Raw genomic sequence first — 72,089 nt, 5'->3', positions numbered from 1 at the left:
AGGTGGTCATTTGTGAGTGTTTTGCTACTGCAATTGCAAACATTGGTACATAGCTTTGCAGTATTTTGCGAGTCTCAAAATTCTGTTTGTCCATCGGCCCATACTTTTTCAGCATGCGCAAACGGGTTTAAGACCCATTTGCGTATGCTAAAAAGCGTTGTACTTCTGGCCATCTGTGTTTTAACCCGTTCCATGCTCGTGACGGAACCGCTCCGTCACGAGCCTCGGGTGGACAGTGCTGGTGATAGAGCGGTTCCATCACGACCTGCTCGCCGTGCATGCGCAGCGCTGATTCGCGCCTGCGCGGCGCGTTCTATTGAGGGGCGGGGCCGTGACGGAACCGCTCCGTCACAAGCACAGCCCACCCGAGGCTCGTGAAGGAGCGGTTCCGGCACGAGTACGGGAGCGCCGTGTGGCCCCCCTCCCCCCTAGCGCTGCGGCGGAATAGCTGCCGCAACTAAGGGGTTAAGTACCCCCTCAAAATCCGTACTCCTTTCCCTTTCCACTAGCCCTTACACCCCCCATCATACGCTGCTTCCCATATAATGATTAACATGATCTGCTAGCGTGATTGTCAAAATTGGAAGGTCAACACCCACCCCCCTCCTCCTCCCCCCCAGGCTTCACTGGCCAAGGTACACCACTGACTCTACTGTTTCTGATAGGGGTTTTGAGCATAGATTATATTATTGCTGACATCGTGATGTTTTCTTTTAAGACCATAGATGTCGACTGTCTCGAGCTTTGCTTCACCCGAGTGCCTCAGTTGATGCATCTCATTTCACACTCCTGAATTCCTGGACCCGGCTGTGTGTTTCCTTTCACTCTGCACTCGATGGCCTGTTTTTGCCAGCTGTCCTGGAGCTCAGCTTCTAAAGGAATACGTCTCATCAGAGCTCAGAAGGGAATGACGCATGACGACGTCTCGAGCCTCGCGTCCTTCGAGGTCTCGCCCTTTTGTTCGAGCAGGTACCCCTCGATGCCACACACCTGCTCCTCAGCACTTATCCTGATGGCCTGTTTGCATGCCTCTGGCTTGTGTCGTGACTGGAACGGGATGGCTGCACGCCATTTTAATTAGGCGCAGCATCTTGGTCCCCACTTTGCCAAAGAGCTTTCTTTGTAAGAGGCGCCATGTTGGAGGCCGAGCACCTAACAATGCACCAGGTGCCTTGGGTTGGACAAGGTCTCAGATGTGGCTGGGGTCAGGTTGTGTAAAATGCTACAGATGCCACTCAAAACGTTCCTCGTTGTTGCTTTGTTTAACCTACCCTCTCATGTCACTAACTCGCCCCCTCCCTCCCTCCCTCCCTCCCTTCCTCCTCCTCCTCCTCCTCCTCCTCCTCCTCCTCCTCCTCCTCCTCCTCCTCCTCCTCCTCCTCCTCCTTCCTTTCCCTTTCCCTTTCCCCTTCCCTTTCCCTTCCTTTCCCTTCCCTTCCCCTTCCCTTCCCTTCCCCTTCCCTTTCCTTCCCTTCACCTTACCTTACCTTTCTTACCTTTCCTTACCTTTCCTTTCCTTTCCTTTCCTTTCCTTTCCTTCCTTTCCTTTCCTTTCCTTTCCTTACCTTACCTTACCTTACCTTACCTTACCTTACCTTACCTTTCCCCTCCTCCTCCTCCTCCTCCTCCTCCTCCCCCTTTCCCTTCCCTTTCCCTTTCCCTTCCCCTTCCCCTTCCCCTTCCCTTCCCTTCCCCTTCCCTTCCCTTCCTTTCCTTTCCTTTCCTTTCCTTTCCTTTCCTTTCCTTTCCTTTCCTTTCCTTTCCTTTCCTTTCCTTTCCTTTCCTTTCCTTACCTTTCCTTACCTTTCCTTACCTTACCTACCTTACCTTACCTTACCTTACCTACCTTACCTTTCCTTTCCTTTCCTTTCCTTTCCTTTCCTTTCCTTTCCTTTCCTTTCCTTTCCTTTCCTTTCCTTTCCTTACCTTACCTTACCTTACCTTACCTTACCTTACCTTACCTTACCTTACCTTACCTTACCTTACCTTACCTTACCTTACCTTACCTTACCTTTCCTTTCCTTTCCTTTCCTTTCCTTTCCTTTCCTTTCCTTTCCTTTCTTTCCTTTCCTTTCCTTTCCTTTCCTTTCCTTTCCTTTCCTTTCCTTTCCTTTCCTTTCCTTTCCTTTCCTTTCCTTTCCTTTCCTTTCCTTTCCTTTCCTTTCCTTTCCTTTCCTTTCCTTTCCTTCCCTTCCCTTCCCTTCCCTTCCCTTACCTTACCTTCCCTTACCTTACCTTACCTTACCTTACCTTACCTTACCTTACCTTACCTTACCTTACCTTACCTTACCTTACCTTACCTTTCCTTACCTTTCCTTTCCTTTCCTTTCCTTACCTTACCTTACCTTACCTTACCTTACCTTACCTTACCTTACCTTACCTTACCTTACCTTACCTTACCTTACCTTACCTTACCTTACCTTACCTTACCTTACCTTCCCCTTGCTCCCTCCCTCCACTCCTCCCTGCCTTTCCTACCTTACCCCCCTTGCCCTCCGCTTCCCTTCCCGGTTACGTAAGTTCTCCCTGAATCTGAATCCCTCGCTCCTCTCCTTTCTCTCCTGCCCCCTATCCCCTCTCTTTTACCAGTGCCGCCACATTGAGTTATTCATCATGTTTAAGCAGTAAGACACATCCAGATGAGATATGAAATGAAAAGCTGCGTGCCTATTATTAAAACCACCTTTTTAGTTATACTGGGGAATGCACAATGCAGAGCACACACACACAGGTGCTGTGAATTGCCTTATATTTAACCTTCCTTGTGCTGCTGGGTAAGATGTGTTTTATAATGGTGGAAGAACATTCCATCTTGTGTATGAAAGTGTCAGCAGTGGGAGGGAAACTGAACTTGTCACACAGGTGTGATTGCATTTACCAAATGATCTGTGCAATTACTTTAGCAAATAAAACTACAGGCATTGAAAATGACTAGAGCACATTCTACCAAAGATGAAAGAGGGAAATGTATTGAAAGCTGAGAAGAATTAGACGCTTTGGGAGAATAACATGTAGGCGTTTTGTCGGTGCCTGTTTTTAAATAGCAGAAACCAAGCTGGGAGTAGAAAAACAGAAGGATTTAAATTTCCTGAGGATTATTGCTTTAGTTAGCGAAAAGTTTAATATTTTGTGATATTTCAGTAAGTGCAACATAGAGGCATTTCAATGAGCAATACATATTTAAATATTCCTATGTGACATATGTGAGTGCATGTCGATACTAGGATTATGCTGTGGGATGAGCTGGGAAAGCTGTTGGATGAGACGTAAGTGGCATAGGATGAGGTGTGAGTGACGTAAAATAGGTTTACAGCGATGTGGGTTAGGCGTGAGTGCTGTGGGATGAAGTGTGAGCTAGGTTGTAAAGGCTGTGATGTTGGGTGAGGTGTGAGCAATGTGAGAAAGGTTCTAGGGCTTTGGGGTGGATGCCAGTGCTGGGGTTGTAGTGTGAGATAGGTTGTGAGGGGTGTGGGATTGTGTGAGTACAGTGGGATAAAGATTGAGGACAGTAGGGTGAGTTGTGAGGGCGTTGGAATGCTGAAAGAGTTTCTCAGGTTGCATTGTCAGTGATGTAGCATCAGTTTGAGCCTTGTCGGGTAGAGTGTGAGCTGTGTGGTGCATGGTGAGTTGTGCAGAATCATGCGGACTATTGTCAGGTACATTATGAGCGCTATGCGGTGCAGAGTGAGCGTGGGGATTGCGGAATTTTGCCGTTACCAGGCCACTACCTTTGTAATGGACCACTGCCTACCCGTAAAAACATTTTTAGTCAACATTCACAAAGGGGAAGGGACCTATTAGTGACTCCTTCTTGTTGGCGAATGGATTAATACTTCTTTTGAGTTGATTTTATTTGACCACATTTTATTGAAGATTATTACATCCACCACTAATGAATCCAGTCTATCCGCATCAATTACAAATTATCGAAAACGGCCCTGTAACAAAAACGGCCCCCAGGGGCCCCAAACCGCCCCCACCCGTGCGGCGCACCGGGGAATTTCCCGGTGCCCGCTATGGCCACTCCAGCCCTGCTGTCCTCAATACTTCAGTCTTCAAACATCTCAAATTCCATACCTTCCCTCCCCTCCATGAGCCACGCCCTCTAATGATACAGATACGTTTAAAAAATATAAGCAATATAGTCTAATTAATATGGCTATTCATAGCATAGTTGTTGGCAGTAAAATGTATATAATCCTAAACGCAGCTAGTGCACACAGCAACCATGTTCAAGGGGGAGCAGCACTAGTGTAGAAAATCAGAAATATTGATGTACATAGGCAACGTTCATTTCCCTTTTCCCTCTCCTCTCCCTGCGCGTACCATGAATACCGTAGAACATTAGCTACATCCTACTGCCAGCAAAGGCCTGTACCCATGTAAACATGACAGCCATTTTAGGCACCCTGGCCCTTTTGCCCGCCTAAGATTAGAATCACCAGCTCCCCTTCTGCGTGTACACAACCCTGCCCTGAAAGGCAGCCCCTTTTGCTCGACCCACGCAAACCCCCCATTCCCTCTTGAAGAGGCATCCTTCACCTTAGCGGACATAGCCCTCCCCAGCTGCACCCGACTGCCCCCGCTCTCTCATGTACGGGTCATAAGATCTATCTCTCTCTCTCTCTCTGTGTGACTCTGTCCCTGTGTCCACCCTGGCTCCCCCCTCCCTCCTCCTCACACAGGCAAGTCATAAACCTTCTTTTGCAAGAGCCTGTCCTTGAGAGTCGCGGCCGCGCCTGACCAACACCTCCTTCCCTTCCATGAATGCCCCTCTGTTGACAAGCCTTCCCTCCGCGCTCGATTGTCCACGCGGCATGAATACCACTCCTTTGATGACCCTTTCCCCCGAGTCCGGCTGACCACACATGTCCGAGGCCATCGCCTGGGCCAGGAGATACCATTTACTGCCCTTATTGTACGAAGTCACTCCTCTTCAAAGGATCCTCTATTGATCTTAGCCACCCCATCCCCTGGGCTATGATCAGGCGTACACATCCTACGAGACACTCAGCTGCGTGATTGCCCTCCCCTCTTATCAGCAGGTCAAGGGTCCCCATTGTGAATGCATGTGAGTAGGATCACCACGAGGGTTATAGGGTTGTTTTCCTTTTGCGTCATACAGTCCTGATTGTGTTATCAAGTGTTCTGTAGGGTATAAAAACAAGAGTCTCAGCTCACTTGTTAGAGCACCTCCCGAAAGACACTGTGTTTCGTGTCCGAAATGACATGCTCTCCTCATGAGAAATAAACTCTGCTCTTGACTCCTGCTTCCAGCGCCCGTCTCTTTATTTTGGTAACTGATCAACATGGGAACTAAGAGGCGGTTTGCGCCAGCGGCCTGGGCATCGATAGGATTATGGGCTTGTGTTCCACAATTGGCGCCCAACGTGGGGCCCATCAGTGACATGGGGTGCGGTAAGAGAGATCCAGACGAAGAAGTGAACATCTAAATGATCGGAGCATGCCTGCCTTGAGAGGGCTCTCGCCCGGCTGCCGATCGACAGAGCTTCACCAATTCTGAACGGACCTCTCTTGAAGTGACCTATTGTCCTGACTGGAAACCCACAGGAATGCTACATGGAGTAAGAGAACGAATGGGCGCTGGAGGAGGAAATCGAAGAACTGTCCGTATGGTCCGGTCCGGGTAAGATTAAGTAGGGCGTTTTTACGCCTGATTGGTAGGGTGGTTCTATCCACCTGATTGATTGATTGTTTGTATTGAAAATCGGTATTTGTATACCGAAATTGTTGGTATTGGTTCATTTAGCTTTGAGGGCTACTTGACATATTGGTTCTCTTCTGAGAACGAGACATTCTCTGTTTTCAAACAGCGGCGAATAGGAACGTCGTCCCTCTTTGCAGATAGAGAAGGGTAGGTAATGTAGACTTTTGTCCCCGGTATTAATCCGTCATGCCTACTTTTCTCCCCACTGAATTGTTTGAAGTCGATTGATAATCGATTGTTGTTCTTTAAGAATTGTTGAAGTCGATTAATAATCGATTGTTGTTCTTTGAGAATTGTTTGAAGTCGGTTGATAGTCGATTGTTGTTCTTTGAGATCTTCCCTGTCTACAAACTGAGACGAGTAGAAATATTCTGTCTTCCTTTTTGGATAGCGAAGGGCAGGTAATGCAGACATTTGTCCCCGTTGTAATCCGTCATGCCTGTTTTTCTCCCCACTGATTGGTTGGTTGCCTGGACATTGTTGTTCCAGGAATTGTTTCGTTTGAGGTATTTTCTGCCTGCAAACAACGTGGAATAGAAATATTCTATCTAGTCTTTGCAAGTAGTAAAGGGTAGGTTATGCCCCTTTGTGAATTCGTCAGTCCTACCCACTCCCCACTGTTTGGGGGGTAGCTCGCATGGTCCGCCCAGGAGACTACCCTTATGGAGGACATATGCTCCCCGCTCATGGGCCATTTAGTGGAGGTAGACCATCTGGTCCGTCCAGGAGGCTACCCTAGTAGATGGAAATACATCGCTCGGTCTGTCCAGGATGATACCCCAATGAAGGAATATATGTTCCCCTTTTGATCGATAATCTCGTTCCACCCCGGACCATTTATTGGAGGGAACTCGTCTGGTCCGCCCAGAAGTACCCCCTAGTGAAAAGGACACATAAAAATATGAAGTGATCACCGTTCCCTACTAACAGAAAGCCTTAGCTCGAAACACGCTAAGGAAGAGAAAGAAAACTAAAAAGAAATCAGGCTAAGTCAGTAACCCCCTGATGAGCTTTTGACTTCACTAAAAATAAGAAACATTAGAAATAGTTCATAATAAGAAATATAAAATGGCGAAAAGTTTGGCAGCAAAGATAGCCACGAGGTAGCTAGGCTTCAACGCCTGTTCCTGCTCCCAACATGCCTGCCTCATTGCCCGCCACGCCCAAATAACGTTCACATGAAATAGAAACAATCCGATAGGTACCTACCCTCATTCCGGAAGCTCCCAAAGTGCAACAGGTCCGCGGTTACGCCCATCCGGAAGGCGAGGCCTCGAGGCACGAGGGGCCCGCCTGACCACGGTCGGGAGGAGATGATGTTGGGCAGGCGGTCCAAAGAATGGCAGAGTCCTCTCCTTCTCTCCTCTTCCGCTGCCCTGCAGGCCACGGGGGGGGGGGCTGTCTTGCCTCAGCCACCGACCACCCCCCCCTTCTGTCTCTCGCCTGGTCCGACCCACGAAGAAGGCAGAAGCCGAAGGCGAGAATGGCGGCGAATCAAGTAGTCCCGCCACATGTCAAATTCCCTGGATAGTTACAGGTAGTGCTGCCACATGTCGACGCCTGGACAGTTCCAGATAGTCCCGCCACATGTCAAGGGAAAGGGGGGGCTGTCTTGCCTCAGCCGCCGACCACCCCCCCATCTTCAATAGCCAGCACGGCCAATATCGAGACGACGGAGCCGAGTAACGGCGCGGGGTCGCTGGAAGGGGGAGGTGACGCGAACGAGCCTCCCCCACCTCCCTCCAGGTGGAGGCTTCCAGCGACACCCCAATGCTCTTACTTAAAGAGGGTCAACATCATAAAGCGGTCCTCTGCCCAGGACGGGCACACGCTCCATGCCTTCTCCCCTCAACCTTGAAGATTCTATAAGAGCCGGGGGGCACCCCGATCCCTCCGCATGGGAGCCCCCGCCCCCTTCACTGGGAACCACGACACCGGTGCAACTCCTGTCGGCACCAGCCTCGGATTGGAAATGGCTAAAATGAAGTCACGGCACGGGCTTGTTCAGTTCCGGAGGAACGCCAGGATGACCCGGTAGGAAAATTATTGCCGCCCTTCCCACTCTTTTGACTCATGGTCCACATTTGCTAAACTATTAACAACATAGCGCAAAACTTTTTGAACTACCAACGGAAAGTTCTGGGCCAACAACGCGAGACTAGAGACTCTCTGACTGTACTGGAACTTGCCTGACCCCACCTAAAATGGCGCCGCCGCAAAATAAAACGTACTTTGAATAAACTTTGTTGCACCCAGGTTGCGCAGCTTGTTGTCCCGAGATCTATGTGCAGTTTTTGGATAATGAAAGTAGATATGAAGGGCGTTGAGTATGTGCTTGGATAATGAATTGACTTAGGGTGGGTACTGATTATGATTTGGAAAATGAATTGGTGTAACTTAGATAACGAATGAGTATTGGGTAAATGAATTTTTGAATTAATTAAAATGAATTCTTGACATGCATCATGTTTGCTCTGTAAGGAAATTTTAATACGATTTTATTTGCACTGCTGCACTTTATGCAATGAACTGCCACCAATTTCGTTTATTAAAAGTATTTTGAAGAAGAAAGCATGGTCGTAGCAGTTGCATTAATGAGTTTTGGATGCCTTACTACTGTGAGCGAAGAGTAAGTATGATGAAGGATGTAGATCAAAGGGGATCAGACATTTAGCAGCCACCTTATGTGCCACGAGCAGCCGGAAAAGTGTTTCAGATACCCTTAAAATGATGCCACAGAAAATGCCACCTGACCATCACCCTTGCACCCGATAAAGAGGGTTACGACCAAGTAGCTCATGTAGATACTCAGGTCGTCAATGATTATCTATCTGACACCACTGGTCCCTCTGGGCTGAAATGCCGAGATGGCAAGGGAATGCAGTACGAGGAGATCGGGCGAGTATATGGTAGGTAAAAAGATTTTCAAACTACTGCATGATGATGTGCTTTGAATGCTGCCCCCCACCCCTTCTTTCCCTCCCTTCTGCAGGTCACGTCAGAACGTCGGCTGAGGTGTGGAAGAGCGACGGTTGGACCTCCGACGAAGAAGGGAAAGGGGGAACATGTGTTTAGTCGTTGTAACGAAGAGTTTTTAAAAGACGTAGGTTTAACATGACTGTTCCTCCTTAGGACATAACGACTGAGAGGATGGACTGACATAGAAATTGGACAGGTACTGAATGACGAAAAATTGACTAGAAATGACGTGTTAAAATAATGTAACTGGGCGTTTGACTACGTAGGGAAAGGACAAAGAAAAATTATACGGGCAAGGGTTGCCACAGCACCACCCGTCTAGGAAGTTCGAAATGTTGCTGATGTTCAAAATGCGCTACCCCCTTTTCTCACACTCTTATAGATATAGCCAAGCTGTCCGACTGTTTCCCCGATCAATACTAGCCGTTGCCTCAGCCTGAAGAACTTCCCACCAAAGGAGGAAACAGAAATATGGCTTAAGATCCTACCATGGGTAACTAGCACGACCAGGTTAATTACTGATCGACCAACCGAGGTGTGAGTATTGGTAATAGGGAACGCTCGCAGGCGTGACAAGCGAGAAGGAAAAAGGGGGGGAAGGGTAGAAAGAGCTAGGCACGTAAATAAATAGGATAGTAAAGATACGTGGGATATATATATATATATATATATATATATATATATATATATAAAAAGATCTTGTAGGCTAACAATTGTTTCCTGTCTTATCGTGAATGTCTTATATATGTGTAATACATGTGCCGTCTTCCCTGTCTGAGTTTGTGTATAATGTACGGATTTATGTCTTCCCTCTGTTTGTATCTGCACGTTACCTAACCTTTGCTGTCCTGTGTTGTGAGCGCACTAAATGACCTATTTTTGTACACGTCTCACTCTCTCTCTCTCTCTCTCTCTCTCTCTCTCTCTCTCCCTACATGTCATACGTGTACCGAATGGCTCGTTTAGATTGCGGACGACTCTCACTCTCTATGAGAGTCTCCCTATTCTCTCTCCCTCATTGGTAAAATTGTGCCCCACCGGCACCAGTCTGATTTGATACATATTGAACGCGAAGGTGTTCAGCGAAATTGGCCGAAACTAAAATGATTGTATCTCGCCATATTACTGCCTCTCCTTTCTGCAAAAATGAATGAACTTGAATTGGCTGAGAAGGAAAGGACAGGTAAGACGACTAAAGTCCCCCAAATCTGGCCATTTATAGGGGAACTGTATGTCAATGGCACCTTATGTCTGTTTTTCAGAGACGAACGCCAACGTCCAGATTGAACACCCAACGCCCGGATTGCCCCACCCCCTTTCGCACCCAAGCGCAAGCGCCCGAAGTATCCCCGCCCCATTTTTGATAAACGCCAAATGCTGTCCCGAATATAAACTTGATGCACATGAGTAGCTGTTGACCCTCAAAACCCTGTTTTGCCTGACTCTCGATAATGGCACCCCCGCCCTGTTCAAAAAGGTTAGCCAGTCCTGATGGGAAATGCTCTGTAAAATGCTGAATATGATGTAATGCACAGTTGATGGGAACCTCACTTGATTTATAAATAAGACTATGAATAGACCTGCCATGAACACAGTAGGAATACTGACACATGCACTGCTTGGTAATGGACCTCTGACTGTGACCAATGAGCGTATCTCCCAAATGCGTAGAATTGAGGGAGGAATTCACATGCATAGATAAATATTGTATATTGAACTGAATTCCGCTCTCAACTACCTGGTCAAAACTGTTCATTGGTTACATTTTTTAGTCAGAAACATTTATGCTATGTAGTGCTTTGAAATGGTAGGAACTCGACAAATGCAATCTCCTATGTGCCGTATTCTACCAAACACATCAACTGTCCATGATTATATACCATATGCTAATATTGACAATGCTAATTCTGCGACCGTGCCTGTTTATATGTACCATCATCGATCACGAAAATGAACTTTTGCTATGTAAAAAGGGGCGACTGTAGAAAATCAGAAATATTGATGTACATAGGCAACGTTCATTTCCCTTTTCCCTCTCCTCTCCCTGCGCGTACCATGAATACCGTAGAACATTAGCTACATCCTACTGCCAGCAAAGGCCTGTACCCATGTAAACATGACAGCCATTTTAGGCACCCTGGCCCTTTTGCCCGCCTAAGATTAGAATCACCGGCTCCCCTTCTGCGTGTACACAACCCTGCCCTGAAAGGCAGCCCCTTTTGCTCGACCCACGCAAACCCCCCATTCCCTCTTGAAGAGGCATCCTTCACCTTAGCGGACATAGCCCTCCCCAGCTGCACCCGACTGCCCCCGCTCTCTCATGTACGGGTCATAAGATCTATCTCTCTCTCTCTCTCTGTGTGACTCTGTCCCTGTGTCCACCCTGGCTCCCCCCTCCCTCCTCCTCACACAGGCAAGTCATAAACCTTCTTTTGCAAGACCCTGTCCTTGACAGTCGCGGCCGCGCCTGACCAACACCTCCTTCCCTTCCATGAATGCCCCTCTGTTGACAAGCCTTCCCTCCGCGCTCGATTGTCCACGCGGCATGAATACCACTCCTTTGATGACCCTTTCCCCCGAGTCCGGCTGACCACACATGTCCGAGGCCATCGCCTGGGCCAGGAGATACCATTTACTGCCCTTATTGTACGAAGTCACTCCTCTTCAAAGGATCCTCTATTGATCTTAGCCACCCCATCCCCTGGGCTATGATCAGGCGTACACATCCTACGAGACACTCAGCTGCGTGATTGCCCTCCCCTCTTATCAGCAGGTCAAGGGTCCCCATTGTGAATGCATGTGAGTAGGATCACCACGAGGGTTATAGGGTTGTTTTCCTTTTGCGTCATACAGTCCTGATTGTGTTATCAAGTGTTCTGTAGGGTATAAAAACAAGAGTCTCAGCTCACTTGTTAGAGCACCTCCCGAAAGACACTGTGTTTCGTGTCCGAAATGACATGCTCTCCTCATGAGAAATAAACTCTGCTCTTGACTCCTGCTTCCAGCGCCCGTCTCTTTATTTTGGTAACTGATCAACATGGGAACTAAGAGGCGGTTTGCGCCAGCGGCCTGGGCATCGATAGGATTATGGGCTCGTGTTCCACACTAGGTGAGCCCCCTGTTGTGTTAGTTGGTGACTGATGTTCTGGGTCTACCAGACAATATACCAGAGTTTCCCATGCCCTTGTAGTATCTATTGAAGCTAGTCCCCGCCTAGCCTTTCGCTGCAGTACCTCCCCCTTATAGTCATCCCAACTTTCAAGCTCCCTGCTCCCTGCTTCGGGGACCCCCACAGCTACCCCAGTGTCTAGAGATTTCCCTATTCACCATCATGGGTGTAGGAGACACTAAATTTCTTGGGGGGACAGGGTCAACCTTGGGGACTTTCCAGTGACCCTATACAAATCGCCCATTGTCGGAGACCGTACGCGCGTTAAACGTATACAATCGCATAGTTATGAAGAGAAATATTGAGAAAGGCAGGCAAGTAGTCAGTCTGCAAGTATGCTTTATTTTTATTTACATTAACAATAAAGACCAAATGGGAAAATAATATGTATATGAATCTTGCATCTTCATGCACCAAGAAAACAAAGGCGGGACAAAAAAAGGAATAATAAACTAAAAGCTCTTAGCGACATTCCTACATCTCAAAATGCAAAATGACAAATTAGAAATTGTTTTTCTTGCTGCAGGAATCTGTTTTAAAATTATGAACTTTATTTTGAAAAGCCAAATAATTTCTTGCGCCGTTCATTGCAGAGGACAAATTCTTTCGCTATTCTATGCAGGTCAACTGAGTCCATCATCTCTTTATGTATGTTGCATATGACAACATGATTCAGTCTTTTTTGAGACATAGTTGATCTTAACCAATTTTTCAATCGGCGGAGACCACTGAAACTTCTCTCAGCCTCACAAGATGATACTGGTATAACTAAAGTGAGTGATGTCTGTGTGAGTATAGGGTGAGCAGTGTGCTTGTGTGATTCCTGGGTGAGTGATGTCTGTGTGAGCGCAGGGTCAGCAGTGTGCCTGTGTGAGTGATGTCTGTGAAAGTGCAGGGTCCGTGATGTCTGTGTGAGCGCATGGTGAGCAGTGTGCCTGTGTGAGTCCAGGGTGAGTGATGTCTGTGTGAGTGCAGGTTGAGCAGTATGCCTGTGTGAGTCCAGAGTGAGTGATGTGGATGGGTGAATGCTGGCTTAGTGATGTGTCAGGGAAGGGTGAGTAATGGGTCTATGAGTGCAGTGTGACTGTGCCTATGCGAATGCAGGGAGAGAGATGCATCTGTGCAAGTGCAAAGAGACTTGTCTGGCTACTCCCAGAGATGTATTGGCCAAGATACCTCTTTCTCAAATGTGCTTAAGAATGCACCATTTGCCCAATCTTTTCAAAATGTTCTCGTGGGAGAACCCCCGAATCCCCCATAGGTGGTTGGGCCTTGCTCGCTGCGCGCGCTCGTCACAGTGCAGTATTTACGCCCTCACCACTTTCAAATGTCACCAGCCGCCCCAGCCTTTTAAATGAAAATACACTATGAAAATTACAGTGTAGGCATAAGGTGATCACATATCATTTCACACACTGACAAATCTGAATACACAATGTAATACAGCAATGTCTAGCACCATCCCCTAAATGAATATAAAAAAAAACCTTTTGACCTAATGTCAGATGTGTCAGTACGAATCTAGTTATACTGAAAACATTGACAGTCTTAACTATCACAGTAGTTTAAGGAAGAAAGTCTTGAAAATTTCCAAAAGACTTCCTCAGAGTTCTTTAAGAACACTGAAGCACGTCAACACAGAGCATTATATAAGTGTCCAATCTGCGGCTGGGCTGGGCCGCGCCGGGCCCGAGAAGAGACCTGCACCTGGTGTGCCCAGAGAACCAAAGGTGTGTGCGGAGCTGCGGCTGTGTGAGGTGACCTGGGGCCGTGATGTATACACTCACTGCACTGACTGCATGCCAAGAACAACGGTGCGGGACGCTGCTCACAAATGGACAGTGCCAAGAATGACAGAACAGAAGATAGCGCTAGCAACCCCAGCCTATGCGTTAAAAACACACGAATGTCCATTTTCGCACAACAATTTCCAAAATCTTTTCCCATCTTCCTACCTCGCAGATATTTCATTCACCCCTTGAAAGCCTTGTAAGCGGCCCTCTGATTAATTCCCAGTCCTTATGAGGTTAGATTTCTCACGTCCCCGCTCATAAAACTAAATCTACTTTGTAAGCCTCATTCAGATAATTAGAAAAGTATCACATTTAAGCAAGAATATTTAGCCACAATGCCCGTGAATAGCCGAATTTAGAGACAGGCCTGCAAACACTAGTTCACGGTGACATTTACACAATTCCAATCTAACACGGCGTGAAAGGGCCCTTTGTTATCGGGAGTTATTCAAAGTGCGGAATTAAGACAGAACATACTGGGCACAATTTAAACAAAAAAGCGACGAGGAGAGGGCTTTCACGCACTATAAATAAAAAAAATAAAAAAGCAGCACTGGCAGCAGAGGTGAGGGCGAGGCTGCTGAGCAGAGGCTCAGGCTGCACTCCAGACTCCACTCAGTCACAACTTGTAAACCCCACACCCCCACCACTTTCAAATGTCACCAGGCGCCCCTGGCAATGCAGTGTAACAGCCCTTGCCCCTACTTACAAGTTACAGAGCGTCAGAGCGTGCTGCCTGCAGCCCTTCCTTCAAGCCAGCAACAGACACAGGGAGAGGAGTCCAACGACGAGGTCCGGTCAGCCAGCAAATCAACCAGAGCACTGGCTACAGGCAGCTGAGGTGAGAATTAAATCATTCCTGGAGCCTCAGGGGTGCTGCGCCACACATAGACTTCAAAAGGGCATAGGGAAGGGGGGCGAGTGGCCTCTGACATCACCTTATGCTGTGACTATCGGATCATTGGCGGCTCACAGACAGGTAACTGGAGAGGCGCCAGGTCAAGTGCAGGGCCATTGATCCGATAGTCACAGCATAAGGTGACGTCAGAGGCCACTCACCCCCTGCCACTGCCCTTTTGAACTCTTTGTGTGGCTCAGCGCTGATGGCCTGGCTGATGGCCTGCCAATCTCCCTCTCAGGAGGTAGAGGGGAAATTTGTTTGACCCCTCGGACCCCCCACCCTTGTCCCCTGTGTCCCCCCCACTCCAAAATCTGGGGGGGATATGTCCCCCGCGTCCCCCACAGTTCCTACGCCCATGTTCACCATTATGAATCTACTGATGATCTTAGTCCTAGTAGTGTGCGGGAACCAGTGCAGGAGACAATGGCTAGGTGAGCATGCATTCTCCTTCAATATAACCTCCACCACCACTCTTGTTACCTCTTCCCAGTAATTAGTCAGAGAAACAGGTCCACAATATGTGTATGAGTTCAACACCCACCTCTCCACATCTCGGACAGGACACCCCAGGAAGATTAAAATATTTATTGATGCGCCCAAGAGTTAAATATGTCCTATGCAGGATACAAAAAATGGATTAGCTTAAACTGGGCATTTCTAGAAACCTTTGAAATTCTCTGTAGAATTGTCTCCCAGTCTGTATGTGGTATGGGAATCCCCAAGTCCTCCCCCAACAGATTCTAAGGCCTCTAGGAGTTGGCATGTCTTTCCCCAAAGCTGTATTTAAGCACATGACTGCTTTGACAGTGCCCTGTGACAATGAAATATACTGACAAGCTTTATGAGAATGTGGTTCCTACTGGCTGGATTTCCAATGTTTACCAATTGCTGCTGTTACTGCCCTATGAAGTAGAAAGTGACCCTGCTGTAACTGAAACTCTGCAGGGTCACAGAATTCTTCAAATGGGAGAAGCTCTCCCTCTCAATATAAATGCGCCATTGTTGTCGTCCCCAGCTACCGACCAATCCCTTGGTCTTTCACAGAAACCTCATGTGGTAATGTCTGCAGCATGGTTACAGCCATGTCATCGGACTATGGTATCATCATACACATCTTTTACAAACACCTATACCGTCATTTACGCATTACTCAGAGTTCATGAGTGTCACTATTTGAGGGGATCCTGTTTTCAGCAGCGCACCCAATAGCTAAGGAAGCCCTTGGGCAGAGAGGCCCATCTCTAAACCTGGAGTTTGTCTACCCACCACCCACAGTGTGAACCACTGGAACTGTGCAGCTAAAAAGTGTTTCAAAGTCAGGCACAGCTAGTACCCCTCCTTGTTAGGTATTGTAATTTAGATAGTGCCTTCATCCAGCCCCCTGGATGAATGCAATAATCAGAGAATCTAATTATCCCATATTCCTCTAGGTATCCACACTGGTAGCACTGTAAAATAATATAATAAAGGGGGGAGTGTTTCTATTTTAAGCAGTACTATTCTTCCCGCCACTGACAGAGGTAAAGCTTTCCACAAGTCAGTATTTGGCCTCACTGTTCTAATGACCTGTCCTATATTCCCATCTAGACGGTCAGCCCCACCACAATATATCTTAATGCCTAAGTATGAAAAGCAACGTGGTTCCCAGAGGAGAATGTTCCACCCTTCAGGGGGGGTCACGTCCCCCTTCCATCAGAAATAGCTTTGATTTTTGCCAGTTGACTTTCAAACCCGATAAAGAACAGAACTACTCAAGTATGTCTCTAGCGCCTCTTAGTTCCCTCTTCGTATTCCAGAGAAATATCAAGAGATCAACTGCATATAATGCAATGAAGCATGAAACCTATCCATAGGCCTTGATATCTATTCCCATTTCTCTCATGACATGCCAATGGCTGCTTGGCTAATGTGAGATGTAAAGGCGAGAGGGGGCACACCTGCCTCGTTCCTCGCCCCACCCAAGATCTCTGATATAGTGTGGCCCGTACATACCCTGGCTGTGGGGTCCGCGTATAGCAGCTTTGTTCATGCCAGAAAGCCTCGACCCAACTGCAAATGCTCCAGCACCCCGTATAAGAATCCCCATTCCAAACTGTCAAAAGACTTTTCAATGTCAAAAGCAAGCAGGGGTGCCTCCTTGTAATCGTAGTATTAGCCTCCATTAGAGAAAGGAGTCGCCTGATATTTTGCACCGTATTATTGCCAGGTATAAACCTTGCTTTAGCCTGGGTGTACCAGGTGGGGCATAAGAGGAGGGATTTTCGCTGATAAAATCCTACTGAGGTTGATGACAAAATATTAATATTTTACAACAGCATTTCAGTTGCAACGCATTAATACATACAATAATGAATAAGTATTTGAAGGGTAGACCCTAATCACGTTTCATATACCCACTTAACGTTTAATTGGGTGTAGTCCATTTTCTTTTCAGTTTAAAGATGTTTTATTGAAAAAGAAAAGCATATTGATCCTGAGAGCACAATTTTATGACTGTAATACAAAAACACAAAATGTATATTAGTTTAAACTGGATATTCAATAAACCATAAGCAAGATAAGAAAGAGTAATGAGAGAGAAAAAGAAGAAGGGGAGGGAGAAAAAGGCTTGAAGTAGGAATTAAAAAAGATGAGAAAAACACAAAGTAAAACATATCTGTTGGACTTGGCCCTTTTTGCAGGGTTATCCCCAAACATTTTGCTTCTTAGTCCTATTTTTCCTAACCTGTTGCTGTTGGTTTCAGGACTCTGGGCACTATAACACTGCTAATAACTGCTAAAGTGCATATGCTCTCTGTGTAAATTGTGAATATGATTTGTTATCCATAATTGGCATATTTGACTTACTGGTCAGTCCCTAGTAAAGTGCACTAAGTGTGCCATGGCTGGTAAATCAAATGTTACTAGTGAGCCTGCAGCACTGATTGTGCCACCCACATGAGTAGCTCTGAAACGGTAACTCAGCACTGCCACCGCAGTGTCTGTGCGCATTTGTTAACTGCCATATCGACTTGGGAAGTGCACCCAGTTGCCAGGCCCTAACCTTCCCTTTTCTTACATGTTAGTCACCCCCAAGGTAGGCCCAAGGTAACTCTGTGGGCAGGGTGCAGTGTATGTGAAAGGTAGGACATGCCCTGATGTGTGTGGCATGCCCTGATAGTAAAATACTGCCAATTTAGTTTTTCACTATTCTAAGGTTATCTGTCCCCATAAGAAAGCATTGACGTTTGTTTATAACATCTTATAAATATAATTTACCATTGGGACCTGATAGGAAAATAAAGTTTAGTATGCCTGAACTCAAAATCTAAAGATGCATCTTTTAAGAAAGGTGATTTATACGTTCTGTCTTTGAAAATACCATGTTTAGAAAGGAGGTATTGTCTTGCTTAGGCATCCTGTGTGCCTCTGCTAGGATGTGTATTGACTGTCTGGCTTTGGAGTGACAAGGGCTGGGAATGTGCAGTGGCTCCAGAGAGTCTGGATGAGTCAGCACCAGGCTGAATAGGCCTGATCTTCATTTGGAGTTGTGGGAGGAATAGCACCTGCACATGAATAGGGCTATGTCTGCCTTCTACAATGAAGGCTCCGCCCCCCTGTGGTGTGTTTGGAGCCAGGGCTCAAACTGACAATGGAGGTTGTTGTGCTTTGCAAAGTGCCCCCAGAACTGGTTTTGACTGGCCACACGGCTTCTCTGTACAAAGAGAGCAAATACATTTTGGGGTATAAGTATTTGGCCTAAACCCCCTGAACTTTAGACTACTTCTGGAATCAAAAGGAACATTTGCCAAGGAGAAGAGCTGGAGGAACTGAGGATAAGTACTGCCCTTGCTGTGTGACTGGGGTTGGCCTGCAGTTGCTATTTCTGCCAAGGAAAGGAGAAGGACTTTGCTCTTCGCTGTGTCCCCTGCTTGAGGAAAGTCTCCAAGGGCTTGAGTAGAGCTTGCGCCTGTTTTGAAGTCTAAGTAACACAAAGACTTCACCCCCAGCTCCCCTGAATTTCCTTTCTGGGAGGTCTAACATGCCAGGAGTGCCTGTGGCTGTGTGTGGCCTCTGGAGATTGTTTCTGCTACTGGGAGCAGGAATGCAACGCAACAACAAGAAAATCGATGCATCGCTCTTCTTGCAACAGTTTTTCAGAAGAATCTTCCCACACAGCCATGCCACTGCTAAAATTGATGCAGCACCTGTCGCTGCTGCAAGAATCGATGCATCGAGTGATCGCAGCTGAAGATATTGACTCAGCGCCGCTAGATACCGCGGTATCATTTGCCGCAGCATCCCAGATTTCCACGCATCGTCCCTGTGCGGCAAGTTTTCCCCGACACCTCATCGATCGGAGTCATCTCAGAATCGATGCATTGCTTCCCTGTTGGACTTGGCCCTTTTTGCAGGCTCATCCCTGAACTTTTTGCCTTCATCCAAGTCTTTTTTCTGACATGGTGTTGGTGGTTTTAGGCACTTTAGCACTGCTGTCCAGTGCCAAGTGTGTGCATGCTCTGGGATAAACATGGTAAGATTAGTCTACACCTGTTTGGCACATTTAATTTACCTGTCAGTCCCTTGTAAAGTGGTATCTCAGACACCCAGGGCTGGTAAATTAAATGCTACTGGTGGGCTTGCAGCTCTGATTGCGCCACCCACCAAAGTTGTCCTTCAAACCTGTCTTAGCCCTCTGCCATTGCAGGGCATGTGCGCGAAGTGTTACTGCTGCTGTGACATGGCACCTAAAGTGGGTGTCACGTCTGTGACACCCCTTTTACAGCATGCTAGTCACCCATAAGGTAGGCCCTAGCTAGCTAGCAGGGTGCATTGTAGGTAAAAGGTAGGACATGTACCTCAAGTGTGTGACATGTCCTGGAAGTGACAAACAGCCATTTTGGTTTCTCACTGCTGTGAGGCTGCCCTCTCATAGGAATGCATTGGGGATTCCCTGATAAGTGCTTCAGTGGTTATTCCGGATATGAGAGGAGCAGCGTGGTCAAGTTTGGTATATTTGGAATGGTAATAACAAATGCTGCGCCATGGTGTGTGCAGATTTATTATACCTACTTTAGAAATGCCACTTTTAGAAGTTGGCATTTCTGTGTGCTATTGGTCTGCATGTCTGGCTTTGGAGTGACAGGGGCTGGTGAGATGTGTGTGGCTCCAGGGAGGCCTGGGTGAGTCAGAGCTAGACTGAATAGGAGTAGAGTAAAAAATACAATGTAAGTACAAAGTAATTGAAAATACATGTTCAAAGGGGTTTAGGAACTTCTTCAGCAATAATATTGAATGATTTGCTTAGAGAGTGAGATTTATTAAGGAAAGGTTTTATAGGTGACTGCAGTTGCTCTCATTCGATTGCTAATGCAATATGATAGGAATAAGGTCTGTCCAACCTGTGATGGAAACAAACAGCATAACACCATGCTTTATAAGCGACATTCAAAGTAATCTTCCAATGATTAATAACATGATGAAATGTTGCTGCAAGGAAAAGATATCATTACTTAGGTGCACCAGACAATAAAGTCCACTCAGGAGAAAAAAAACATATATTAGGTATGTAGTATGAGATTGTTACATTAAAATAGTAGCAATTTGTTGTAATACTTTTAACAAAAAAAGATTAATTTACAGATATTGAAATAACATGTGCATCAGATCGGATTTTGGTGCTTGACAAGACCAGCAATTATCTTGTGTCATAATTCTATGTCAGGAACGGAGGCTCTGCTTATCTTTCTCTGCTTTAATCAATACATAAATTTCACAGCAGCCAGAAAAGTAATATTAATTTTTTTTCTCCCAACAACACAGGAAAAAATATTTAAATCTAACAGAAAAATTAACAGAAGTCCGAACGCAGACTACAAATTCCATAAGTCCATAGGGGACATTATACAATAAGCCCTTTCACAGTGTCGATGAGGTCTAGATAGCTCCTCCATTTTGGTTGTCACTACTCTTTCTTCGCTGCTTTGCAGCCAGTTTAGTCATTTTTTTCTCACTCTCTTGTGTAACGCTAATTAATTAATGCTATTGTGGCCCCGGGGCACTGGTTCTGTTACGGATGGTGCCTTGTGTTGACCTTTTGTTAGCTGTTATTTGTCTTGCAGATTCTCTGCGGCCGCTGGAGCATATGCACTCCTTACGCAGCCGCCTCCAGTTTTTGTGTGGTGTTTTTTGAGCCCGCTAGGGGGTCTCTAACGTCTCGCTGATCCAGCAGCATGGTCTCCTCAGTCGAGGAGTCGCACTGCGCGAGCTGCACCGATCATGAGCCTTGGCTCTGCTGCCACACTTGAAAGCCCTTCGGTGTCTGTATTTTCCGATCGCTTAATTCAATTAACTCCTCGGCGGGGTCCGTAGTGCGGGTCAGCCGCGTATATCACCTTTGGGCAGATTGTTGCACATTTAATTTAAGAGGTTTTATATAGCGCTGGAATGACGATAGTACATGGGTTACAAAACAAATAGTAACGAAATGCAACATTTAGATATGGTAGACTTAAAGAACAAAAATGAATAACATATCTTGATTATGATACAATGTGAAAGGATGAAGCTATTTACAAAACAACATACGAATAAAATAATAATAAATTATAAAACAGTTTTTTATCAATAGGGGGGTTTGGCGAGTGTGGAAGGAGGGGTGGCAATTAGATAGGAGAGAGGTGAAAAGAGGGGGATGCAGGAGGTGAGGATGGGTATGGTAGGAGGTGTGTAGGTGTTGGTAGAGTACAGGAGAGGTGGGAGAGAGGAGGGGAAGGTAGGAGATTCAAAAGGAAGAGATTGTGCAGGTGCATTTTAAGGTCTTTTTTTAAACTGACATATGAAGGGTTAAGTCGTAATCTTTAGGGAGGGCATTGCAGATGCTGGGGGCCTTACCAGAGAAGGAGCAAGATTGCACGGCTTTCTTTTTTTAGCAGAGGAGGGACAAGGAGGAGAGAGTTAGAACTTCTCAACGGTCGGGCACTCCCAGCTTTTTTGAGTTTGTTTAAAAAGTAGAACGGGGTCTTTTGATTGAGGGTTTGTGCGTAATGCCGGGTAATTTATAGGCGGATCTGCCTTCAATAGGAAGTCATTTAAGGGACTTAAGAGTCAGAGAGATGTGGTCAGAATGCTTGCAGTGAGTTTTGGGACTACTGCCTGGCTCATCACATTTCCGTGACAGCGGAGTATCTACCGGGCCAGGCCAACCAGGGGTCAGATTGGCACTCCAGGCATTTGAAGGACTCCAGCCAGTGGAAACTGGACATTCACATTTTCAGGTGGTTGAGCAGCCTATGGGGACCTTTTTCAGTAGATTTTTTCGCGTCCCACCCGGATCACCAGCTCCCGCGTTTTTTTAGCTGGAGGCCGGATGCCCTCGCGGAGGCCATGGAGGCGTTCCTTCAGGATGGAGTCTGGAGAACGGTCATGCCTTTCCCCCATTATTGATGATAGTGTGGACAGCGGCTCAGATCCGCAGCCAGAGAGCAGAAGTGGTAGTGCTGAGGCTGTATTGCAGATCCCAAGTTTGGATTCCAGTTCTTCTGGAATTTTCTTGGGATTCTCCAATCCTACTCCCCCAATTTCTTGGTCTCCTTGTGGATCCGGACGAGAAGCAACATCATCTGGTCACCCAGGGTTATCTCCGCCTCATGGCATGGCGGCTTTCGGGTGATGATGGTCGCTCCCAGGGCTTTTGAGACCGGCTGAGGTCCTCTTATCCAAAGCCTGGGCAGACAGTACCTCCAAACGTTATTGTTTCCCCTGGACTAAGTGGATGCGTAGGTGTCTTTGACGGGATTTGGATCCCATGGTCGCAGGCATCGTTCCCATTTTTTATTTTTTAGCAGAATTGGTGACGGACGGTCTGGCGTACCATTCTGTTAATGGAGTGCGTTCTGCAATTTCGGCAGCTTATTGCCCGGTGGAGGGAGTCCCAATTGGGAAACACCCTTTCGTCTGTAGGTTCCTGCTGGGTATTTGCCTTTTGTTACCACGCTATTCCGTTCTGTGGGACGTCAATTTAGTCTTGAATCTCTTCCTCTCTTGGCAGCCCAATAAGTATCTTTCTTTGAAAGAAATCTCGGCCAAGTTGGCCATGCTCTTGAGCCTGGTCTCGTGTTGGAGGGTTACTGATGTTTGCGCATTGGACTTTTCAGCAAGTGTTTTCTCTCCAGAGGGGGTGATGTTCACGGTGGATGGCCATACTAAGTCTTTGTCTAGGACTATTTCATACCCAGCCTTTTCGTATGTCCCCAAGTTGTGTGTCATAAATTGTCTCAAGGCATATGAAGTTATGACTCAGGAATTCCGCTCTCCGGGCGAACGCCTTCTTCTTATTGCCTTAAGGAAGCTGCACAAAGCAGTCTCCTCACCCACTATAGCCAGGTGGGTGCGGTGGGTCATGCAGGAGGCGGGCATTGACAAGAAACAGTTCAGAGTTCACTCAACCAGAGGTGCAATGGCTTCTAAAGCTTTCTCTCTGGGGGCCTGTTTGGAGGACTTAACACGTGCAGCGGATTGTTCCTTGCATTCCACCTTTAAGCAGTTTTATTTCAAACCGGTTGTGGACGTCCCTCAGTTGGTGGCAAGTAAGCTTTAAACTAGCATAATCAGAGCCTCGGGTCCTGACATAGGATCAAAATTTGCCTAGCATCGTAACGGTAAGTTTTAATTCTATTAAGGACATGGAGGTGAGGATCATCTCTCCCAGGGCACAATTTCATGCAAACCCACCCGTATGTATGTAAGTAACAGGTTTTCAGTTTTCTTGGTGTATTCTATCATTAATCAGATGTAATGTTCATGGTTTTTCTCGTTAGCCATGATATGCTCGAGCTATGGTTCGGAAGATTTGTCCTTGAGAAACCTTACTTTGTCTCTATTTGTTGTAGGGAATGACGGTAAAACAGGACCAATAAAGAGGTGGCGTGACTCGCGTGAAGAAAGAGGAGGGACAGCCAAAATGGAGGAGCTATCTAGACCTCATGGACACTGTGAAAGGACTAATTGTAAAATGTCTCCTATGGACTTATGGGATTTGTAGTCTGCGTTCTGACTTCTGTTAGTTTTTCTGTGGGATTTAAATATTTTATCCTGTGTTGTTGGGAGAAAAAACATCAATATTGCTTTTCTGGCTGCTGTGAAATGTATGTATTGATTAAAGCGGAGAAAGATAAGCATAATCCTCGCCTCCATGTCGTTAATAGAATTTAAACTTGCTGGTATGAATCTAGGCAAATTTCGATTCTCCACTTCAACAGGAACCTAGGAGTGAGTGGTGATCTAATATAGATGAAATATAATGTTTGTGAAGGGTGTGCTGCTTGGGATGTTTTATATCATTTCATCCAGATTTTATTCCGAAGGCGAACAGGCTAACTGATTTGTTAATCTTGTTCCATTGAAGTTCAAGAACAGATTTAAGTCTAACACCGCAACAACCCATTGGGTTTTTAGATATGGAGGAAGCTTTAGAGTGAGGTTTGAAAACAGATAAAGATAGCGGGAGTCAGATTTGCTTAGTTACGAGCATAAGAATTAGGTAATTGGAATGTTGCCTTACAGTGGAAAATGGTGATTATCAGCACTAAAAAATAATTGTTGTATCCACTTCAGGCCTGTAGAATGCCAGAATTTCTAGAATATAGTTCTGTTATTAATTCTTATAGCTTTGTTAAGCCATGAAGACAAATTTAAAAAGTGTGTTTCGTGTAAGGGTTTGGGAAAAAGAAAGGGTCATAAAAGTGTGTGTGAGCATGTAATGGATGGGACGTTGAGAGAAGATATTTAGTGGACAAGGATAAAAGGTAGAATAAAGGATTTTTCAATATAAAACAATAATGGTTTAGGAAAACAGGTGTCACAGTGGAGCCAATGAGCGGATTGCTTAAGACAAAATACATCATGGAACTTTTGGAAGTTGGGAAAATTAAGACCACCATCCAGTGTTGATAACTTTTAGCATTTTACCTTTTACTACTGTAGCTGGTTTAGTATTCCAGACAAAACGTGAAAAGACGGAATCTACTTTTTTGAAAAAGATAAATGGGGTTCGAATAGGAATCATGGAAATAAAATACCCTGGGAGAAAACATAATTTTTAATGGGTTTAATCTATCCCTCCAAGATAAAGATAGAGTATTCCATGAGGAACATACATTTTCTAACTGTTACAAGATATCCTCAAATTTTATTTGAATTTTGTCCTTAATAGAATTGGTAAACCAGAGTTCCAGATATTTTATTTTAATGTTCTGTAATGCAAAACCTAGATTCTTAAAATCATCTTTGGAACAGAAATTTTGGGGTGGTAAAATCTCAGATTTATCAGAATTTAGTTTATATCCTGATACACGAGCAACATTTTGAACTTTTTTCTGAAATGCTGGAATGGAAGTAGATGGATTGGAATGCTATAAAAGAATATTCTCATTGTAGGCTGATAGTTTTAATGCATCCTTATTATATGGAAAACCCTGAATGTTCTTATTGTTCCTGATTTGAGATAAAAAAAGGGTTCCACAGTGATTACAAATAATAAGGGAGATAAAGAGCTACCCTGTCACCAACCTCTCTTCAACAAAAAACAGTCTGATAAAACTTTAGCTGCTTTTTGGGAAGAATATAATAGTGACATCAGATTTAATATTTTCTGCCCAAAACCGAACCACTTTAAAGTTTGTAACATAAAATGCCAATCAACGTGGTTAAATGCTTTTGTAGTGCCTAAGCTTATTGATGTAAGAGCGTGGTTTAGCTTTGGTAGTTTACTGTGCGCATTACACCTAGTGTTATCAGAGGGGAATTGTCCCTTAATTAAACCAACATGTTCAAGGCCAATTAATTTAGGTAGGATGAATTCAATGCTAGGGTTTTGGCAAAGATTTAATAGTTAATATTGATCAAGTATATAGGTCTTTAGTTACTATATTGTTATAAATCACAGATTTCTTTAGGAATGAGACACATGATTGCCTCTTGAAATGTTCCAGAAGCACAATAGAAATTGGTAAAACAGTGAAAAAGCGTAAGAAGCCAGAGAAATAAATCAATTGAAAAATAGAAGTAAAATTCTGAAGTAAACCTGTCAGATCCTTGTGCTTTGCCTGGTTTTAATCAAGAGACTGCAGCTCCAATCTCTTTTAAGGAGATCAGTGTTCAAAAGTGAAAAATCTACATTGACTATTTTATAATGATGCACAACACTGAAGAAATCAGTAATAGGGGGAATGGAGGGGGAGTGTTCGGGTACATAAGGAGATTCATAGAACTGAACAAATTAAACAAATAATTTTAACATTTCTTCATTTTTTGAAATTACTTGATTATTAGAGGACATTTAAGAATCCATTTTTTTCCTTTTTTTCTTAGTTTTGAGTTAAGTTGCTAAAAGTTTACAAGTATTATTTTGGACATCATAGTATCTCGAATTATGCAGAATAAGGTGGAAGAAGCATGTTCCATGGAGCTTTTATTAAAGGCAAATTTTGCTGTGAGAAGATCATTAAGAGAGGCTAGTGATTTTGTATCATAATATTTATATTCTGAATTCATGCAGTAAAGCGGTAACTTTTTTATGAGATTGTTTCCTCTTATCTTTGACATACTCTAGACTGAAAACCTGAGCTGAGGCCTTACAGGCATCCCAAATAGATGGGAAAGAGTAGCGTCTTTTGTAGTATTGATAGTAAAGAATTCAGTACTAAACGTTTTAAATTGCTCTACAAATATACGTGGGTGAAGTTCGAATGGTACAATATCATCTATTTGGCAGGAAATTAACTCTAGCATTTCTATCTAAAATAGGATCATGCACTTGATTAAGTTATCCACCTAAAATAAAATATTCTCCAGTGCAGCTTAATAACTGTTTAGTAACTGCAGGCCAAAAAGGAGCTATTAACAGCTGTGGGACCATATATGTTAAAAGGTGTAAGTGGGATTGTATCTTTCAATAAGTTAACAGCAAGCCGTCTGCCTCCAGTATCATTAGATTGTGAGATGAGTTTAGCATTCAAATGTTTATTACTTGGAATGACTGCTCAATTGTTTTCTGCTGTGCAGGAGAAACAAATACCTGTCTAACCCAACATCGTTTAGGTTTTAAGGCTTCTGGCTCAGATAAATGTTTTTCTTGAAAAATGGCAAAGTCCATGTGTAGAGCAGCAAGATGTGAAAGAACACATTGTCTCTTAATTGTGCTACCTGACTTTTTAACATTTCATGAGACTACTCTGAAATTAGTAAGCGATCAAAGAAATAAAGACTTGCAATGCTTACAACAATTAAAAATGTATGGTATCTTATGAAATTGAGAATTTGTGAAGAAAAAAGAGATAGTCAAAAAACACAAGGAGAAGGATACAGAAGAGCAAGTAGAGAAAGATGAGAGGAGAAGAGAGAATATGGATAGCAAAGAACAAAAAACATGAATAAATAGACAGTACAAGTTAAATACATGATGACTATAAGATATACCTAAAAAGGAGACCTCAGTTTTAAATGAAGATTCAAAATTGTTTCAGTCTGTCCACTGTAGATTTTGCCATATCCTGATAGAAGCATAATTCATGGGAAAAACCATATGACCATATGATTTGTTTACTCAACTTAACAGCATTGAGAACCTAGAGTAAGTTTTTATGTTCCAAGAATAGTAAAATAATACCTCTAGGTTTAGAGCTGTTTTTCGAATCTAGCCTGTTTGGACATTGATTATTGAAGGCTGGAGTAGAGGGTATGTCCAAAATCTTTGGAAATCAATTCTGTGAAAAATTGAAGGGGGTCAGATAATAATAATAATAATAATAATAATAATAAGCATTTATTAAGCGCCTGGCTGCACAAAACTGTGTGTCCCCGCGCTGACTGCAAATGCAAACCATCAAGAAAGACCAAGAGTCGGGCGAACGGAATTAATTTTTGGGAAATAGATGAGTTTTAAGTCTGGCTCTGAACCTTGTTTCAGATGGCTCCATCCGCAGCTGAATTGGTAAGGCATTCCAGAGCTTGGTGGCTAAATAGCGGAAGGATTTTCCTCCCATTTTAGCTTTGGTGATGCGGGGGATTTTAAATAGCATCATGCCCGCTGATCTAAGATTTTTAATCGGCCTATGGATGGTGATGAGGCCTCTTAGATAGCTAGGGCCTTTGTTTTGGGCAATGTGATGTGCGTAGCAGAGAGTTTTAAATATAATTCTCTCTTTAACAGGGAGCCAATGAAGCTTGGCAAGCGCATTTTTTGTCGAGGCTCACCGAGGGAGACCGAGCACCAGTCGCGCTGCAGAATTCTGTATGCATTGTAACTGGTGCAGACTCTTTTGATTAAGACCAAGTAGGAGAGCATTACCATAGTCCAAATGGGGGGATATTAGGGCATGGACTATGGTCTTTCTCGCTTCGGTCGGAAGAAGGTCTAGTACTTTACGCAGTACTTTTAGGGTGCTGTAGCATTTGCTTGTCACTTTGTTTACCTGGGCTCTGCCTGAGAGATCGGCGTCAAGCATGACTCCGAGATTCTTCACCTTCTCTACAGGCACAGGTAGTTCTCCCAATTCGCTAGGCCACCAAGCATGTGACCAGACAGAAGGATCCTTCCCTACAATCAGTACCTCTGTTTTATCTCCGTTTAAACGGAGGCAGTTGGCGTTCATCCATGTCGCTATCCTTAGCATACAGTTAGAGAAGTTGGAGGCTAAGTCTCTACTGTTTGGTGTTATTTTGAACACCAACTGGGTGTGGTCAGCATAGCTGACAATGCCCACCCCAAATTCCTCCGCAATGTGTGCCAGGGGTTCCATGTAGATGTTAAATAAGGTAGGGATAAAAATATGTGATGCAACTACTGGAGAGTTGTTACCCTTAGTTGGCTAGATAACATGGGTATCACGTGGTGATTTCACTTTTGCCACTCACTTTTTTACTCACCAGGTCCTGAAGAAAGCCCACTTTATCTACCTTTCGGGGTGAAACATGTAGACCACTTTATCTAGCCAACTAAGCGTAATAACTCTCCGGTAGTTAGATCACATATTTTTATCCACATCCTGGGCCACAATAAAAAAAATTCTACAGACAAGGATTCTCAGAGATATTTTTAATTCACAACACTTCACACAAATCACACCACACCAGCTACGCTGTGATCAGGCGTTGTCGCATAACCGGGGGGGATTCGGCCACCCAGTTGGGACCCAATGATGAAGCATTACACCAACTAGTTTGGTGTATGAGGGGTCTTTTAGCATACCTAATGGGTTCATGTACTTACCACAACAGTGATTGTTACACATTTACTCTGTGGGTCCGTCCACATTGTTTAGCCTTGTATCGTATTGGGGACAAGGACGTACCTCCCATTTCCCTTGCTCTCGCGTTATTTTCCACAGATATACTCTTGTCACCAAGATACAACCCTAATAAAGAACAGTGACTGTTACAGACTGTAATCAAAGAGCTGCATGCAAACTGCATAAAATAGATTAAGACGTTATGCTTTTTCCACTGTCTTTCGTTATCTATTCCTAATGTTGCTGAAAAGTGTTTCTTTGGGTAGAAGTTTACATTCTTATTACTAAAGTCAGCCTTTACCAGTGCTTTAAAATAAATTAAATGTATGTGAGAGAGTGCCTGTGGAGAGATGAGGGGCACTATTGCTTGGTGCTCATGAGGGAATTAGAAAAGGAGAAAACACAAGAACTGGGGTGGCGAAGTGAGCTAAAGAATGATGATGGATTCAACCCAGATCTGTGACTGGGGGTGAGTGTCTGAAAAGTTTCAGCGCTCTGTCCATCATCTCCTTTTGTTTGCTTCAATTAGAAAAGGAGGTCATGGGGGCACCGAAAATGACGGTGACACCGGGCGCCAACAGAGCTAAACCAAGCCCTGTGTCAAAGCTCGTATGAACCTAGAAACCCTTGTGTGGACCCCACAGCCAATCCACTGCTTGTTCCCACTCAAAACTATCTCAGGGCAGAAGATAAACATAGGCTACAAGTTCTGGCAACACTAATAAGAAGGCCAATGGAAAGGAAGGCAGGTTAGGGATCAAATAGGACAGACTGGGGAAAAAAGGAGGAATGAAATAAGGAACAAGAGAGGGTGGCAGGTGGAGAAAGAGTGAGATACACAGGAAAGAATAATGGGCTGATGAAACAAATCTAGGGGTAGCCATGGTGTGAGGTTCTTCTGTGAGTGCCAGAGCAGCAACCTTTAAAATGTAGGCAGAGCAGGGCCATGGCTCCTGCCCAGCCATGGCATACACTGTCTGGGAGCAACACACATCTCACTTGAGGGATCATCCTGGAGTCAACTAACCAGGACACTTGCAGAAAGGCAGATTTAGGACTATGTAGGAACATTACAACTTTATAAAATAGGAAATTAAAATAAGATGGATATTAAATTACTAATAAAGGGTAATTATTTTTCTTGCTGCGTCCGAACTGATTTTAGCCCTAAATATATTAGGGTAAACCAGTTTTAGTCAATGGTAGTCCAGGCTTACCACAGTGAAAAACGACGATTTTTCATTGCCAGGAAATGTAAAACACTAAATATACATTTCCTACTTTCTAAATTCCATTTAGCCTGCCACACAAGCCTTTAGGGCCTACTATAGAGGTGACTTACAAATACTGAATATGAAAGGATTAAGCCTGGCAAAAAGTTTAATTTGCCAGTTCGATATGCTGACTTTAAACTGCTGTACCTGCTTCTGTGGCCGGCCTGAGACATGTTTTACAGTGCTACTTTAGTGGGTGGCACAATGAGTGCTGCAGACCACTAGTATTATATCATTTACGGTGATGGATAAATGTAGTGTCATATACTTGGGACTTATAAATAAATTCAATGTACCAATCAGGTACACCAATTTTCCCATGCTTTTATGGGAGAGCACTAGCACTTAAATACTGGTTAGCAATGGTGATGTGTTAGGACACATTTTTGTTGGCATTAGGCAACAAAAAGGGGTTCAGCTACAAAAGGCAAAATCTGGAGTAAGACGACACAAAAAAGGTCATCTCTAACACTTGGAATTCAGTGAAAATTAGGGTTTGAAGTTGCAAAGGTTCATGTCATTGAGCCAGGTTTATACTGTTTCTTGTTTGCTGTTATTGGCAATTCATTGTTCTGGATACAATATTATTGGAGGTAGATAATAATAAGCATTGGCAAAACCAATAGGTCTCGCCTCTTTGAGAGTTATTGGCTTTGCCAGTATCTTTTAGTCATGTTGTAAAGCACAATGGCTGTTGTCCAGCATTGCTAAAATGTATTAAGAAATGCACATTTTTTTAACCTTACATCATAGAACTGTTTTAGAACTCATAGCGCTTAAAAAAAAGTTTTTAACCATGCCGAGTTGGCTTCAAGCCCCTTTTGCAAAAAGTAGTGTTTTGCAATGGAGAGTGCATGCACTAGTGCTTGCTCTCCCCGGCTTGACACTAAAAACTAGATGAAGTGCTACACCACAATCATGTCAAAGTAAATACCTTCTGTGGGTTTGTGAGCCTAAAGTCATATTCCGCCTTCATCTAGTTGGAGCTATTTATTAGACTCCTGTACAGTGATCACTTTATCTTTTTAGTTCCTAGCTCAGTGTAACTTTGGTCATAGCTTTGAAGTATGCCATGTGGCTCAGATGCCATTGACCTGTGCAATAGGTCCCTTCTTTTAAGTGAGTGTGCCCACACCATGCATTACTTAGGACTCCACATAATAGGAGACTATACCAACATAACGTACCGTCGAGCCAGAAACATAGGTGATCAAATCGTTCATAGTCACCTCAAAGAAACTCCAAATACAACGGTGCTACAAAGGGAAGGATTCTGGCCGTGTAAACAGTGTAAGGTTTGTAAGATCGCCGCTCCAACAAAAGAAATCAAGATCAAAAAGGGCAAGAAATGGAAGATACGTCAACACCTCACATGCAAGAGCTCATATGTAATCTACATGGTAGAATGCCCATGCCACAAAAGATATTTAGGGAGCACCATCTTTGAAGTGAAGAAACGTATTTTAGAACATGTCCGTGCCACAATCTATAAAAAACGGACAAATGCAGCCGCAAAACATATGGAGAAATACAACGACGGCAATTGGTAAACTTTGAGATATTGTGCACTGAAACAAATACCAGCATCTGAAAGAGGAGGAGATCGGATCAAAACCCTCCGACAAAAAGAATCCAAACAAATCCTAACATTTAGGACCCTGGACCCCAGAAGACTGAACCAGAACGAAAAACTTTATGTCCATTTGTAATTTTGACAAATCAGTACTTAAAAATTGAAAATCAGATAAAAATTGGCTCACAAGAGAGATATGTAAATACAAAATGAAGTATTTAGTGCACTTTTTTTGACTGGTAGGCAAAGAAAAGAGAAACAAGCTCACTAGAGCGCCATGTAAATAATTTACAAAATTTGGGACATAACAAATCGTATTATGAAAACAACAAGTGGTAAACAGTGAATGGCATGAAAATAATGCTCTCTAGAGAGAGAGATAACTTTAGGACTTATTATTGTGAAAACAAATATGCTTACATTTAAAATTGTTTTTAAATTGCACTTTATTACATCTGAGCACTAACAACACAATGGTAAGTAGTTTTGTAGCTTTTGAAATGTCACAGACTACACTGACCACAATGCACTTGGTTATAATACAGGAAGTCACTGTGTGCTAAAAATAAATGAAGTCTGTTTGTCAGGGCTCTTCATCCCGTGATCAAGCCTTCTGAGAAGGTGAAACGTGTTGGGCTTGGCAAGTTTCCGAAAATAAAGCCGCTGTAATTTTCTAAACTATACGAGTGAGTGCGTTCTTACTTCACCAATCCCAAGAATGTTTGAGAGACTACATTGACGAGTGTGGAAGTCAAGCACGTCTGATATTTAAAGGGTGTGACCTACAATCGATCAAATTGGGAGTCACATACCAGTACTTGATTGGATTGAAGCAATTATATGCAAATAAACCACGTTGACCTGCAGGCAAGCTTACCTTCATATTTCCGGGTTCACTTGAATTCGAATCTGTAGGATATTCAAGTAAAAATTGGAGGATTGATAACACCTGTCACGTCGAACCATAAGGTATTAAATTATTCACCGGTGGAACAAGAGCTAAGAACCCAAGTGTTCTTTCTCCTGCTACCAGTGGGGCTATATGCTGCTCCTTGGGTTGCCCAATTCTGTAGTCCTGATGAAGACTCTCATGGCCACGGTCTAAATCACCCCAAGGCCACAAGACGAGTCGAAACGTCGACGCTTTAATTTATCCTGGATGGTGTTGCAAAATATTGGGTGCAATAATAGTTTGGAAGCAATGTCTCCATTTAAGATGAACTGCGTTCAAATTGTATAATACACCCCAGGATCCTAAAGAAATTGTATACTTTACAAATTTATTGCTTGTATATATGAATTTGTAAATATTATCTTTTTGCTGTTTTCCAATCTTTCTATCAAACACTCTAAAACTTTATCTTTTTGCACTTTTCCTTTGGGCAACTATAAATGCTTTTTAATGAGACAGTCAGAAATGCAATGAATTAAAATTGCCCCATGCTTGTTGAACCTTTTTGCTGTTGCTTTTGCTTTGCTTTTTTTGCTGGATAAAACTCACATGGATTGGACTGGGCTAATTTGGTATATATGCCCTTTGAATAAGAGGAGGTTTAATTAATTATTCGATTAATTCGGCTTCTAGAAAAAAGAATAGTTTGAGACCAGCATTTAAGAGAGTCACCGTGAAATACATGCTGACATCCCTTTGTTCGCTCCCCCATGGATGAGTCGATGCCCCGACTCACCAACACGGGAGAACTGCTGTAAGTTCCCCAAAGGGTTCTGAGGGCAGTGCGCACTCAGCGCTGTACATCGTCCAAATCCAAGAAATAAGCTATATGGTGCAAGAGCACCTTTACCGGAACAGAATAAACAGCCCGGACTCCCTCATCTGAGGCTCATTTATTTGTGTATTCCCTCTGACGAACCCACATCGAAGCACATCTGGAATCCCTGGGAATCAAGGGATATGTCGTTTGTATCGGAGATGGGACTGGGTACGGAACAGAGATTCCTGACAGTGTTTTACCGAGCCTGAGCCCCCTGTTTATGCACTGTGACAGTCCCCCTGCCATGCACTGCTTATGACCTCACATATTACATCACTCATGACAAGTTCTATGACACGATTTATGACATCAGTGATGACATATCAAATAATATAGTTGATTTCATCAAAAAAGTTTATCCACCTCAGCTCCTTCCTAGAAAATTTTGGGGTGGTCCTCAATGAGGGGTTCAAGCAAAAGGAAGATTACAAAACACTTTTTTCCCATGCAAATTCATAGAGAAAATTAGACAAACGTTGCAGAAAGAAGAATTGTCATAGCCAATAGGTCTCGCTCAGTGGTGTAACAGAGGCCGAGTGGCAGAACACAGGCCCCAGCGGTGCAAGGGGCCCCCCGAGCTACAGGGGGTCCCCTCAGCACACTACTCAGTCCTGAGAGCTCTGAATGAAATCCAGAATGGGAGTCCCTCCATGTAACTTGCAGGGGGGCCCTGTTAACTTTTGTTACGCCACTTGTCTCGAAGTTGGACCCTATAAGTATTTAGCCATGCAATACATTATCCTGGGTGCTACATCATCTACTGTTCTTTAACGTGGAAGCTTTAACACTGATAGGCACGTTATAGCACTGCATTGAGAGGTATTTATTTAAAGTGTTATTTCCTACAACTGGTAGTCTGAAGTCAGATATCCTGAATTGTTTTTATAGACGATAATGAAGAAAAAAGAGTTTTAGTGAAATAAATAATTTGCCAGTTGCACAATTTAAGAAAGGAAGTCACAAAGCTTTCAGGTTATCTGATTTCAATTTGTACAGATCAGCCAATAAATGGGTATCAATGTGCCTTTCCTTACACTAAGGTTTGTTTTTAGCTTACTGCACTTTTTAAAATATAGAGCAAACTCGAGCAGAAGGTTATTAGAGCACTTTACATGAGCATCAGTTCTATTGCACAAGGTCACAATTTTTTTTTATAAGGATGGGGAGCTGAAGTGATGTGCCCAGAATCACAGGATGTTGAGCCAATGCCGAGACTCAACCTGGTTCCCCAGTAAGCAGCTGTGACTGTATCGCCACATCCTAGCGAAAGGCAGGCAGAAGCCAAATGAAAGCTCAGCTTGTTATGGGTTTGAGGTTCCAACAGGACCTCGATCTGAGGCAGAGCCGGGCTTGAGAAGGACCTCGAGCTGAGCCAGAGCCGGGCTTGAGCAGGACCTCGAGCTGAGCCAGAGTCGGGCTTGAGCAGGACCTCGAGCTGAGCCAGAGCCGGGCTTGAGCAGGACCTCGAGCTGAGCCAGAGCCGGGCTTGAGCAGGACCTCGAGCTGAGCCAGAGCCGGGCTTGAGCAGGACCTCGAGCTGAGCCAGAGTCGGGTATAAAATGTGATGCAGGATCTATGGCTGGTACAGGAGGGAACTGACAGTGGTGCAGTAGCAGAAAATTGACTGTAGTGAATGTAAGAGCCCTGAATGTGGGGTAAAAGGGCTGTCGGTGAAGCATAAGCGCTGGCTTTGGTGCAGGACCACTGTGCCACTGGAGCCCTGTATCAGCTGTAGAAGCGCTGACTGTCGTGCCTGAGCATTGGCTGTGGTAACCGACTGGGTTGCGTCTTCTGTATCAGCGCCTGAACTGTGTGCAATGAACCCCACAAAGAGGTACACATGTTCAGCTATTTGCAGCTGCAGGGACCAAGGAAACCAATACATATTTTGTGAATCACCTTTTGATTACCCAATACTGGTGTCTTCAGGGAGATTATATCACTAGAAACAATCACTGAGAGGTAGAGCACCCCAGTCACAGCTGACCACAACAGCTTGTCTTTTCTGGCTGCGGCTGACAAGAAAATTAAAGGGAGCAGAGTTAAAGGCAAAGCGAAGCACAGGGCTCAAGAATTGTTAAAGGGGCAGGCACCGGCTATTTGGAGCAGTAGGCCAAAACTCAAACCCATTTAATGGCGTGCTGTGTGTGCACGTTTTAAAGATACATATTTCTTTGTTTGTAATGCATTGGACTTTACAGCATTCAACTATAAAATAAAAGAATCACAAGCAGCACACACTGACTTTATAACAGTAGACGATGAGGAACACAAAAAGAACAGGTAACACCAAACATGGGCAGGAAATGAGGAAAAAAATAGCCCCATAAAACAAACAAATCAACACCAAAGCGTAAAGACACAAGTACTTGGGCGTTGCTCCACGGGAGTAAACATAACACAAAAAGGAGGGACAAAGAGGAAATATTCCACTCTAGCAAGCATTTTTAAAGGATGATCAAAAAGACAAATAGAAAGGCAATGGGTGGGCTGTAAGCCCACAGAGTGAATACAGCATGTCTCAAAGAGACAATGCAAGCACTGCCTAGTCTTAACCTAAAAAAAAGAAACAGAAAACGGCTTTAAAACTCCTAAAATCGAAGCGCACAAACCACAGTGAGAGAGCAGAACCACGAGAAGTCTCTCGGTATGAAGATAGCCAACACACCTTGACTTATTTAAGTAACCGAGTTTCTTCTTTGTGTGGCCAATGGAGGATCGATATTCACAGAAACCCAACCTTTCTACCTGCTGCCCTCAGTTGTGTGGCAGGTGTGTTGCACTAAAAAGGTGCATGAAGGCAAGTGCCTTTCTCATGCTGCAGCCATGCTTGCTCTATTGGTGAGAAGTAGGCGATGTATGTGGTTATCTGTTAGTTGTCTCTGTCAGGCTTCACTGTCTCAGGCTGGACTGTCTCTGTCAACTAAGGGTTCACATGCCACGAAGAGGACATGTGAGTCAATGTTGAATACAAGCCAGGCTTTGGCTGATTGCTGAATATCCATGGCCACCACAGTCCCCTCGACCTCAGGTCCAACTCCCTGGCAGCCTGCTTGGGGCACCTGGAAACTGTTGCAGACATCACACTGCTTGTACACACCTCCCAAGAGACCACAGCATCAAGCACCTCAAGCAATGCACAGAGAAGCTGTTGTAATGCGTAACTTAACAGTTCAAACCTAGGAAATGCATTAAAATAAGTTACTCTAACCCCCAATGTGTGGTACTTGGCAGAGCTGATCACAGGATGTTGAGCCAACGACAAGATTCAAACCTGGATCAACACTTCGAAAGTCAGCAGCTCTGACCGTCATGCCACATCCTCTCCCCAGAGGATGAGGATGGATGTATGTATGTATGTATAAATTATTTTGTAGCGCGCTCCATTACTTGAGAGTATCCTGGCGCGAAATGGGAAAGGCAGAAAGAAGAGCAGCAAGAAAAACAGCTTAAGTTACACATAAGTTACACTCCTGAACAGGTGAGTTTTCAAATGTTTCTTGAATTGAGCCACAGATTGCATGGAGCGCAGATGAAGAGGGAGAGCGTTCCAGGCCCGAGCCGCGACCACGGCAATCGATTGACCGCCGAGTCTGGCTCGCTTAAAACGGGGGAGAGATAGTTTAAACAAAGTGGATGATCTGAGGGAGCGGGCGGGGACATAGAAAGCAATGTGACGTTTCAAGATCATTTTGTAATGTTTTGAGGGGAGGAGGTGTATTACTGTTTGGGGATATCAGGTAGCCTGGTGGGATAGGAAGTATTTTTAAAGAAAATTCTGATGAAGGACAATGATGGCCAGACGGTGGTGGCTGAGGATGGCAATCTACCAGTATTTTTAGAGGGAAACTGAGAGAATGAAAAGGCTGATGACATTTTGGAGGTTCACACTTCAGATAAAATTGTAGATGTGTAGCAGCTAATAACTTGGGGTTCTGAGTGGCATCATACACAAACTTCTCTCCCATTTTGTACTTAATGGAATAACTTGGAGAAAAAGAATCCGACTATTAACAACTACCCATTGGAAAAAAAAATATTGTAAATCCTCAAAAAACAATACACCGGAGAGATTGGGTCATACACGTCCATTTGGATACAAAGTCAGACATTAATTTATACTAACACTCAGCATTGAGATTCTACACAATGGGAGGTGTGATCATTGTGTAAACATGTTGCGGTGCCTGAAGTGTGGATGCGCGCCCAAACCCCAGTTCAGGTACAGTTACAAACTGGCCTTAAGAGGACTCTGTAGCCCAATATCCCTGGTTTTTCAGCCATCACTTCATTGATCTAAGTACTGGAGCAAATCAGGCACAGAAGCAACTCATGGTGCTGCGGTAAGCAAAACATAAACCAAGGGATCTGTGTGCACTCCCTGAGCCAGTAGTGTGGACTTGGGAGAAACCAAAGAGGAAATCCAAAACGTTTTGCCTTCAGCCGTTCAGCCATGGCAGGGACTGCATTTGGGCATTTGTGACTTGTTAAAGAAGGACCCCAGAATACTAGACAGTGGTCTTAGAAACTAAAGCAAGGGTGTCTAGATTTGACTCTAGAGGTAACAGACATTATCCAATATTAAGAGAAGAGGTGGAATATAACATTGTGACTAGTGTGTGTGATAATGCAAGCCCAGTGTGCAGGGTTACCATGTGAATCCATGTTGGTGGGGAAAGCATTCCTGGGCTTTCTTCCTAGAAACCATTCAGGCCTGCATGATTCAATTGAATCGAGCCAAGACTCCAGCTATGAGATTGCATTAGAATGGTAAATGGCTATTCTACCAGAGTATAAAGGTTTAAATATTATGCTACAAAAATATCATAGCCAAAATAGTGATGCCCAAGTTTATGTGAAGGTAAGAATAGAATTACTGTTCTCAACTCCACATATATGCAGCTTGAGGACATCTATGTCTTCATGCGAGTGGAAGAACCTTCAAATACAAGCCACATTGGGATAAACTCAGCACAACAAAGACAGGAGAATGAGAACCTGGCCATTGGGAAAAATGGTGGAAACAAAGGTAGAGGAAAAATGGGAACAGGGTCTGGCAGAAGGCTGTTTAGAACCCATGAAAGAACCTAGAACACTAACCAAGCTAGACAATACACCTATTCCCTCATCTGAAGAAAATAGAACTCTACACAAAAACGCCTGGTCTAGGCTCAAGCAAAGACCAACTGAGGAAGGGCTTACCTCCCACACCAGCCCACCACTATCAGCATAATCACCCACCAAGACTTAAGAAAAGCAGCAACTCACCAGTGCAGTACAGTGTTTGGTGAGACCCCAAACAACTAGTTGCTCTTTCTTAGCTTACTCATGTTACGCGGAGAGTCAGAAGACCCACACTCCCACTGTGATAACATCCTGCAGGGAGTACCCAAACATTTCTCAGCTCCACACAAGTTTGGACAGCAGTTGCAAGATCCACCTTCAACTATAGACCTCATTCACAGGGAAAAAGCCACACTCGTTCTCCTACACACTTACTCCTGGGGAGCCACACTCGTTCTCCTACACACTTACTCCTGGGGAGCCACACTCGTTCTCCTACACACTTACTCCTGGGGAGCCACACTCGTTCTCCTACACACTTACTCCTGGGATGCCACACTCGTTCTCCTCCACACTTACTCCTGGGGTGCCACACTCGTTCTCCTCCACACTTACTCCTGGGATGCCACACTCGTTCTCCTCCACACTTACTCCTGGGGTGCCACACTCGTTCTCCTCCACACTTACTCCTGGGGTGCCACACTCGTTCTCCTCCACACTTACTCCTGGGGTGCCACACTCGTTCTCCTCCACACTTACTCCTGGGGTGCCACACTCGTTCTCCTCCACACTTACTCCTGGGATGCCACACTCGTTCTCCTCCACACTTACTCCTGGGGTGCCACACTCGTTCTCCTCCACACTTACTCCTGGGATGCCACACTCGTTCTCCTCCACACTTACTCCCGGGGTGCCACACTCGTTTCCTCCACACTTACTCCTGGGGTGCCACACTCGTTCTCCTCCACACTTACTCCTGGGATGCCACACTCGTTCTCCTCCACACTTACTCCTGGGGTGCCACACTCGTTCTCCTCCACACTTACTCCTGGGGTGCCACACTCGTTCTCCTCCACACTTACTCCTGGGATGCCACACTTGTTCTCCTCCACACTTACTCCTGGGGTGCCACACTCGTTCTCCTCCACACTTACTCCTGGGGCTGGAGCATGTCCACTGGCACCCATCGCCCCTCAGGAAAACCCACTAATACAGACAGGGGCTACACCAAAGTGCTATGAGACTACATAATTGAACAAAACAAGCAATATGCAAAAACTGTGTTATATGACAGGAGTAGTATTGTTCTCCTTTTTGATATCATGAGTAACTAGTAGTGGTGATAGCAGCAGTAGTCACTGAAGCACTAAAGGAGTAGCAGGGGTGGTAGTAGAGATTCTATTAAGATTACATTAGTAGCAACAATAGCAGTAAAAGCAGCAGTAGGGGTATTAGTTGCCATAAAAGTGAAAATAGGATATTAGTAGAAGCTTCATCTGGAGTAGAGATTGTAGCAGTGGGAGCAGTAGCATTATAGTGATAATAGCAGCAGCAGCAGAAAAAGGAGTGACTATAGCAACAGCAGTAGAAAGGGTTGGAGCAGCATGCGCCACACCAGTAGCCCGAGTAGCAATAGTGGCACTAGCAATAGTGGTGGTGGTAGAAGTAGTAGTAGTTACTGTGACGCGAGAAGGGATTCAAAAAGCTATTTATTTCACCTGTCATATTTGAAGATCACCTTTTTTCCCTGTCTGCAGCTCCGTCAATTTTCTCAGGTCCAGGTGTGAAATGTTGCTCCAGCCCAGCTTTTTTCTTTGGATTTTGGGACTTCTAGTTTTCTTAATTCGATTTTAAAACAGAACTACAAGGTCCAGAATTCAAACGAAAAAACCTGGACTGACAGCAAATCACGCATGGACCTGGGAATCTTGCCAGCTATGTGTCTGGTATGGTTTTTGCTTTCGCTTTACATCAGCCTGTTGCACACTGGAAACCCTTCCTGGTGCCTACCGGTCAAAACAACTGTTCAGACCTTGAGCAGCCGAAGGTTTTTTTTTCTTGGTTCCCGGTGCTGTGGCTGGATCTTGCACGCATGGCAAATTGCATTTGTTTCACTGGTTTAGGACGAGAATCCAAATCTGTGCCCTATAAATTGAATAAAGAGGGGCTGCTCACATATTCAAAACATCTCAAGGGTCCGGCGGTGCCATTTGAGAAGAGCACATCTCAGTGAAGTTCGCTTTGCATTCTGGTAATTGTAGTACCTTATTTTAATGTTAGACATGCAGAAATACAAGTCCTAAAATGAATAGGAAATAAGTAAACAGAACTAAATAAACTACTCGCACTTCACAAGGGACAACTTAATGGTCAACAAGAGTGCGCCGGGCTCTAACGTACGTGGCCACATGTTGTATCTTTCAATGGACAGTGCGCTTACAAAGCATGTTTGTATATGAGAAATGCATCACAATTTTTGGGGGTTTTGCTTTTTAAATCGTTTGATGGAGACATCTTTATCTAGTGTTCAGGTTAGGGATAACCTGAGCTCCGATGAGTCTGGGCTAATTGCTATCAGGCCCAATTCCCCAGAAAAAGACCAAGGGCTTCATTTACGAGAAATGACGCATCGCTGCGTGAAAGCAGCGATGCGCACTCCTTGAGACATTCCTGATGCGTCATATTTAATGTATGACGCATCATGTCGCAAGGAGTTACAGATACGTCAGTATTTCTGACGTATCTGTAGGCGCAAAAGTGACACATTGCTGGAGTGTGACACAAAAGTGACGCAACTCCAGCAATGCGTTCTTTCACATGGGGCAAGCCCCATGTGAAAGGGCCTGTGTCAGTCTTATGCCTGCTGTGAGGCAGGCGCAAGATTTTGATGCAACGGAGTCCTAAAAGTGACGCAGTGAAATTTCATAGATTTCACTGTGTCACTTCTACGACCCTTCCTTGCGTCAATACGCTCCCTTTGCATACATTATACCTGGCGCAGGTATAATGTGGTGCAGGGGTTTACAAAGTGACGGATCTACCTAGATGCGTCACTTTGTAAATATGGCGCAACAAAGCGCATTTTTTACACCACTGGTGCGTCACAAAAAGTGACGCACCGGCGGCTTAAAAGTGACCCACAACCTCATAAATGAGGCCCCAAGATTTGAAGAAAGCCTATTGGTTAAGGGAATTGGCACATACTTTTTTCAGTGTTTTCTGCTACACTTGGAAAACTTTTTGTTTCATGCGGAGAAATTCCTTTGGCCTTTCTCTTCCCCATGGTGTTCTTACCAGCAGGACGCCAAGCAGATAAACAGGGAGATCACGCACAGCACTGTGTGGGGCTCAGGGCACACCCAGTCCACTACACATAGTGCCAATATCGGCCCATACCCCGGACCGCTCCTCCTCCAACTTTCCCAAATAACAGACACCACACTATGATTTGTTGGAGAAAGTTGTTGCAGCTTTATTAGCACATACAATATGCCAACATGATGGGTTATCTTACGGGTGATCCAAGAGCAGGCCGCCCCTCGCGACCCGCCCACCTGATGAGCCATAACCCCCCGGGCGTTAACCGCGGGGGCGTTGTCAGTTTCGAGGGAAGGTCTAACCCCTCCCCTCGGCGGACCTCTATTTCGGCCCTTACTCACGCCCCTCCCCCTCGGGGAGCGGAGCGTTGGCAACCCCCGGTTGCTCAGGTTTACAACCGCCCGAAGGACTAACGGGGCGCCGTCGGTCCTCCAGGATCCATCACAGCGTGGATCTCCCTGGAGGATAATTCTGCTCTCGCACCCACCGGTGCACCTTTCTGCATTGGATCGCCCTGTAACTCCGCCAAGGCTCTGGGTGTGGCCGCCGCCGCCGCCCCAGAGTCCCCCCACCAACTAGCTTCCAACATGGTGCTCCTAGTGTCTTCCGCTATACCAACCAGAGATCGCCATATCAACTTCGGGTAAATGAACCCCGTCTTCATCAAAGCACACAGTGCCTTTGGCCAGTATCAATCCAAGCCTGATGAAACAAGTTCTCCTCTGCTTCAGGCCACTCCCAAGTTGTTGGGCAACACTATCCACCCTTCCTTTGCGCCAAGGTCCTATTGCCCTGCAATTGCAATCCCCGGCCTCACTCGGCTCAGGCAAGGACAAGTCTGCTCTCTTCCTACGCCCCGCCAAGCTGGCGCGCAGCCAAACTTCCTTCTCACTTCTGCCGCCCTCCGGAAAGGGAACTGGGACAGTGTTGTCCATGAACTTCACAACTAACTGCCCACTGTGCTTTTCAGGTGTCCATCTAGTACGCCATCCCTCAGTCTCACCTATTCTATACAGCTGGCTGACCAGCAACCAAGAGCCTCTCAGGTAAACGACACCCCGGCCACTGGCCTGGTGTCCCCTGTCTAGCATATGGCCTCACACCCTTACTTAGGCCTACTGGGGACATCTTCACCCTCCAGGTCACTCCAGTCTGCTCACTCCCATGACACCGACCCTACTGGAGGCTAACCAACTCCTCGCCTGTTCAGCCTCACTGAAACGACCCGTACTTTCAAACCCAAGGGACCTAATTGTAGGACCCTCACCTCTCAACTATGCCTGCGAACTGCGTTTTGGAGTTCGCTTAAAACATTGTGTAGAGGATTTCTTCATGTTTAACACTTGAACAAGACGTCCCCCTGCGCCTGGCCTTCGATGTACCCTATGAAGCTTGTAACAAGCAGCCTATACAACTAAATATACGTAAGTAGTGCAACTAGATGAACTAATCCTTCCTCTTACTTCCTGGCATGTGCACCCTGCTGGAGGAATCCTTAATTGGAACCTGAAAACAACTAATTAAAAACTATCTAGGTGAAAGCTCACCCAAGCACCTAGCCACGGGCCCCCCAATGCGTGTCAACCCCTGTTGAGGTTTGCGGCTAAAATTGCCTGCCTATTTCTGGACCCTTCGCGTAAAACAAGCCTCAACCAATTGCTTACATGGCCCGACAAGTGTCAACCTGTGTCCCATGAACTACAAGTTAGAGGCATAGCCGAGTGGTCTTAGAGGGATCAGACTGGAGGAGGTGTGTGAGTATGGGAGTGGCTAATGCCGGCCCTACATTCTGTGTAACCTGGTAATGCCCCCCCATAGTCCCAATGGGCCAGAGTAAATGAAACTGGCAGTGCTGTGGTACAACTAAGCGATTGTCTCATCGTGGGCCAGGATGCAGCAGTTAATGTGCGACTTGTGCAGGCCCAACTAATCTGCCGGGCTGTCTAGCTGGTTCGGGTACTGTGCTTAATATTGCCCGGTGACTTGCCACCTGTCAAATGCCTCCCTGTATTTTACGAAAGGAGCACTATACGTATAACAGTCAAAGCTGTTTCTTTGCCCAAGGTAAGGAAGCCTCAGTTAAGCCTTCTTGCATAGCCAGCCCCGAGCTACACGCGTAAGACCGCTATGTGTGACATTTCCTTGATTCCAGTGCACGAGGAGAGACATTGTAAGACTAAGACAGACACATTCTTGCTGGCACACAACATTGAAGTTGATGGAGACCCAATGTCAGAAATACGCCCCTCTGACCCACACGGTTCTGGGCAGACCACGAAATGGATTGTTTGCCTTGATTTCTGCTTAGGGGAATGTGACCGAGACTCGAACCCGGGTCCTCTCGGCCCGAGGTCGGGCGCCCTTAGCCGTTAGGCCACCTCCTCTCCATCTAAGGCTGCTTTAATCACACATTCCTTAGCTGGAGTGTGCATGTGTGAGACAGTGACCTATGCACGAAACCTTGGGCGTAAGATTGACTGGACTTGAAAGAGACCGAGTAGCTCCGATGGGACAGAGTATCACACAATTACAGTCAGTCAGAACTGCCTGGCCCCGTGAGACCTGGGATTTTAAGAAGTCCTCCATGTACCCCACAATGAGGACCCGACCGGTCTTCAACCATATTACCCATGAGGGTACTTGTCCAGTCACCTAGGAGCTGTGCCCGACAGGAAAGTAAAACTTGGTAGCTCTTTGGTCATAGCCTAATGTTGTTAAACAATAACTGTGGGTATCGTGGAAGAACACAACATTCCAACCTTCTGAATTAATCAGACTGTAGCTAGGGAGTAATCCCAACATGGGTTTTCCAATGTGCCACAGGTATCAAGCAACCACCAGTCCCTCAGTGGATGGGGCCTCTGTTGATCAACAGGTAACAAATATTAGAGAGCAAGCGGCACAGCAATCCTTATACCTGTTGATAATTCATGTAGCCCCCCCTGTGGGTAGGGATGTTCTCCAGCGCTGTTCCTGCATTGGAGACAGAAAACATTGATCAAAAGCACACCCCCTCCCCATCCACAATCCGCATTCTCAGCAATGAGACATGGCCTTCACTGCCTCACATGCTACCCAGGCCGGTTGGAAGCTACGAGCACTAATTTGTCCACATTACCTGCCCACTTCCAAATTGAAGTTGTCATCTCTATTATTTGAAGGGAGACCCTTCAGTAACTAAACTATTTTTTTTTTATTTTTTTTTATTTTTATTTTTTTCTTTACTTTGGAGGTGTCTTCCACGTAAAGACGCCTTGCGAGTGTGCCCAATATGGCCGTGTAAACCTATCACTTTAGTGTGGTCCTCTATAGACGCATGCACCAGTCAACAATCTCTGGTAACACACTTTGCTACCTTTCTAGTCAGTTGTGTTCCGGCGCTAGCACGTGTTGCCCCAATGCCTCATAACGTTATCCTTACGTCTGACTGTCTGCCAAGAATATACTAATGTACTGCACTCGTACTATTAAAGCCATATAAATCAGCACACCTGACCCATTCTCTTCCTGCAGTGCCCAGATTAGACCTCTTCTACTATCCTCTCATGTAGTCACCTTGCTACGCGCCACTTCGCGTTTTCTTAATAATGAATCACCTATGGTAGTGTCAGTTCCGTCCCCCTGTTAAGTGTTCTGACCCCTCCGGCCAAGGCTGTGCTAACTGACGCCAGGATCATGGAGCTGCAGATACCTGCAAACAAGTTCCTATCACCTCTGCATACTAGTCTAATCATCGGAGGTCCCCAGGCTTGCTCATTAGTTCAATCTTACATCGCTTAACAGAATTGTAGAAATCTATGCTCGCTTCCCAAGAAGTCGGCCTTCAGATGATCAAGTTGCGTGCCCTAATCTCCTTATGTAGAGCCAAATATATCCTAGTGGGCCCGCACTGTTCCGCTTTAAACTTAGGATTCAATGCTAGCATGGTTACCCTCGGCCGTAATATCATGAACGAAATGATGGATGAGGGCAATGTTTCCGACAACACCAAAATACGATCTTAACTGAACAAAGATGATAATAACCATCATAAATTAACAGATGTAATCAATAAGTTATGCCTATACACACCATCCACAGTCTTTGTGTACCTTACACTCCATGTCGGTCCTTGACGATAATTGAAAGCATTAGGTAGGCATGCGCCACAATCGATTTACTCCTTTGCACACCTGGCCTGTCATGAAAAGGTCTAACTTCTCATAACGGGAGCGAACCCGGGGCGCCTGGACGAAAAACCAGAAAACTTAATCGCTGTATTCAGAACCTTGAGCTTACAGTATCATACATAGTAATAAACTCTCATGATGTTGTTACCTTTGGTATGCAGACCTAAATTGTCACTACAACTCCCCCGTACGCATAGATTCCTAAGACATGCCTAGTGCCTATTCATGTGAGCACATCAACTAGACCAAATTAAGCATTTTTGTTATACTGAAGCGTGCAATCTAATCACAATGAGCAACAATAACCACTGGAATAAATTAACATAGGGTGCAGTGGGTTTCCCGGTGTAAAGAGCTCCCTCTAGTGGCAGTACACTATGTCAATAAATATTACTACAATTAGAGGCTCCTGACGTCCTTCCGGCATATCGCGGAACAATCCATCCGTAGGTGCTGGGGGGGGAGGGATGATGGATAAACCCTGGTCGATAATAATATATAACTGCCACTAAATGTTAACTTTCTCACATACCAAAAGCTAGAAAGAAGCTCCCTGTGAAAGTGTTGACCTGGGTGAAAATTAACTAAACCTGCGTAACTATGAAAGTAAATTACAAACCGACCCGAGCATAGACGTTACAGCAATTCAACCTTCAGGTAAGATCCCTAATTTACTCCAATCCAAAAACACGACTCTCATACCTCCCTCTGTACAGCTAGAAAAGAGCTCCTTGTGAAAGTGTCGACCCTGGGTTGACAATTAGCTCAACATGTGGAGCTATGGATGTAAATTACAAACTCAACAGGAGCATGGATGTATACATCGACTCAACCTTTAGTTATGCTCCCTAATTTACCCAGACCTAAACCTGACTCTCACACCTCCAACTAGCCACGTCGCAGTGGAAGAATAGAGTAAGAACAATTCACTCATCAGTACCTCATCCTTGGTAGCCACCTAGGCTACCTGATCTAAGCCGTCGGTGTACCGCCTTAGCTGTCCATAAGATCGCCACTAAATATGCAGTACTTATTGAGGTGGTACCAAATCTATTCCAGATTTCAATATTGTTAATTATTATTTAGAGTACTTCCAACGACACAAATATACCCAAAAGTGTCAGGGCACTGCACTATCCAACCAGATACGTGACCTGAGATAACTGTTACAGGACAAGAACAAGCAAAATTAGCAGGCCATAGCGTTGAAGCAACACAGGAAGAAGGCACACAGTCTCAAGTGCAGCATGTACAGACTGTGCAAGCCAAAGTAAGAATAAACATTACAACATTTCCAATTACAAAGAACTTCCTGGCGAGCAATCCTTCAGCCTGTATCCCTTAAAGCCGGCCCACTGACCAGTGGAACAAACCAATTGCCATGCGCTATCCGTCGTGATGTGTGATCCTACAAACTCATCCCGATGAAGTCCTGCAGTAATAGAAATTGAGAGCAATCAATACCCTATACCCGCCCCCCCACCACCCCGTTCACTCCATGTTTGTCGACCTTCCTTTCGCCGCTCTCCTGCTGAAAGACAAAAAACAATACGTAAATTCCGCAAGCCCGCCGCCCCCCCCTCCGCTCAACGAACAAGGTTGCCCAGCGGACAAGCGCGACCCCAGAAGGCCAGCGGGTGATGCTCCCTGGCGTGTGCCGCCCTTCTCTGCCGCCGTCCTGCAGTAAGACACAAACAAAAGCATCAAATGCCCCCACAACCCCCCCCCATCCACATTGCACCGGTGAATATAAACCCCAACATCTGCACCAAAGTCGCCGATCCCTTAATAAATACATGACCTGATATATAACGCCTGCATCCGTGAACAGTAACGTGAAAGTTATCCCTGTGTTACAAATAATGTTCATCATAGCGCACCGACGCCTGCGTGTAAACATCGCGCTAGTAAAATGCCTAACGGACAAATAATGCACAAAGAAACCCCACCGGACCGCCCGGATCGCGACAGGGCAAAAGAATCCCAACCCCTCAGCGCTGCTAACTTTGGAACTGCGGGGGAGGGGGGGGGGGGGGGTGCACGAGTGCGCATGCGCGAGGGAGAGACTGGCCTCCGGAATATAACCGCCCAAAGGGGCCAGCGTGGGCCCCCAACCACGAAGACAAGGGACCAGTCAGGCCACAGGTGCCGGAGCAAAGAGCGAGCACCAGCCAGGAGGGAAACACTCCTGGGGCACCGACCGCAAACGCCGCACCCTACCTCCCGGCCCGGGGGCAGAGGGAGAGAGCAGGGGCCCGATGCCCGACCACCCCCACGACCCGCTGACCCACCCACAGCCCCTAGAAAATGAGTAGGCCCGGGGCCGGAACGTGCAAAGTCAGCAGCACGGTGAGGTCGCGGAGAGGCTGCGGAGCTTAGCGCCGACCAAATGCTGCCCCAGAGAAAACCCGATGGAACAAGGAGGCTGCGTGCCATAACATCGGTCGCTCACAGGAGGGGGAAGGAATGGAGCGGAATCATGAGCGAGGGCTATCAATTAATTATTTGTGCGTGTTTATACAGCACGGACTACACCCGAAGGCGCAAGAGCGCCCCACAACAGGAACAGAACCGTCACATGAGAACATTGAAAGTGCACAAAACACCAAAGCAAACGCTATACAAAAGAAGCCAAAAGACAATTGTGAGCCAACAAAATGCAAGAGGTAACAAGCGCTTCCGCCCGCTAGAATGGCCCCCAAGAAACACCGGCCCCTTCTCCTCACACGGGCAAGATCACAGCAGCCCCAGCCGCCTGCCTCGCCTCCCTCAGCACAACCCCCCCCCCCGCAACAAGAGAAGCAGAGCGCCTCGCAACAGGAACATAATCGACCCATGAGAATACCACAAGCGATCACACACAAACGCAAACGTTACACACATGAAGCCAAAATGACAATCCTGAGCCAACAAAATATAAGCAGAGCAAACGCTTCCGCCCGCTCACATCTCCCCCAGGAAACCCCAGCTCCTTCTTCCCACACGGACAACAATTGCAGCAGCCCCAGCAGCCAACCTCGCCCCCCCCCCCTGAGAAACCAAACACCCTTAACCCCACAATAAACCCACAGCGTCCCTCCTCACTTTCTGCAGGAAAACGCTGGGCCGTCTGGAAGAAAAAAACAGCAACGGGCAGTCATCAGCAACGGGGTCCGGGCAGGAGGGGACGAGGGTCACGCGAGCAGCGACCAGGAACAAAGAGGGCGCTTGACCCTCGCCCCCTACGTTATATAGCCCCTCGGACCACTCCCCACCGGAAGTGACATCACTGGGGGGACCATACGGTCCCCCAAACACTAGACCGTACCGAGGTCTGTGCCATCCTATGGCACTAAGGGTGGCCGCCCTCGTAGGTGGCCACCTTTGGTGGCCCGGGGCAGCCCTTCAGACACCGGAGAGCTTTTCTCGGTGCTGCTCTGGCTTAACTTCCTCGTTTGACTTAGAGGGGGGTTGCTTTCTTGCTCTGTTTCCTGTCATTAGACATTTTGAAAAGTTGCAGACAGAAAAGAGCAGTGGTGTGCAAGGAATGGAGTGTTTGTGAAAAGTATCCTATTTAAAGTCTCAAGGTGTTTGAGCGCCAAACAGGTCCTCCGCGCTTCAATCTTCCAGAGACCGAGGGGCAAAGGTGGGTGTCCGATGCAAGGTATTGATGTAGCAGGCATTCATCGCTGCTGGTGCAGAGAATATAGGAAGTTTCCTGCAGTGCGGCATGTTAGAAGATGGGGTAGGGGGGTTATCGGGGTTGGGCGGGGGCGGGGGCTGGGGGGGATGCTTGTCCTGTGAAGTGTACTGCAGCCCAAGAGGCACAATTTTCCAACAAAATGTATTTAGATACAGCTCAAGGGGTTTCCATGTAAAACAAGATTTACAGAGCCATCAGAGCACTGAGCGATACGAGCGTTAAAAGCTACAAACAATAATACTCTCGTGGAATGTTAACGGCCTTAGGGTACAGGGAAGATGGGCAAAAACACTACAATATTTGAAGGACTGTCCGGCCAGATTACTATTGTGCAGGAGACACATTTGACAGAAAAGGAGGGCCTGGAGCTCTTTAAGGCTAAAAAATGGATCTCCTAAGTAGTTTGCACATCTCAATCAGTTTAGGGGGCCAGGTCTCAGACAAAGCCGGAAGATGGCTAGTTGTTAAATTGAAGATCTTGTGTCATGGTTTTACTCTAGCTGAATATTATGGCCCAAATCCAGACGATATCTTTCCCTTGGGTGACCAGCTGGCGGAATGAGTAAATTCACCTGATCCGATCATTATGCCTGGAGACTTCAACCCTGTCTTAGACCATACTTTAGATAGAACCTCACATAGTAGAGCACTTGTAAAAGCATGAATGTCAGTGCTTAACAATGATGGCCCAGCTGGGGCTCTGTGATATATGGAGACAGAAAACAGGGTCAAGAAAAGATTTCACATTCTACAATCAAAAATATAGACACCATTCAAGGATGGATTACTTCCTCATCAACAGCAACTTGGTAGACTGGGTTCAGCAGGTTGAGCATGTGGGAGTTCATCTGTCGGATCACTCAGCTGTGATTTTGCACATGAAGATTCATGAAGGGGCCAATCAATCTAGATGGACCCTAGATTGCACAATCCTACAGGAAGAAGGAGTTATAGAAGCACTGAGCAGAGAGACAGAAACGTTTTTTTCATTTTAACAGGGGTTCGGCTGCGTCTGGAATAATCTGGGATGCTTATAAAGCCTTTCTAAGGGGGTGATTAGGGGCGCTGGCCTGAGAAAAAAGACAAAGATACTATAAAGAGGAGTTTGCAGTTAAGGAGCAGGTTTGTTCTTTTGAAAAAGATCTGATCGACCCCAGGGTAGACGATGAAGCCCGGGTAAGACTATTACCGGAAGTGCCGGAAGCAAATGTAACTCGGCAGCAATTTTACACGAAAGGGTTAGGAAAAAGTGGGAGGTTAGTTGACTGGCCCATTTCGAATATAGTGAGGGATGCAGTAAGCTGTTGGCTTGGAAGGTTAAAAGAGAGCAGGTGAGAAACAGGATAGACCAGGTTAAATGTGAAAATACAGGAGTCTTGATCAGTGATAATAAGGATATTGAGCATGCGTTTCACAGATATTATAGTAGACTCTACCAAGATCAAAAACCTACCCAAGATGAGGTGGAAATATGGCTGGGGCAAGGCTGTAATAACCTCCTAACACAGATAGGAGCAGGCAGTTGAATGGGGAGATTAGGGAGAAGGAAGTAGATCTCACGTTAATACAGGGCAAGAGGGGAAAGGCTCCTGGACACGATGGTCGGCCCCATGAGGTCTACAAAGCATTGGCAATGGTATTAAGTCCCATTTTTGGTAAAAAATGTTATTGATCTTTATATAGATGGGGCAGAAATGCCGGCCTCATGGAACAATGCTATCATCGCCTTAATTTTGAAGCCAGGCAAGTGCCCAAAAAATTGTGACTCCTGTCGGCCAATATAATTGCTAAACTGCGAATACAAGATCTTTGCAAAGATATACGCGGTAGGTCTCTGAAAGAGCTGACTTATTTACTGATAGGCTCGATAGACCTTGCTTCCGCTTATGAGCTCCCACTTGCAGTAATAGCTTTAGATGCCACTAAAGCTTTTGACCGGGTTAATTGGGTCTACTTACAAGTTGTGGAAAAGTCTTTAAACCTGGGCCGAAATTTCTGTAGAGCACTGGCAGGCTTCTATAAAGCACTAAAAGCTAGAGTCCTGATTAATGGCTCTTTGACAGATCCTGTTTCTATTAGTAGGGGGACGAGACAGGGATGTTTCTTATCGTCGCTCTTATTCAATTTATATTTAGAGCCTAGCCTGGAAAATCAGGGAAGATCCAGGGGTTACACCTTTCCAATATGATGCCTAGAACAAGAAACTGGGTCTATACACAGATGACATCCTCATTTACACAGCCAACTTACAAAATACATTGAGCCATATCACAACTTTGACGGCAGATTTTGGAAAATCTCGGGTTATGAAATTAATAGGAGCAAGACCGAGGTTATGTCTTGGAACCTGGGAGTAGGAGAAGAAGCTAGTAGGGGTGTAATGAGATATCTGGGAGTCTTGATACCACAAGATATTAGTAAAATAACCAAAGCCAATTTCAAGAAGATGTTAGTAGACTCCTAAAAATTTGGGCGCATCTCCAGCTCACCTTATTGGGTCGGGTAAACTTTAAAAAAAATGATGATCCTCCCAAAATTAACTTTCTTGTTTGATACGATTCCCCTTCCCCTTGAAAAAGAGTGGCTTAAGTAGTTGCAAGGCCAAATCAGTAGCTTTATTTGGTCAAGCAAAGGATAGCCTGGAAGAAACTGAGAAGGAGGGTGGAGAATGGGGTCTAGTACTACCAGACTTGCTATTTTATTCATGGGCTTTTTTATTAAAGAACTGGAAAATGTTTTTGAATACACCCACACTATCTGAGATAGAGAGACTATTGAGAGTAATGTCAATGGAAGAGTCAGGGGGTAATTTTGGCTTTGTGTTCAAATATGCAGACCCCAAGTACTTAAAAAAGTCAGGTTAAAGATCTTGAGGGGCTTGGCAGAGAAATGGTATAGGGTTAAAAAAGTCTTAAAAATACCATACTTAAGTCTAATGGCTCCTATCTGGGATTCACCTGGCTCACCGGAGTAGACAAAAGATGTACTGGCTCGACCACTGAAAGAGGTAGGCTTAACAAAATGGAACCTTATAATGCAAGACGATCATTTAATAACCTGGGAAACATGTAATCAGCTTGCGGATCATCAAGTGTCCAGATTTAAATACCTGCAAATGCAGAGCTTGTTCCAGGACCCAGGTACGACAATCGGAAAACCAAATGAACTCGAAGATAGACTTTTGCAGGAGGTATTACTCAAGAAGGAGCTTCCAACAATTTACTGGTTGATGGTGGAATTGGAAGATGGTGCCTTCACATTGCCAACGGAGCTGTGGGGAAGATGCTTGCCAGAGTCATCACTGGAACACAACTGGCAAGTATCTATGTCTTTGTTATTTAAAATAGTTAAACCCACGCACCTAAGAAGAAACCATCTGTTCTCCATTCACAGAGCCTACTGGACTTCTCAGAGGTTGTCAAAGTTTGGGAGAGGAGGGGACATAGCTTGCCCTAAGTGTGGCAGTTTGAAAAGAGGACGATGTACACATGTTTGAGGATTGTCCAGAGATTCACCCATTTTGGAATGATTTGAGTAGGGCCTTGTCTATTATGCTGAAGATTGGCATTAAGGTAAGCGCTTTGCTTGCTATCATTGGATGTGTGGATTTCCCTGCAAATTTCTTTAAAAAACAGGCAAGGCTGATCTTTCATTCTATGCTGCTGGCGTTTAGAGAATTCTGCAAACAATTGGTAGCCGTGGCCCCTCCCAAGTTTGATGACTGGCTATGATCTGTTAGATTGGATATGAAGCGTTTTAAAAATAATGGTTTTTGTTCTCCCTTACTAGATTGGTGTGAGCAACAGAATAATGTAGTCCCACGATTATGCCTTTCTGCCCCGCCTGGCTATCTGGTCTCCTTCTCCCCCCCCTTTTTCTGTTTAATGAGGAGGGGAGTGGAGGGATAGCATGGGATTTTTCGAAGAAGACTGAGTTTCAAACATACGAGGGCGGTAACGTTTGAAACCTCTTGTCTCTCTTCTTCTTCTCCCTGCTTCCAGCACTGAAAGGGCATGGTACTCCTCCCATAGGCGCAAATGGAATGGAGGTTTTAGAGGCAAATGAGGACAACAAAAAAAAAGCTACCAACAAGAATTACAGCCCTGTGTGCAGAAACAGAAATCAGAGCTCAGAGCAATTGAAAAGATCAAGAGCTCTGTGCCCTGCTCTTGGACAAAGGAAAAAGTAGTCCTTTTTACACTTGCTAAAATGGGACAAGTGGAAGGCTACAAGTCCTGCGGAAGTGGTCCATGGGAGTGAATAACTGATGATAAGAAGGGACAACTAGGAATGATTAATCACTTGGAAGCAAGGATTTATAACGGACACTGAAAAAAATGAATGAAAAGCAATGGGCCATGTATAAGCCCTCAGACTGAATACAATTTGTGCGAAGAGACAGCCCAAGCGCTGCCTAGGCTCGACCTAAATATGGCTAAACGGAATTACACCAAGATTGCCAGAAAGCTAGATATTTATTCAGAAAGCATGCTTTTCTTGATTTGGTGTACATCTATTTAGCCGTTTTAGAGAAATTAGGGTTTAAAAAAGAGCGATCTGTAGCACCGCTGGATGACAAAATAAAACATTCTGATTAATTGGACCTGATGGACCAAAACCGTTCTCCCATTGGCTGGCAGCATCATGAGGAAAAATATTGTGGCTGCCATTACAGGACTCAGGGGCTCAATCCCGGAGCCCTCAACCAATTAAAAAATATCCTTAGATCTTATGTTGGATGCCCTCACCCTTTAGCCCTCGTGCAGGGTTCCCAGAAGGATGCCCCCAGGGGTAAAAAAAAAGTTACTTTTTGGCAGCATTGTCCCGCAGAACTTCCACGGGAGCACCGAGCCAGCATGACCCTCGTGTGGTTGTGTGGGACTCCTGCGGGAGTCCCGAAGGAATGAACTGAAATTATTTTTGAAATACGTGGTGTCCCTGTATATATATATATATATATAGTCACTGGAAAAATAAAAGGTTAAAGTGGAATGATTTGTAAATAAGTTTGTAACGTTTTAATTTACATTATAAAAAAACCTTAGAAATTCACAGAAAATAAAACCGTGGTCAAAGCAGATTTATACTTAGGTGTCCTAATAATAAAATAATTACCATTTTAAAACCAAAAGAACACTGCAACATCAGTTATATGGACCTGACCCAAGTATTACTTTCGCCAGTATACATTTCATATGCTATCAGTAATGTAATATGTGATGTCCTGGGCAGCGCATCATAGCGATGTAAGTTATAATTATGCCACTTAGTGAATTTCAGTAATGTTTTGGTTTTAAAACAGTATTTTATTTAACGTAAGAACACTTGCGTATAACTCCACTGTAACATTTTTATTTTTTCCGTGAGAATATATCTGTGTATCTTTCTATTGCTGGATATCTATGCAATGAAATTCTTTAAATTTCACTCTCGACCATCCCTCAATCCAGCCATCCTCTGTCCTCTTCTGTCCCCATTCTCTCATTTTCATCTTTTTTACTTTTCTTAAACAAAGAACACACAGCCATAACATGAACATGTAATTAGAGCAGAGGAAAATTGTCCTTAGATGGCCAGGATTATAAACAAATCTTCCAGTTACACCGGGGAATGCATTAAAATAAACTCTGCAGTGCTGGTAGGTAATTATTTCTGATGGAACATTCTGCCTTGTGTGGAAATAGGGTTAGCAAAGCTTGACAGCCCAAAGAGGGGAACTAAGGCAACTACCAGTCAGATTGCATTCCACTAAAGTTCTATGCAATTACTTTTGTAAGTATAGGTCCTTGAACTGCAAAGTAGGCGTGTGTTTTCTCCATTTTGAAAGAAAGGAATTAAAACGTTAAGCCTGGGTTTAATACAGCCGAAGAATAGAACATGTGAATATATTCAGGAATTTATGCCCACATGCATCATTGAGAATTGCATTCGCAAACGGTGCGAATCGCAATTTTCGGCCGTTTGCGAATGCAATTCTCAAATTTGGAATGCATCATGCTTTTCGCAATTTGAGGAATCGCAACCATGTTGCGATTTCTAAAATTGCGATTGCATTTTAGAAATCGTAATTTGAGATTTCTTAAATGCAATGCATGAACATTTTTAATTTGCGAATTCGCAAATCGGAAGGGGTAAATTAGCATGAAGTTGACCTTCATGCTAATTTGCGAAAACTTTCAAAAATGCACAACAATGCATTTTTGAAAGTTTCATGTTACACACACACATGTCCTTGGGACATGTGTGTGTGAAACTTGCACTTAAAGTTACATTTCAGGGGTGAGGGAGGGGGGTCCTTTGGACCCCCCCCTGCACCCTTGAAAATGCATTCACAAATTGCGATTCGCAAAATGCTAATCGCAATTTGTGAATGTCTTCCCATTCATTCCTATGGGCCTCTTGGCCCATAGGAATGAATGGGAAGGGATTCCTTATTTGCGATTCCCAAATTGTGAATCGCAATTAAGGAATTTTTAGAAATCGCAAATAAAGATGCGATTTTTTGATGCATAGCAATTTGCGATTTCTTAATTGCGATTTCTTAATGATCGCAATTAAGAAATCGCAAATGCTAACTTTGATGCATGTGGCCGTTAGTGAATTACCTCCATGCGTTAAAACATAAACATATGGAATCACATTACTAAAGGTGTCTGCTGTAGATTCTGGAAGCTGAAATTGATTGTGCAGCTTGAATAAACTGCATACATTTTACTTTCACTCCACGATCTATTAATAAAAAAATCACATCTTAATATGCAGTGTGAATGGAGTGAGCTGTCGTGTGATTATCGTGGGTGCAGTGTGAGTGCCCTGGGTGCAGTTTTAGTGCACCGTGGGACTTCATGTGTGCTTTGACATGCAGTGTAAGCGGTAGGCCTGATGTCGTGCTTTGAGTGACGTGGGGGTGCAGAATGAGTACAGCGGGGTTCAGAGCTTTGCATGGAGGAGAGAGAGTTGAGAGGTGCAGTTTCAGTACTCTGAGGTGCAGTTTTGTGCCCTCAGTCTTCTCATGTTTTGAGCTTTAGGAGTTTTGTGCTTAGGGTGTTTCGGGGAAACAGTTTGTTAACCTTGATTAATATCTCAACTGCGACTACAACTAGAATTTCTGTTTGTGATGAATCTATATAAACATAAGCAGTGCTTATTTCCACTCTGCTCTGCATTGGTTCCCTTGGGCTTCCCCACTAGATTGTTGTAAAATGCTCACTAACGCTGCATATCTTTGACGTTCTGGGGTATATTTACAGGAATGGTGGTGCAGGGCCGTGCATCAAGGTACCTTGCAGTGCTGCCCCGCGTCCCAGGGAAATGGCAGTAGCGCACCTCATTTATCCAATAAAGCGCATTCCTGTCCCATTTCCATGCAATTGCGCTGTTTCAGAAGCCTAGCGCCAACGCAGGCACCATGTTGCAAGGGCGCCTGTGTTGTAGGCAGGATTATTTTTGTGCAGGAAGGGACTCCTTCCTGCACAAAAATAATTTTTTCTCTTTCTACGTGTCCTGCAAAATGCAGCATGTGTAAAAAGAGGAAAAAAAGAGGAGAAATAAAAATATTTCTCAACAGATTTGGACGCATTCCCAGGTTTATAAATCCTTATAAGTCTGGGAATGCATCAAAAACCATGGAAGGTGCTAGGGAACACCCACCGTCATGCCCGTGGAATGCCTACACAGGGCAGAGTAAGGCAATGCAGTGATCTGAGCTGCGTTGCTTTACTCTATGTTTGTGAAGCCATCATTCAAAGCCACCCACAGTGGCTTTGTGTGGCTTCATAAATATGACTTGGAGCTTTGTGTTGTGCATGTAACACGCTGCGTTGCACAAGCATGAGGCAAGGCCCTTGTTAATATGCCCTTCTATGTTTCTTGATGTACACATCGGTAAGCACGGTTCACCTAACATTTTGTGGCCTACACCAAGTTCTGCCCTGATGCTGGTCCTGGAAAACTAATGAGATAGGTCTGAAATGTTGACATAATCTGCGAAGAGGCCACCTCTGTGGAGCAATGGACCTGTGCTCCTCCGTGCACTGCTCTTTGGGGACACTACACAGGGCTCTTGTATTTTCTTTTGCCCCTTCTATGTCATATGTAGTACATTTAAAGGCGGTCTGCTTTGGTTTGTGTACAATCCTTTAGGTAGTTCTTTGCTTCACTCACATTACATTGAAGTAGGCAGAAGGCAGTTATTCCACCATTGAGAAGGAAGTTCTGGCTTTTTGTTGGGGCACAAACGTATGTGTGGGGGGTGGGTCCACTTTTAATTGAGGAGGGACCATAGGCCATTGATTGATTTATTTTCTATGAAGAGTGCTGGTAGGCAACACCAAGATTAACTAAGTGACTGTACAGAATACAAGAGTTTACTTTTGATATCAGTTAAGCTCTAGGGGGCACATGCATCGAAGTAGGCTTTTGCGAGTCCTTAATTGCGATTATTAAGGAATGGCAATTATGGACTCACAAAAATCTATGCATGTAGGAATCGCTATAAAAATAGCGATTCCTAAACATTCCTTAATTGCGACTCGCAGGTTGGGGGTCTCAAGGTGCTGGGGTGTGGGGAATGCTGCTACTACTCGAAAAGCCAGGTCTTGAGGAGTCTTCTGAAGGTCAGCAGGGTGTTCCAGGTCTTGGCGGCGAGGTGGGAAAACGATCTGCCGCCAGAGGTCTCTCTTTGGATGCGGGGGACTGTGGCGAGGGCAAGGTAGGTGGAACGGACCTGGCGGGTGGGGGTGTAGAAGCTGAGTCATCTGTTGAGGTACGTTGGTCCGGTGTTGTGGAGTGCCCTGTGTGTGTGGGTGAGGAGCTTGAAGGTTATCCTCTTGTTGACGGGGAGCCAGTGCAGGTCTCTCAAGTGGGGTGTGATCTGGCTGCGGCAAGGGATGTCGAGGATCAGGCATGCAGAGGCGTTGCAGAGCCGTTTTCAGGAATGTCTCAGAGGCTCCTGCATAGAGGGAGATTCCGTAGTCCAACCTGCTGCTGACGAGTGCCTGGGTGACCGTTCTTCTCGTTTCGATGGGGATCGATTTGTAGATGTTGCGGAGCATGTGGAGGGTGTTGAAGCAGGAGGAAGAGACAGCGTTGACCTGCTTAGTCATGGAGAGGATAGAGTCGAGGATGACCCCTAGATTGCGAGCATGGTCGGTGGGTGTTGGAGCTGTTTCCAGTGCGGTCAACCACCAGGAGTCGTCCTAGGCCGAAGGGTTGGATCCGAGGATGAGGACCTCTGTCTTGTCCGAGTTCAGCTTCGGTCAGCTGTTCCTGATCCATTCGGCAACAGCCTTCATTCCTTTGTGAAGGTTGGTTTTGGCAGTGTGTGGGTCCTTGGTGCGGGAGAGGATCAGCTGGGTGTCAACGGCGTAAGATATGATGTTGATATCGTGCAGTCGAGGGAAGTGGGTGAGTGGTGCAATGTAGATGTTGAACAGTGTTGGGCTTAGGGATGAGCCCTGGGGTATGCCGCAGATGATCTCGGTGGCTTCGGAGCGGAAGGGGGCGAGGTGGACCCTCTGTGTTGCTGTCTCGAAGGAGATGTTGATGGCTTTCCGGAGATGGGGTGCGATGGCGATGCTGGCTTTGTTGAAGATGTGTTGTGGGCATGGGTCTGACGGAGATGCGGAGTGGATGGTGTTCATGATCTTGATAGTGTTGTCTTTGATGTTGGTCCAGGAGAGCAGGCGGTTGGTGCTGTAGTTGGTCATTGGGGCAGACGTCTCAGTGGTTGTCGGGCGGTCATGGCTTGAAACTGTCGTGGATGTCTGCGATCTTGCAATGCAAGAAGGTGGCCAGCGAGTTGCACACATCTTGCGAGGGTGGGATGTCGTTGGTGTTGAAGCTGGGGTTGGAGAGTTCCTTTCACAATATTGAAGAGCTCCTTGCTGTTTTGTGCATTGTTGTCTAGGCGGTCTTTGAAGGAGGCCCTTTTAACATATCTGATGAGGTGATGGTGTCTGCGGGTGGGGTTCCTGTAGGCTGCGTAGCTCTTCAGTGTTCGTTCACTGAGCCAGTTCCTCTCCAGCTTTCGGTAGGTTTGCTTGGAGGCCTGGAGGTCTGCAGTGAACCAGCTGGCTTTCTTGCTAGTGATACTGTTGGAGGGTTTCTTGAACAGGGCGAGGGTGTTGGCGCAGTCATCGATACACAGTCTGAGGCTGCGGGCAGCAGCATCGGGGTCAGTGGGTAGGCTCTGGGTGAGGGTGGTGGTTAGCTGGTCTTCGGTGACTTTGCTCCGGCAGCGGCCAGGCATCTGTTGGGAGTGGTGGTACGTGGTGGGTTTCCGGAAGGTGAAGTGTATGCAGCAATGGTTGGTCCAGTGGAGTTTGGTGGTGTGGTTGAAGGAGATGTGGGGGCTTGCGGAGAAGATGGGGTTAAGCATGTGGCCGGCAGAGTGGGTGGGTGTTGTGATGAGTTGTCTGAGTCCAAGGTTGGCTAGGTTGTCGATCAGGGTGGTAGAGTTGGTGTTGTTGTTGTTCTCGAGGTGGAAGTTCTGGTCCCCGAGGAGGATGTAATCCATGGAGGTGAGGGCGTGTGTGCTGACGAAGTCAGTGATGGAGTCGCTGAACTGTGGTCAGGGTCCGGGGGGGTCTGTAGACAAGGGATCCTCTGAGGGTGGTGTTGGGGTCGGTGTCGATCTGGAAGTGCAGGTGTTTGGCGGTGCTGTGGGTGTCTTCGGTGTTGGTCGAGACTCTGAGAGTGTTCCTGTGGATAATGGTGATTTCTCCTCCTACTCCGTTGGTACGGTCCCTGCGGGTGATCTTGTAGCCTTCCGAGATGGCTATGGCGATGTCGGGTTCCGAGGAGGGGTTCAGCCAGGTCTCTGTCAGGAAGGCAACGTCTGGGGAGGTTGAGTCGAGTAGGCCCCAGAGTTCAACAGCGTGTTTGCGGGCAGATCGGGTGTTGAGAAGAATGCATCTCGGGTAGTTGGGTTCTTTCCTGGTGGGTGGCTTGGCGGGGCAAATGATGATGAAGCTACAGTTCCCGCAGGTGAAAGGTCCTTGGGTGCGCTTCTGGGTGGCCAGGAAGCAGGTGTGTGATCATTCGGTGTTGAGTGCGTGGAGGGTGTTGGCATCGTAGCGGAGATGGGCGTTGTGGGGTTCGCGGGGGCCAGGGGTTCTGGCGCTGGGCGCGGACGGCACAGACGGGCTTGCCTTAGACGTGTCAGCGGCATGCCATTAGAACAGGAGGTGGGAGGGAGGAGCAGCTGGGAGGAGGGAGTGGACGAATGGGCGAGCGGGGGTTGGGGACGCAGCGGCAGGAGAACTGGGGGCGAGGGAACAGAAGGCAAAAAGGGAGCACAAGGGCACAGAATACAAGGGGGAGGGGGAGAAACGGGGCAAATACAATGGGAGAAAAAACGAGGCAATTAAAGTGTGAAAAACAGAGGCATAAATTAGGCAAATACAATGGGAGAAAAAATTAGGCAAGTGCAATGTGAACAACAGAGGCAGAAACGAGGCAGTACAGTGCAGAGCAAGGGGGTGGGGCCACAAGGGACACAACGGCGGGAAAAACAAGGGCAGGAACAGCGTGGGGCAAAAGGGCCCAGGGCACAGAGTACAAGGGGGGAGGATGTAAAAAGGAACAAAATTAACAGCAGAGGAGGAGAGAGACGGGATAGTTACACAGTAGGGGCAATGCAGAGCGCGTTCGCATTAACTATAATTGGAAGGCCAATGGAGCCCATCTTGGTCACGGAGGGCAAGCCTATAAAGTTAGCTCGTCTACAACTTTCATACAATAAGTAGAGCATCCAAAACCTCCTAATGCAGCAAAAGGAGCTTGGAACGTTTGAGACAGACATCCTGCTTGCTGCATCCATTGCCACTGTGAAGACAACATTGTCTGACAGTGCTGTAATTCTAACTGTGTTCTTCAAGAGAGCCCTGTCAATGGCTCACTAATTCTAATTCATAAGCCACAGCTTGGTTTAAAATGGTCTATAATTAATTTTAGGAATGATGTATAAAATACTAAGGTGGAGGTGTTGTTTATTAACAGTCTGAAAGCTTTACACCACAACCAGGCTGCTGATTCTGCCAATGATAAATCTGCAGAGGGTGATGCAGTTTCTGCCACCACCAAAACCAGCCTTTCTCCATAATACCCTAGTACGGAAAGACTATGAACTCTTAAATGCATGAGTAGATGTTCATGTGGTCATGATGTATTATCAACTCTATTCACAGGCCTAAAATCACTCCCTAAACTTTGAGAACTCTGACTGTCCAGCAATCTCTCAGACATGTTACAGAACCATAACAGAGCTGCAGATGCCTTACATAAACTCATTTGTCATGCAGACTAATTGTGCTCTCAAGGAAGCATGTGTGCTGTACACAGGAGCAATCAATCAGCGCTAATTTGTGCAATCAGATTCATGTCAGTTTAAGGCCAGCGATTGTAAATTTGAAAATTGGAATGTTGAGAGTTCTTCTGAAGACAGTGGAGTGGCTCAGGGCCAATAATGGCTGGTATAGGCTATCGGCTCCAACATTCCAATATTAACTTTTCTGTTTTCCCCTTTTTAACTTAGAACATTTTACACTCTGTGAGTTGAATTTACTTTAGACTTGGACTACACAGTATATTAAAGGCCCTCTCTTTCGTAATGGGCCATCATCTGTGACTTGGGTCCATATGTATGAAGCCGTTTTTGAATCGCAAAGGCCGAAATTCGCAGAATTTCGGCCTTTGCGATTTGCAAACGGCCTTTTTGCATTATTCTCAATGTATCATACAATCGCAATTTAAGGAATCGCAATAATTTGCGATTCCTTATTTTGCCATAGCATTTAAGGAATCGCAAATTTAGCGATTCCTTAAATGATATGTATGATACATTTTTGAAGTGCGAATTTGTTTTAAGGAATCGCAATTTACCACCAACTTGTAGTTGGTGGTAATTTGCGATTTCTCATAATAATGCCCTATTTGGCCTTCGTGAGGGTGGTATGTGACACACATACATGCCCATAGGGCATGTATGTGTGCCACATTCACACACATGTAGATTTGAGGGGTGCAGCAGGGTGTCTTTGAGACACCCCTGCACCCTTGTAATAATTCTCAAATTGCGATTAGCAAATTGCGAATTCGCAAATAAAGAATGATAAGGAATCGCTAAAAAATTGCGATTTTGTACATACATACCGTTTTGCGATTTCTAAATAGGGATTCGCAAAAAATCGCTATTTGGAAATCGCAAAACGATATCTTGATACATACGGCCCTTGGGCCTTTAACTTGGGCTCAGAGCCTTTAACAACTATTATAGCCCTCCAGAGCTGGCTTTAAGGCTATATCAGTGCTTTGAAGGAAACTCTCGCCCATTGTGCCATGGTGCTCTGATTATCAGCATTGTTAGGATGAATGTATAACAGGTACTACAACAGAATTGGGCTTAAGTTCAAAAGACATCTAGCTGCCTTATTACAGGAAATGCAGAGCTCAAAGCACGAGAAGCGCCCGGTCAACACTAGGAGCAAATCACCCATGCGAGGGAAGAGCCATTCAGTTCAGATCCTGTTTTTGAGGAGCTCTAGAAGTAGATCCAGGTGAGAGGGAGGTAAAGATGTGAACCCTTCACCGCTCCATCCTCGTGAAGCTTTTCCTATAACTTTGCAAAGTTAAGAAAACACCAGTCGAATAAGCCTTCTAACATTTGGTTTTTGAGGGACTTAAAAGTTGCAAAGTTTACATTGATGCCACTATTCTCCTAAGGCTTTGGTGAGAAAAAATCAGTAGCAAATATACATAAACTTTTTTTAAAAATTAAATGAAAAACAAAAACTTCTACTTCTAAGCAACGGGTTTAGAAGAGACCATAAAAGAACAGAGCTATTAACATTATCTTGTAAATCATTCGTATAAAGAAGCCCCTTCTATAGTCCTAATGTTTAGTCAGACGTTCTAAATCTTAAAAACACTTATTTGTTTTTAAAAACTCCTCTCGTGACTTTTTTTTTCTCTTTTTTTTGGAGGAGTTCCTCACATGCTGTGGTTTGCTCCCCTGAAAAACATCCCAGATCCCTTTTTATAAGTTCACCTGCAGTGTTCTTAAGAGCTGACAGCTGGTCACGAATAACAGCAGGCAGAATAGAGTCATCAATGAATTGCCCTGTCAATAGCAATTTAGAGCATCTTTCTGTGACCTAATTCTGAGTATACTTCCTGTAAGGATGCTTTTTGAACAAAAGGTGAACATTGCTAAATGTAGAATAGCTTTAATGCGACTCTTCCAGTGTTAAAAAGATGGACCTGTGACGGTCATGAAGGAACAATAAAGCAGACATTGACAGAATATAGTGCCTTGCACTTAGTGGGAGTGTTCTGTCATTTTAAAAGCTTCAAAGTAGCAATCACAGCCACACAGTTTAGTTCGATCCAAGGCTGGACGGTTAATAGCACAGATGCAACTTGTCAAGTGTTTCTGAACTCTTCCTAAGTGCCTGGTACCTCAGGCCGTTGGTGCTGCCTGAGGGCACCTTTCCTTTGGCAGAAATAATGTTGATTCTTTTCACATCTGTTCAAAGACTGGGGGGCATTTTTACGATAGATTGGCAGAGCGCGAGTTACCTCCAAAATGGCTAACAGCACGCTCCGTCACTTTAGAAATGCAGGGATGCGTGGTATTTATAGAAATACGGGGCACCCTTGCGTTTCCCCTAGCGCTGGTGCTAACTTCAGTTGCCTAGTGCCTATGCAGGCACCCCTGCATCATAGTGCAAGGGTGCCTGCATTGAGGGAATGATTGTTTATGTGCAGGAAGGTGTCCCTTTCTGCACGTAGGCAATCATTAATGATGTTTTACTCTTTCCATGTGTTATGCACAATACTGTGGAAAGTCAGCCCAATTTACAACCGATGCCCAGGCTGCTAGCGCAAGACGCCTCTTAGTTCCCATTCTGAATAGTTACCAAATAAAGAGACGGGCGCTGGAAGTAGGAATCACAAGAACAGAGTTTTATTTCTCATGAGGAGAGCCTGTCATTTCGGACACGAAACACAGTGTCTTTCGGGAGGTGCTCTAACAAGTTCTCTGAGACATCGCCTTTTATACATTACAAACATTCCTTATTACAATAACGACATTGTGAAACAAGGAAAAGACATCCCCGACCCCTCCCCGGCCCGGCTCGTTCCAACACGTGGCTACAGTATAGGTCCTTATCCCTCATACACAAGGAGGGGGCTATCACGCAGCAAAGTGTTCCGCTGATTCCTTTGGAAGTGTGCGCCTGATCGATTCTCGGAGGGGTGGGGAGGTCATGATCAACAGTAGTTCTTCTGAGGAGGCGAGTGCATACAGTAGAGGGCAATAAACTGTATCCTTAGGCGAAGGGGATGACCAGTGGTCCGTGCGGACAATCGGACTCAGTGGAAGGGGTCATCAAAGGAGGGGTATTCATAAAGGAAGGGAGGTGTAGGTCAGGCGCGGGGTGTGATTCCCAGAGACAGAGTCGCACAGAGAGAGAGGGGTCTTATGACCCGCACATGAGAGAGCGGGGGCAGTCAGGTACAGCTGGGGGTTTCGTCATGTCAGCTGAGGCGAAGGATGCTTCTTCGAGAGGAAATGGGGGTTTGCGTGGGTCAAACAGGAGGGTTGTTTTTCAGAACAGGGTCGCGCAGAGGGAGAGGGTTTTATAGTCTATACATGTGAGAGGGGGGGGGGGGTTCAAATACGCGCAGGAGGGAAGCCGGGGATTCCAATGAGCGGGCAAAAAGGCCATGGTGCCTAAAATGGCTGTCATGTACATATGGGCACGGGCTTTTACTGGCGGAATGATGCGGTCAATATTTCACGGTATTCATGGTGCTTACAGGGAGGGGAATGGAAAAAGGCAAATGAACGCCGCTTAGGTACATTAATTTTGCTAATTTCCACAGTCGCCGCTTTTACCATAAGCTAGTTCATTTCCTAATTAACGGGGGTACATATAAACATGTATCGTTGATGAAAACTTATCAATACTAGCACATTGCATATAACCATGAGCAGTCGATGTGATTGGCAGAATGCAATACATAGAAATTTACATCTGTTGGGTTACTACAAGCCTAGGGTGCAGCATACTACACAGTATAAATGCTTCTGACTTTCTCGTCAAGGTACAGCTCTAAAGGTGACCGACAAACATTTTGAAAACAATACCAAGTGGTTGAGGGAGGAATTCAGTCCAACATATCTTCGTCACAGTGTCTTTTTAGCAACGAGCCATCACTGGTAGGCTCTCGTCCGTATCTTTTCGTTGGCGCTGTTGAGCACCGGCGGTGGAGCTATAGGTCCAGCTCGGATCTATCCTTACGCGTTGCAGGGTGCGGTCAGTCCTCTGCTGTTAGACCACAGTCCTGTTCCCTAACCAATCCTTTTGGTGGTGCCTTATGCTCGGCACCTATATTTCTTTTTACTTCCGTTTGCAAACCTCATTTCCCCCTAAATGCTGTTTCTTCTTTCTGAGTCAAAAAGTCATGTGGAAAAAGAGGAGGGGTTGTTGGATAGTCGAGGGAAGAGAGGGCGGAGTGGGGTCAGATCCTTTCGGACACTTCCAAGGGACCAAGGGAGCAAAGGATAACGAGCAGGCAGGCCCATCAATCGGGCCCAAAAAGGGGACGAAGACTTCAGGCACACGTGGGTTAGCAGACTGAGGGCTTCAGGGCAGCCCGTCAAGTTTTCATTTTCCACGTTTGAGATTGCTGTCTCGTCCCGTATCTTGTTGCTCTGCAGCTCCACCTTTGGTTGAGGTCACATGTGTCTCAAGATCTGCAGCCAGGCTGTACGTCACGTCCGACCCTTCTCATCCGATGATCGTATATCTTTGAATGGGTACAAAACAAGTTTTAGAGAACTGGCAGGAGAAGACATTTATGCATGTGAATTCCTCCTTCAATCCTACGCACTTGGGAGATACGTTCATCGGTCACAGTCAGAAGACTATTACCATGCAGTGTATATGTCGGCATTCCTACTGGGTTCATGCCAAGTTTATTCATCGTCTATTCATGACACAAATGGAGAGAAATCAGACTACTATCAACTGCGCATTTCATCAAATTCAACATTTCGGAACCTCCAGCGGAGACTTGTCTTTCTAACCCGAGCCTTAACAGTCTAACATTTCCCTTCAGAGCTGGTTAACCCTTTCAAACAGGGCGGGGGTGCTATCATCGAGAGAGGGGGGGGGTAAACAGGCTTTCATCGAGGAGCGACAGTTAATCAAGGCCATCAGTTATACTTCGGGGGTAGCTGATATGGTGCAGGGGTCAATGGGAAAAGCGGGGACGCTTTGAACATTCGCGCTTGAGTACATAAGGGTGGAGCAACCTGGACATTGGGGGTCAATCTGGGCATTGGGGATCGTATTTCTAACGAACTGAAGAATAGGAAGCCATTGACATGTAGTCCCCCTATAAAAGGCCAGATTGGGGGATATCAGTCGTCTTACCTGCCCTTTCTTTCTTAGCCAATTCAAGTTCATTTATTTTGCAGAAAGGAGAGGTAGTAATATGGCAAGTCACAATCGTTTTAGTTTCTGTCAATTTTGCTGAACACCTTTGCGTTCAAAAAAGGAACCCAATTAGGCTGGTGCCGACGGGGCACAATTTTACCACGAAAAGGAAGAGGGAATAGGGAGACTCTCATAGAGAGTGAGAGTCGTCCGCAACCTAAACGAGCCATTCGGTACACGTATAACATGTAGAGAGAGAGAGAGAGAGAGAGAGAGAGAGAGAGAGAGACGTGTACAGTAATGGGTCATTTAGTGCGCTCACAACACAGAACAGCAGAGGTCAGGTAACACAGAGACGCGAACAGAGGGGAGACATGAACCCATACATTACATACACACAAACTCAGTCAAAGAAAGACAGTACATGTATTGCATACAAAAAGGTTCATGACAAAACATAAAACAGCTATTGGCCCAAAAAAAATCTCTTTCTGCATGCTGCGTATCTTTAGTATCCTATTTGTCTACGTGCTGAGCTCTTTTTACCTTTTCCTCCTTTTCCTTTCGTTTGTTATCTTTGCGAGCGTTCTCGATCGCCAATACTTACACCTCGGTCAGTTGGTCAGAAATTAACCTGGTTGGGCTATTGCCCACGGTTGGATCTTGAACCACCTTTTTTTTGTTTCTTCTTTTGGCAAGAAGTTTCCAGGCTGAGGCAACAGAGGGCATTAATCGGGAGAACAGTCGGACAGCTTGGCTATATCTATAAGAGTGCGAGAAGGAGGTGGTACATTTTTGAACATCAACATCATTCCTACTTTTCCAGACGGGTGGTGCCTAGGTAAACCTTACCCCGGAACTTTCCTTGTCCTTTCCCTATCTAGTAAAACGTCATAGTTGCACTATCTGGCGTGCTGGTTCGAGTCAAATTCTGTCATACAGTACTAACCCGTCAAGTTTCTATGTCAGTCCATCCTCCCAGTTGCTACGTTCTAAGGAGGCACAGTCATATCTAAGTCTACACCTTTCAAAGCTCGTTAGCATAAGTACTATGCTCAGATCCCCTTTTTCCCCTTCTGTCGGTCGCTCGATCATTCTTCCATACTTCAGCCGATGTTCCGGCGCGACCTGCAGAAGGGAGGAGAAAGAAGGGGGTGGGGGCAGCATTCAAAACACATCAGCGCGCAATAATCCGAAAATGTGTTTACCTACCACATACTCGACCCATCTCCACGCGATGCATCTTCTACCATCTCGGCGTTTAAGCCCAGAGGGACCAGTATTGTTAGATAGATAATCATCGATGGTCTGCATATCTACATGAATCACTTGATCGTGGCCTTTTAGGCCATGTGCAAGGGTGAGGGTCAGGTGGCATTTCTTCAGTATCGCTTAAGGGCGTCTAAAACACTTTTCCGGCTGCTTGTGACACATAATGTAGCTGCTAAGTATCGGGCCTTTTTAACTTTCAACCTTAATCATGCTGCATGTATTTTACTTATATCGGTGACAGTAGCCATACATTTCGAAACTCAGCAATCCAAACGCTACAATTATACTTGCCGGTTCAAAAAAACCCTTTAATAAAAATGTTGGCGCACAAATACGGGCCTACAACCCAGTGGGCCGGCTACGGGGCAGACTGGAACTGTGCATAAGAGGAACGAAGTTGGTGGCCATTTATTTCATAATATAAAGTGCAGCAGTGTAATAAAATCGTATCGAAATTCATTGGGAGCAAGCATCATAAATGTCGAAAATTCGAACTTTCAATAACCATTGGTTTAAAACTTTACATCATCTCATTGTCCAACTATTCACTCAGTACCTATCGTGCATCAATCCATTGAAAAATCACGTAACCAGTATTCATCTTATGCTGAATTCACTGTTGAAATACATGATCAATACCCATCTCATATCTGCTCATTATCCATCCACATAATTAGTACCGACCCCATATCAGTTCATTGTCCCAACAAATAATCAATACCCATCTTACATCGCTTTCTTTTCCAAACACATAATCAATATCCATTTCATCTATTTTCATTGTCCAAAAACTGCATACATATCTTGGAACATCAAGGCTGAGCAATCAGGGTGCAACAAGGAGTTGAAAGTTTCATTTTGTATCGGCGCCATTTTGGGCGAGGTCAGGCAAGTCCCAGTATAGTCAGATTGTCTCTACTGACTCGTGGTTGGACCAGAACCTTCTTTTGGCAGTTCAAAAAGATTTTCGTAATAGGGTAACAGACCAGCGATCTGAGCCATCAGTCAAGAAGCGGGGAGGGATGCAACAATCTTTCCTACCGGGTCATTCTGGTGTTCCACCGGAACTGAACAAATCTGTATCTTTGCAGGATTTTAAGTCATTTCCAAACTGAGGCTGGCGCCGGATGGAGTGCGCCGACGTCTCGTCGCTCCATCGGAGGACGGGGGCGGGGGGCGCCTCGTGGAGAGGTCGGCCCTCCCCCGGCTCTTTTAGAATCTTCAAGGTCGAGGAGCGCAGGGCGCGCGCCAGTCCTGGGCAAAAAAACCCACCTTTTTGATATGGACCCTCTTTGAGCAGGAGCGTTGGGGTGTCGCTGGAAGCCTCCACCTGGAGGGAGGTGGGGGAGGCTCCTTCGCGCCGCCTCCCCCTTCCAGCGACCCCGCGCCATTTCTTGGCTCCACCACTTTGGTATGGCCGTACCAGGCAATGAAGAGCGGCCAGACCAGGCGGGACTACCTGCAACTCGCAAGCGTTGCCGCTGAAGGGACTACCTGCAACTCTCCAGGGTTATCGCTGGCGGGGCTACCTGCTTTGGCTCTGGTTTTGCTGACGGCCGGAGCAGGCGACAGAGAGGGGGGGGGGTCGGTGGCTGAGGCAAGACATCCCCCCCCCCGTGGCCCGCAGGGCAGAAGGAAGGAAGGGAATGGGGAGTGTGAGAAGTTGGCCCGATATGCAACGTTCGCTATTCTAGCGACCGCTATGTATCGTTCCAACGACCCTTATGGTGTTTGGTTGTAAGTCAACCTATAGACCAGCTATCCTAGTAGCGTGGATACGAGCAGTCTAAGGCTAAAGACTCGAGAGGGCGTGTTAAGCCAGCTGTTTACCACACATGTACCCCTTGAACACCCAGGGAAAGGACACCACACAAGTGTTATGAAAATAAACAGTATATTTATTAAGAATCACAACAGCCCGGTACTCTTTATGAGGACAGGGTACTAAGCACAAACCAAAGCTCTTTAGCAAATACTTCAAGTGCACAATTAGAAACAAGTGTCCGAGGACACGGAAAGATTAAGGTCTCGGGCGGACCCGATAAGGCAAGTCGGAAGCGAGGGACTCGGGACCCTAGAGTAAGGAGGCTATGCAGGCACCGAAATGCCGAGTTACCTAGCCACGAGGGCTGCGGCTGCACAAGTCTTACAGGCGTCGGGGTCTTCGCTGACGAGCCAGGAGCCGGAAGAAAGGAGTTGCTGGCCGACGACCAGTGCTGAATAGTTCGTAGAGATCCAAGCCTGGATCGGAGATTGAAGAAACCTGAAAGCAGAGGGGACCAAGTTCGTACTACTAGCCAGTAGTCAGAGGGTACCAGGAAGGCACCGGTTGGCCGTCACCTCGACCAGGTGAGTGGGCGACGCTAGGCTCTGCAGTCTCACGGACCAGGAGGCGTTGTCGGCGACCACGGCGGAGGTGCGAGCTGTCCCACGAAGGATGATGCTGTCGGCGTCGCTGGGCCCAGGATGGGGCAACAAGCCTTGGCAGTTCTCAGGGCCACGTGGTGGGCCTAAGAGGGCGTCTTGAGTGGACCAGGAGGGTCCGGGGTGCCTCTCGCAAAGATGGAAGCAAGGGCCAGTCGGGAGCAACCAGACCAGCAGTGATGATTCTCGGATGTCGTCTCAGAAGGACACGAGCCAGCGGCTAGTGACCAGACAACGTGCTGAGCAGCGAGCAGAAGGGCCCCACGCAGATCGTGGAGATGCTGGGAGACTGCACTTCGGTGCTGGAGCGGCTCAGGGTCGGGGCTTCTCGGACCCCAGAGCACTCACCAGAGAGTTACCTCGATGGTCGTGCTGGTTTTTAAGAGCGTGCAGGTTCTGATGATGGCCGGTCCCTCGAGGTCTCGTCGCACCCACAGATCACAGCTGAGCTGATGTGGTGGGTAGAGGTCAGAGGTGCCAGGGAAGCCGGTTCTCGTCGAGCTGGGCCGTCGGATTCCTTGAGGAAGGACTTACAGCAAACCGCAGAGTTCTTAGTTGGTGCCCGCTGATGCAGGGTGACTACTCCTTAGTCACAAGGGAGAAATCTTGAGAAGAGTCTTGAATGTCCTTTCGTAGAAAGTAGTTCTTGAATCAAAGATGATCTAATTTGGAAGGGTCCCCGCTCCGGTCTTTATTCTAAAGAAAGGGGTGGGTACATGACTAGGTCCTGCCCTAAGGGTGGGACCAGGAAGGGGGCAGTTACGCCCCTCTCCCCTGCCGGACTTTCCCCAGGCCAGGGCTGTCGCCCCTGGAACTGGTTCTAACCGGCAGATGCGTAGTGAGCACCGGGGTGCCACTCCGCAGTCACCTTCACGCAAAAGCCCTACCTACCCAGAATACACAAACCCTGTCTGGGACGGTGCGAACACCGCCCTCGACGGGAAACCCTTTGTCCAAGCGCTCCTCGCTGGAAGGACTCCCAGCAGCAGGAGGTCAGACTCGTGTCTGTGGTGGCAGCATCCATTTTGTGGAGCTGAGGCTTCAGTTAACTTTAACCGGGGTTCACGGTTACGTGCATGTCGTGTCCCTCTAGAGGGGTGGGATGCCAACCTCATCGCCAGAATTGGTGAGAGGGCAGCACCCCGATTCGTATGACACCTTACTCGACATGCCTGGATAACGCGACACCGGAGTTACCGTTATGGTACGCGTTATCATGGAACAGCCATTGGGTCTTGATTCCGCAAACTGCAACCG

This window comes from Lissotriton vulgaris, chromosome 3_1 (genome assembly GCF_964263255.1).
Source record: "Lissotriton vulgaris chromosome 3_1, aLisVul1.2, whole genome shotgun sequence".
Lineage (NCBI taxonomy): Eukaryota > Metazoa > Chordata > Amphibia > Caudata > Salamandridae > Lissotriton > Lissotriton vulgaris.
Note: the sequence above shows the minus strand (reverse complement) of the source record.